Source organism: Hemitrygon akajei, chromosome 17, assembly GCF_048418815.1.
Source record: "Hemitrygon akajei chromosome 17, sHemAka1.3, whole genome shotgun sequence".
Classification (NCBI taxonomy): Eukaryota; Metazoa; Chordata; class Chondrichthyes; order Myliobatiformes; family Dasyatidae; genus Hemitrygon; species Hemitrygon akajei.
Window position 1 is genome coordinate 41275048 of NC_133140.1, and position 72089 is coordinate 41347136.

Consider the following 72089-nt stretch of genomic DNA (forward strand, 5'->3'; position numbering starts at 1 on the left):
GTCTTTTTATGTTGATCAGTGTCAAAATAAAGCCAAATTATATCCACTGTGATTCAATGTTGTAAAACAATAAAACATGAAAACTTCCAGGGAGTGAATACTTTTTATAGCCACTGTATATGATGTAAACAGTTCTTAAATGTAAAATATGCTACCTCTCCTTTAAAGGAGGAATAAATTCATGCTATAAAATAAATTATTTACTGAAGTAACATTATAGTTAGTTATTCACATTTAACTATTTAACTATTTATCGCTACAAATTCAATCAATTATGAATTCACTTGGTACCTTTGTTCAAAGAGCACATTACTGCATTGACATCTCAAAGACATCCACTTCATATTCCCTTGTTTTGTTTCTCCAATGATCCTCATACGCACCTGGTCACACATCCTGTTCTGGAATAGTTGGTTCAACATAATTGACTTCATAACTGTGAATAGACAATTTGCATTCTTGTGACATCAGTTTAGTATCACTAAAGTACCTAGAACTAATCAGCAATAACTATTGTAGTTACAGATGTACATGTTATTTGATACAATAGTTGATACCTTGACCTCAGCTGAAACAATCAATACTTTATTTGCTTCTTAATGCTTTCTGTCCTCTATCTTGACACCCAAGCTTCCTTTCTGTAAACCAGGGACCCTTCCTCTTTTATGGTTAAAATGTCTTCTCCTTGGACCTTGTGAATTCTTTCCAAGTCTTTTACAGACAAGACTGTTCTCAGTCCCTCTTGTTGTATTCTTATTATGTTGGGCGGTCATTAGTAAGTCTGTTTATTGTGACATACGATATTCAGAACTTGATTCCACATTGCTGTCAGTCCTCCCTCAAAGCGTTCAAATAAATCTGCACTTGTTTAGCTCTTTCAGAAATTCACTTAAGAGTCTGAACTCTTCCCCAGAAGCTAGCATCTTCTCTACATTTATCTGATTGATACTACTGCACTACCAAGAGCTTTTGCTTCTCTGCTTGTTCATGAATTCTTGAAGTGCATTAAGTGTTAGGCCTTAACCACTTCTGATTTGATTGCCGTCAAAATTTTTTGGTCTTCCTACTGTTATGAGGTGGCCAAATCACTTCCATGAAAATATTCTCCCACAGTAATTTTCCATTAGGTCAGTGTCGTTCTCTAAAGCTAAATCCAGAATTACAAATCATAGTAACACCTCCCCCACCCACCCCTCTTACTGTACTTGCTTCATATACTTCATATATGCTGGCTAAAATGCATATCTTGGCAATTTTGCGTCTTCTATACTTTTTACATTGAATGTCTTCAAGTTAATATTTGTCATCATCATTATGTGCTGCGTCATATGACATGGGCAGTTATGGTTTCCATAACCATGATTGCTCTTGGCAAGTTTTTCTACAGAAGTAGTTTGCCATTGTCTTCTTCTGTGCAATGGTTTACAAGATAGATGACCTCAGCCATTATCAATACTCTTCAGAGATTGTCTGCCTGGTGTCAGTGCTCACATAACCAGGGCTTGTGTTTTAAACCATCTGCTCATATGACCATCCACTACCTGTTCCCATGGCTTCACATGATCCTGATTGGGGTGGGGGGGGGGGGGGGGGCTAAGCAGGTACTACACCTTGCCCAATGGTGATTTGCAGGCTAGCAGAAGGAAGGAACGACTTACACCTCCTTTGGTAGCGATGTATCTCCACCCCACCACTCCAAAGTTAATATTGGGGTAATTGAAATCCTCCATTAAGCTAATGTTGTCATGAACTAAAACACAACACACATTTCAGATTCAGATTCAGTTTATTGTCATTTAGAAACTACAAATGCAATGCAGTTAAAAAATGAGACAACGTTCCCCCAGAATGATATCACAAAAGCATATGACAAAACAGACTACACCAGAAAATCCACGTAACGTTTGGCAATCCCCAATCCAGAGTCCGGAGAGGCTGCTGCATATTAATATCGCGCTACCGTCTAGCGCGTTCCGCGGAAAGGAGTTCCAAATCCACCAGACAAAAACAAGACCAAAAACTAAAGCTACAAGACCTGCACAAAACCACATAATTACAACATATAGTTACAACAGTGCAAACAATAGCATAATTGATTAAAAAAAACAGACTATGGGCACAGTAAAAATAGTCCAATATGTTAAAGGACTGTAAGTTCAAAAGAAATCACCACAGTTTCCACAAGTTCCAGGGTCCCAACAGACTCGCCATCCCACGCCGGCGGCAGAAGGGAGTACCCCCGCTATGGACATCCAAGGCACCGCCCGACTCAGCCTCGCAGACGCAGCACACGATGGAAGCTCCGTCAAAACCAGCTTCGCAGATGCAGCACACACCGAAAGCGACCTGAATCTGTTGAACCTCCAAGCCAACGACCATCCCCTCCGGCACAACTTCTCTGAGCACCATCCTCTGCTGAGCATATTAAGACGGCCCCGCCAACGGCCATCGGCAACGCGACCCCGAGGACTGGGGGCTTGTTCTTCCCAGCAGAGTCCCGGACCTCACAGCAGCAGCAGCAACGAAGAAGATCTTCCTGGAATTTCCCGATGTTTCTCCGTGCTTCCACGTCCGTTTTCAATCGATTATGATTGCACACAGCACCCCACTTCACAAATAACAGATAATCAGTTCTGGAGTGGCCGCTGCAAGCTGCGTCGCGCCGCCATCTTGGATCTCTGATTGGGGATTGCCAAACGTTACGTGGATTTTCTGGTGTAGTCTGTTTTGTCATATGCTTTTGTGATATCATTCTGGGGGAACGTTGTCTCACTTTTTAACTGTATTGCATTTGTAGTTTCTTGGATCTCTGACCACATTTATGCTACCAATACATGGTGAAAGCCACATAAAGGAAATTGGCAGATAAAAATCTTGCACTTCAAGATTCAAGATTGTTTAATGTAATTTCCATTGCACAAGGAGAACAAAATAATTGTTACTCTTGATCCGAAGCAACGCACTGAGATAAAGAACACAATAAATATAAGTACATAAGATAGCTTATATTCCTAGATTGATTCTATGTACATAAAGTGACATTAGACACAAAAGTGTCTGTACATGAGGTGATTGTCAGGAAAGATATATTGTAATGGTGGGGTTGTTAGTGAGTGGAGGTATTGAAGTGTCTTTCACTATTTACAGAATCCCTTCATATGTATGTACTTCTCAGAAATTTGCCTGTAAATTTATTACTCCCATCTTCCTCAGACTGATTGTGGGGAATTGGAAAGAATGTAGAAACAAGTAAGAATTTTTAAATCTTTTACTATTTCTTGCTTTATAATTATAGTATCTTACTCAGGAGAATAGATTTTCAGGGTGCTGAGGGATTGTTTACAACTGACAGTGGAGACTGATGCCCTACCTACTCACAGTCCATCTGTAAGTGCTATCAGAAGCTAAGTAGCAATCAGCAGAATGTATACCAGGATTATGTTGCTTTCCCAAAACAGAGACTATTCTAGCCTGTTGTAGAGATCAGCCACTGCACTGAATGGACTGGATACATTCTGCATTCTTTTATTCTCAGAAAGCTTAATTAGATGGTCTCAAAATGCACATTAGTCAATATATTGTACAAAGTACTTTTCTACTTTTGTTGGTATTTGATGTAAATTACTTTAGAATTTCATTATTGCTTGACTGGTGTTTTAACATTGATTATTGCTATTCTAGCTTTAAATTCAGAAAAAGGATTATATGATAGCTAATTTTTCCACTAACCAGTCTGCATGTTTGACTAATTGTGTTTGAAATTTTAAAGGTAGTTTCCCTCAGTCTTTTAGTAATGTGTTAATGATTCCTGCATGGTCATATGCAATCTTTATTAGACTATGAGACATAGAAGCAGAATTCAACCATTCACCCCATTGAATCTGCATTCTATCATGGCTGATTTATTATCCCTCTCAACCTTCTTCTCCTGCCGTCTCCCCATAACATTTGATGACCTGACTAATCAAGAACCTATCGATCTGTGCTTTAGATATGCACAATGACTTGGCCTCCACAACTGTCTGTGGCAATGAATTCCACAGATGCGACACCCTCTGGCTAAAGGAATTCCTCCTCATCTCTGTTCTAAAGGGACATCCTTCTATTCTGAGGTTGTGCCCTCTGGTTTTGCACTCACCAACTATAGGAAACATCCCCTCCATATCACTCTATCTCGACCTTTCAATATTCGATAGGTTTCAATGAGATTCCCCCCCCCCCCCCCACCCCGCCAATAAATCTTTTAAAATTGCATTCAGTACAGGCCCAGAGCCAGCAAGTGCTTTCATTTGCAGAATCATTCTCATGAAGTTGCTCTGCACACTCTCCAATGCCAGCACATCTTTTCTTCGATAAGGGGCCCAAACTGCTCACAATACTCCAAATGCAATACATTGCATTTGCCTTCCTTACCACTAACTCAACCTGCAAGTTAAACTTTAGAAAATCCTGCACAAGGACTCCCAAGTCCCTTTGCACTTCTGATTTTTGAATTTCCTCCTCATTCAGAAAATAGTCCACATCTTTATTTCTGCTACCAAATGTTATGTTTTGTAACTCCAGAAATGATCGAAAGAAAATCACAGGAGCCCAAGGTGATGTGTTTACTTTACTGAGGCATTCACATATGATGTGGTGGCATGACGAAGTACAGCATCCACGTACTTCATACCTATAATGAATTGTGTAAACAAAGAATGCTTAAACAATATATTTACAATATTACTGAAATTCTAAACATAGTACACCAAAATGCTTGACCACATGTTTCCCAACACTATATTCCATCTGCCTCTTCTTTACCCATTCTCCCAATCAGACAAAGTCCTCCTACAGACTCTCTGCTTTCTCAACACTTCCTGCCTCTCAACATCTTCGTATTGTCTGAAAACTTGGCCCCAGAGCCATCAATTGCACCATCCGAATCATTGACGTATTATGTGAAAAAAAAGCAGTCCCAACACCGACCCTTGTGGAACACCGTTAGTCACCAGCAGCCAACCCTTCATTCCCACTCTTTGCCTCTTGCCATCAGCCAATCTTCTATCCATGCTCGTATCTTTCCTGTAATACCATGGGCTCTTATCGTATGTGTGCACCTGTCAAAGGCCTTCTGAAAATTCAAGTAAACAACATCCGCTGACTCTCCTTTGTCTATCCTGCCTGTTATTTCCTCAAAGAATTCCAACAGATTTGTCAGGCAAGATTTTTTCCTTAATGAAACTGTTGTGTATTCAATATTTCAATAAGATTTGAGTGATGTTGTAAATATATTGTTTGATTAAGCATTCTTGTTTATTTAAATAATTCATTACATGTTATAAGTATAAATACATGAATTGCATGTCATGATGCTACCACATGATAGGTGCGTGCCTCATTTAAATTAAAGAATTAAGTTCGATTTGCATTCCTGACTCTCTTGTGTTTCCTTTGAATTAGTTTTATGTTTTGAAGCAATGAGGTATTTTTTAAATGAACCTGAGCCAGCTACTGACATGTTGATGTTCAAGCTGAAAAAAAGCACAGCGAGAAATTATTGAGTAAAAAAAATGCAGCACATGAGAGGCATCAAGTTTATAAAAAGGTAGAAAACAGAAAAATTCATGGGTTCATAAACAGTGAGTATTGGGTGATAATAATCATATATAGAAGTAAAAATGGCTTGTGTTCAATTCTGCAATGGGTAAATAGCTTATGTATACCCATCCACCATTTGCATGTCACATCCCCTGCAATGAAGCCAACTGAAAGCAGATTAAGAAAGGTACTGGATGATGCTATAAGGATGATTCTTTATAGCACATGTGATAAAGTAGCCAGTGAACTAGTTCCCATGGAGGCTGAAGGAATTCTTTTCAAGATTGAGTTGAGCCTATGGGCAACACCAGTGGTCCCAGCAGCCAAGAAGAATAGGCCTATCAGGACCTGTGGTGATTTTAAGGGTACTATCAACCTAGTACTGATAGTGGATCAATGCCCTCTGCTCAGGATAGAGGATATCTTTGCAACTGTTTCTGGAGGGAAACACTTCAGTCGCATGGACTTAGCTGAGGGCTATCCGCAGATGGAGATGGGGAGGAGTCCAAAGTATTTCTCAACACAAACACTGACAAAGGGCTTTATCACTATAACAAGCTTTGGAGTAGCATCGGTACCTGCACTCTAGCACAAAGCTACGGACCAGGCGCTGCAAGGCTGCCCAAGCATTCAGTGTTATGTGGATGAGATTATTGTAATGGGTAAAGATGACAAGGAGCATCTAAAAAACCTCAAGACAGTGTTAAAAAGATTAGAAGATTATGGGCTCAGAGCACGAAGCAACAAGTCTAAATTCTTTAAAACAAGCTTCACTTACTGTGGTCACACTATTGAAGGATTATGCAGTGTACTGAGAAAATTCAAGCCAAGGTCAAAAGACATGTCACAGTTGCATTCCTTTTTAGGATTTGTCAACTATTCTAGGTTCCTGCCAAACCTGGCTACTGTGCTCCACCTCTTGAAGATCAGGGAGAAATGGCAATTGACAAAGCAGTGTGAGGTGGCTTTCAGAAAGGTAAAGGAAATGGTGATGTCAGACACTGTTCTCACATATTTTGATCCACATAGTCCAGGGAAGCTTTCCCATGATGTCTCGCTTCATGGTATAGTCATGTTACATATTATGATTGATGGAAGTGAAAGTCCCACAGCCTTTACTGCTGCGGAGAAAAATTACACATAGATTGACGGAGAGGCTTTGAATCTGGTTTGGGGTGTAAAACATTTCAACCAGTACTCATATGGGAGAGAGTTTACCCTCATTACTGATCATCAGCCAGTAGTTGATGAAATAATAGAAGGATGTTCAAGCAGCAGCACAAAAGCAGAGATGGGTTCTGTTTCTTGAAGGACACAATTATGAGATTAAATTCAAGAGAATGACTAATCATGGAAATGTTGGTGGATTGTCCTGTTATCCTTGAAAAAGGAAATCCCAGAAAAATTTACAAAAAAAGGACACTCCTCCTTGACATTTTCTCCCTAACTCAAATCAAAAGTTGGCCTATTTCAGCAGAGATGATCCAAAGGAAAATGAGAAAAGACCCCACACTGTCTCAGGTCTATGTGGCCACCTATAATGGCTGGAATATGCAGTAGAAGCTTCAGTTTCCCCATTTTTACCGGTGTACTTACCCTTGCTGGGTGTTGCCTTATGTAGGGATTGAGAGTTATTGTATCATCCAAGCTGAGAGCTGAAATTTGGAGGAGCTACATTCAAGTCATTGCGGCATGGTTAAAATACAAATGGTTGCTCGAAGCTTTGTCTGGTGGCTGGGATAGATCAGCAGATCGAGCAGCTTACCATACACTGTGCCAAATGCCAAAACATCCAGAAAATGCCAAGGGCGGCACCTCTCCATCCCTGGGAATGGTCTACATTGCTCTGGCAGTGGATTCATGTAGATTTTGCCAAGCACAAATTTCTTGGTAGTAGTGGATGCAGCTACAAAGTGGCCAGAAGTGTTCCCAATGGCCTCCACGACAGCCTCGCACACTGTTGATGTGTTGAGAATCCTCTTCTCAAGGACTGGTTTCCAGTCAGTGACAATTGACCACAGTTTGTGGTGGAATAGTTTCAGTCATTCCTAAAAATGAATGGAATAAGGCATATCACATCTCACTGTGAAACCCCCTGGTTTCCTTGGCTGTGTAAGTCTAGGGTCTAGACTCTGGTCTCGCCAAACCTATGAGATTGAGACAGCTCTCCCACCCCAAACTTCGGTTTGTGTGGATGCTGTGTAATTTGCTACCCTGTTTCGAATTTGTGTCACAAAATAACAGACTGTACACTGCATACGATTATAACCGTATAACAATTACAGCACAGAAACAGGCCATCTCGGCCCTTCTAGTCCGTGCTGAACGCTTACTCTAACCTAGTCCCACTGACCTGCACACAGCCCATAACCCTCCATTCCTTTCCTGTCCATATACCTATCTAATTTTTTTTTTTTTATGACAATATCGAACGTGCTTCTACCACCTCTGCTGGAAGCTCGTTCCACACAGCTGCCACTCTCTGAGTAAAGAAGTTCCCCCTCGTGTTACCCCTAAACTTTTGCCCCTAACTCTCTACTCATGTCCTCTTGTTTGAATCTCCCCTACTCTCAATGGAAAAAGCCTATCCACGTCAACTCTGTCTATCCCCCTCATAATTTTAAATACCTCTATCAAGTCCCCTCTTAACCTATGCTCCAAAGAATAAAGACCTAACTTGTTCAACCTTTCTCTGTAACTTAGGTGCTGAAACTCAGGTAACATTCTAGTAAATCTCCTCTGTACTCTCTATTTTGTTGACATCTTTTCTATAATTCTGTGACTAGAACTGTACACAACACTCCAAATTTGGCCTTACCAATGCCTTGTACAATTTTAACATTACATACCAACTCGTATACTCAATTAAAGGAATTATATTTATGAACTTTAACTTAAGAGTTAGTAAAGAAAAAGAAAATCAAAAGGGCCCATTTAAAATAAACCATCAAATATGCACAAATTGGAGCTCAATACTTCACTAATATTCACCGATCCTCAGTTGATCTTGGCACCTGGCTCCATCGAATCATGGTCCCGCACCGGGTCAAATCCTAGGACCAGTTCTCTCCAGCATTTTCTCGCTTCCACTCCCACCGAACAAAAGCCCCAAGACCAGCCTCAGTGTCCCTCACCAAAAGCCTCCCACCAGTTCCACCATTCTAATTGGATGGCACACATTCCTCATCATCCCTTATCTTCAACAATAGCTCAAACAGGCTGAAAGTAGAACAGACTGCTCTTACAGAACTACTACATGAAATGCCTATGGCATAACAGTAAAAATGTGAACCAGGGTGTTACAATTGTATCACACAGCTGTAAATGGTTGGAAGGTCTGTCCAGACAGAGGCGTCGAACTCAATTGCACATAGGGCCAAAACTCAAAGCACACTTTAGGTCGCGGGCCGAACAGGATAAACATTTATTGAACACACTAAAACTAAGCATTTTTTGAACATAAATATGAATAAAAACAGACAGGAATATTATTCCAGAAAAAATAAACTAAAACTTTAAATAACTTAAATATTTTGCTCTCCATAAAAATATCTCCTGTCAGTATTATACAAGTTAGAAATATGAGCATGCTGCAAAAAAACCCTGAAAATATAAATAAAATTTGTGCTTTTCAGCAAAAGTTAAAACAACAACAAATCAAAACACTCAGTTTTCTTTGCTCTTATACCGTTTTGTCAGAGCTGGATGCTTGGCATCTTTTTTTGGCAATAAGTTCGTTTAGGTTTGGTGTAAGGTTCTGTGTTGTGGAGATTCTCAGGATGGACTGCAGGTGTTCATCAGTGAGACGACTCCTGTGTGATGTTTTGTTAATCTTCATCACTGAGAAAAGCTTCTCACACAGATATGTGCTACCAAACATGCACAAGGTTCGAGCCGCATGTAGAAGGAGCTGAGGCATTGCTTCAGGAATGGAGCGAATAAACTGTACGGGCCCTGCAGTGTCGTACTTTGCCTTTAGTGTCCCATTACACTGCAGCTTTGACTTCAGAATAGCGTTGTATACAGCAACAGACGCTTGACGCGGGGATGTTCCCGGGTAGCCTATCGGCAGCTGTTGCATTGCATTATGGGATCTGTAGTTTGTGTGTTATCAGCGCTTCATATCACCGGGCCATTAATAATTAAAATAATAGATCTATCTAAAATGATCTCGCGGGCCGGATATAATTGTACGCCGGGCCGGATATGGCCTGTAGGCCTTGTGTTTGACACCTATGGTCTAAAGAATGCACTGCAAACAGTGTTAGTGGAAGACACTGCACTGACACTAAATCGGAAGCTCACAGATTTCCTGCTTGCATATTACCATGAAGCACACTCCACAACCAACAACTCTCCAGCTATACCGTTCCTTGCTTGTCCTTTGCATTCACACTTGCATTTTCTCAAATGTAATCTCAGGTGCAGGACAAACAGCTGAGACAAACTGAAGGCTCCTCAAACCAGGAGGTTCAATGTTTCATTCCTGGACAAACAGTCCTGCCAAGGGACAGCAGAGGTGATCATAAGTGAGTACTTAGAAATATTAAGTACAGAACTGAATCAGTCTCCTACACAGTGGAGATTGCGTCTGATAATCATCTAAAGGCAACACATTGATCACAGCACAGTCAATTGCAGAGAAGAAAGGTGGCTACCACTGTTAGAACCACTTCCGGCAGTCCCAGAGTCAACTGCTACAGTCACCATTGAGAAGGCCCTAGGTCCTGAGATTGTTTCACAGCAACAAATCTCACCTGCCAAGCAGAGTGATTCCCCCTTGTCAGGAAAGATATTATCTCACAAGAGTAAAAGATCTTCCACAGTGACTAAATCTTTAGGCCTGAATGGGACATTTTAAAAACTTACTATGCTGTGGATGTCCATAGTATTTTATGCTATTCTGTGTATATAGTTGGGACATGCTCTTTAATAAATATGGGTTGATACTGAGGCAGGGAGGAGTGTTGTGTATTTAATGTCTCAGTAATAGTTGAGTAATATTATAGGTATATTGATTAATTAAACATTCTTGTTTGTTTAAATAATTAATTACAGGTTATATGTAACAATACGTGAACTGCATACATCATAAAACTACCATGTGATAAGATCATTACTAAGGCCTCCACAATCTCTTCAGCTACCTCTTTCTGAATCCTGGGGTGTAGTCCATCTGATAGGTGACTTACCTGTCTAAAGACCTATCAGCTTTCCAAGCATCCTCTTGTTAGTAATAGTAACTGCACTTACTTCTGCACCCTGACACCCTCAAATTTCTGGCACACTGCTAGTATCTTCCACTGTGAACTCTGACGCAAAATGTCTATCAAGTTTGTCCACTATTTCTTTGTCCCTCATTAATATCTCTCCAGCATCATTTTCCTCATCCAATATCCAGCCTCGCCTCTCTTTTACTCTTTATGTATCTGAAAAATCTTTTGGTATTTTTTAAATTATTGGCTGGCTTACCTTCATATTTCATCTTTTCTCTTTTGTGGTTTTATATTTGTCTTCTGTTGGTTTTTAAAAGCTTCCCAGTCCACTAACTTCCCTCTAATTTTTGCTACATTATGTACACTCTTGGTTTTATGCTGTATTTGACTTCCCTGGTCAGCTACGGTTGCCTCGTACTCCCTTTAGAATACTTTCACATCTTTGGGATGTATCTATCCTGTACATTCTGATTTTCCCCTTGCAATTGACTGTCACTATGCTTGATTTGAGGCCCTCCGTTGGTCTGGGTTGAGCGTGGATGTTGTGTCCTAATTGTCTACATGATATGCAAGCCTGGGCAGTAAGATATGGAAAGCAAGCTGTTGCCTATTTAGCAGGCTCACCCTTTCCATCTAGTTGATGAATCCAAAGGAATTGCAGAGACCAATACAGTTCGGCACCAGCAGCATCAAAGGAGTTGCCAGTCAGTGTAGAACTCAATATTGGACCACCTTAGACATTCCAGCTCCGGATTTTTCCTCTGGTTTTACCCCAAAGCATTTCCTATGAGTGGGTACAGTTCCAAGGCAGCAGAGGTTTGAGATCAGAGTTGTTTGTCAGCTGCCATTTGAGATGCATGCATTAGAAGCATTTAATAGATAGAGGGAGTTTAACCCCACTGCCACCTCCAGTTATAACAACCTCAAAGAACCTATGCTTGGTTAATGTTTCTTAAATTGCTGAGGTGCTTGCAAGTAGGTCATCTAATAATATAATCAGCAATTAATTATCGCTCCACAAGCACAACAAAAAACAACTCAGATGCTAATTCCATTTACTGGTACATTGGAAGTGTTATCATCTTATCTAGAGAAAAGCATGAAAACAATAATTAAAGTGATGTTTTAAAAGCTGATTTCACATTCAGATCATGTTGGCTCCAATCTTTAAGTTGCATATCAAAAGCTGATGTTATTCTTTGTTAAGTTAGTAACTTGGGTGGTAATTGACTTGTAAACTGACTGCTGTTTTAAGGTGGGTTCATGTAAATCAGGAGGGGACAGAAGCTGGAAAGATATTTGGCCAGCACCATATCAAAGAGGAACAGTTATCCCTGCTATTCAGAAATGGGCTGGCCCTTCACTGGGCCACTTTCTAATCTGAGAGTTGAAATTTACCCCATGCCTAGTAGTCTGGTTGTGTGCTGCGTAAACTAATTTTTCATTTTATTTGAAATGTTGCATCATACCTCTGAAGTGAACTGTTTCTATAACAAAATGAAGCTGGTAAAACCTTAATGTATATTGTAAGTACCAAATGAAAGCTAATCTTTCACCAAAAATATAATATGGCAATACAGCCGTTATTGAAGGTTATTTAATCTAAAACAATTCCTTTATTTTTGTTTATACTTTATTTAAGAGACAAGCTATTTGATGGAAATAATCTGAAAATTGAAATAGTTATAGTAAATGACTGGATTCCTGAAGTCATGTCATTCTATGATTTGGACTAAATTTCTGCATCCATTGTTTATAAAAGTGTATTTGCATTTGAAATATTGAATTATTGCTGCTAAGAGTGTAATGTGCTTGTGCTTGTTGCAAAAAATCCAAAAAGGGAAAAATATTGTTAATATTTCAGTAACGTAGTCAGCAGCATTTTTAGTTGTACGACAATGAGGCAATTTACTGTTCATCTCACAGGAGAGGCATTATGCTATCCATTAAGTTAAATAAATGCATAATTTAATGAAGTGATGCACAGATTATAATCAGAGTCTTAAAGTGGAAGAAGTATTTTGTCGTATTTTAAAACTGAATAATTTATTTTAAAATAGTCATGCAGAAGATAAATGCCTTTCTTTCACTACAATCCCCAGAAAGTTTTTAACAGTCTATTGCTGATAATCCAGCTGCATAGATCAAGAGATGCGTCAATCTCTTCTATTATATGTGTCAAATAAGGGTGGATGAAATGTCTCTCAGGTGACCTGCCGAGAGGAAGGGGTGTAGTATTTGTCAGGCAAATATGTCCAGCTATTTATATCTGTAAGCAATCCTCATCATTTCCCTGACATGACAACCTTTATATATTCAGCAGGGGGCAATGCTTGAAGCATAAGGACAAGGTGTGGTTGATGTGGCCCAGATAAATATACAAAAAGACTAGTGTTTTGCTGAGTGGGTTCTTGGTGTCCTTTTTTAATTTCACTTGGTGAAAATGTTTCGCCTCTTTTCATTCTGCTGCTTTATCTCAACTTCTGATCTAAGTGAAGCAGCAACCTTTCAAATTGAACAAACCTTGTTTCAAAAAGCTCTTCAGCTTCTGACAAGATGTACCTCATTTTCACTTGAAGCCTTCAGCAAGGTCACACCTTTTTAATTTATTTTCTGTAAGGAAATCTACCAGGTTGATAAAACAAGTGCCAAAGCTCGCTGGAGGTCAGTCCTGTGGTTACTCTTGCATTGAAAGGATGAAAAGCAGTTAACTACAATGGATCATGAAATGGAATGTTACTAACCATAGCCACTTTCATTTATTAAGGACATTGTTTTTATAATAGTTGTATTAAAATGTTTTAGTAGGTTGATTTTGGTTGTTTCTATCTTGTAAGTAAAATTGTCAGATTTGATTCAAATTTGAACCTACAGTAGATAGAAAACTAAAACACATCATAATTAAATTATTGCAGCAGATTAAGTTATTTGCCAACTATTGGATAATTGGATAACTTTTCAATAAGGAAAAAGCAGCTGATGAATTCAAACAATTTTTCATCCTTTTATAGTTTTGTGACTCAGTGAGCTATGATTAAACAGGATAATTAACTTTCAAAAAAAACAATCTTGCAAAAGGGGTGGTGTCAATGTTTGTTTGCTGTGTTATTATAATATAACAGTATAACAAACAGTTTCACTGGCAGAGCTCACAACACATTTCAAAAAGTGGGTGTTTTGTGGTGATGAATATAACTTTCCATCAAATGCATAAGACTCAAAATAGGCTGAACAAGCAATTTGCATTAACCAATCAACCAAAAAGCTAAATTGAAAAGACCTTTTTTAAACTTTTTGTAAGCATGGTTGGATGTAAAGAATTCTGTGGCACAATAAAGGAATTTTCCATGGCCAACAGTAGCAAAATAGATTAATCAGTCAGTTGTCTCATGAGCTATTTGTGGTATATTACTGTGTTCAAATTTATTGTTGGATTTGTCTATGAAACAACAGTGATTACATTTCAAAGACAATTTGTTGGTTGTTAGATGTATAATAAACATCTTAAGGGTGTAAAAGTGAAAGTAAGTACAAGCTCTTTCACCTAATCCTAGGCAGAAATAATCTGCTAAATAAAACGCTTGAAACTTGACATTCCTGCCCTGTCCAATTCACTGGCACAGGTGTTTCAAGTTGGAGATTCTATGCCAGTCCAAGAAATGGCCATTGGCCGGGGAGGCATTTTGTTTGTGTTGGGCATGAACAGTGATTCCAGCCGCATTGTCAGCTGATCATCAGATTTATACCATGTCACTCTAGCCAATCTGGAAGAATGCACCAAAAGAAATTTTGTTTTTTATTTAGCTTTTTTCATTCTCAATTGATGGAGCAGGAAGGAGGTGGATCCCCTCTGTGCTGATTGTTTTTGTTCCTATTTAAAACAAATTAGGAATTTAAAAGGCTTTTGAGTAAGTTTCAAATCATGTCTCAACTGATGTGAACCACTGGACTTTGAAAGTCAAAAAATACATAATTTCCCAAAGTTGATATATCTTTAATGTTCCTTTTTATCTCTTATGTTCTGTTATTGTTGCAGAAAGAAAAAACCGTGCAACAGCAGACAATTCACTGGAAGAACTCAGAAGGATTGTGTATTTTTATTTCAATGCAACAGAAGAACCTTGGTAATCCAAGATCGTAGAAAATGAGAAGACGGCTTTCATGGAAAGAACTTGAAAGAAAAGAGTAAGTAGGAAGTCTGAATGACCTATTTTTGTTTTTGTATTACCTTGGAGTAGCAGATGAACGGTTTCATCTCCATTCTAGTTCAACTGATCCTCAGATAATCTGATCATAAAGTGCTAGGTTTTATAATCTGTTATCAGATGTAAAAGCTGACTGTTTTAAAATCTTACTTCCTGAGGAGATTGGGGTGAGTGAAGCACTCCTCCCCCATTCTAACCAATTTTTAGAGAAGCACCATCAAGAGCGTCCTGACCAGCTGCATCACAATTTGGAATTACAAGGCATTTAACCGCAAGTCCCTACAAAGGATTGCAAGGACTGCTGGGAGGATCATCGGTGTCTCTCTTCCACCCTTCAGAGTTATTTATCAGAAGCGCTATGTACGCAGGGCCCTTAGCATTGTCAATGATCCCTCCCATTCACACAACAATCTCTTTGACTCCCTCTTATCAAGCAGAAGGTGCTGTAGCATTAGGACAAGAACTGTTAGGATGGGAAAACAGCTTCTTCCCCCTGGCCTTAGGACTACTGGATTTCCTGCCACCACCCCAGGCCTCATCACTCATGAAGTGCCTTTAGTAAACTGTTATACTGTTTACTCTTTAACTTGTGTCGTAAGTGTACCATATTATTTGTTAGTTTACTTGTGTTGATATTACTTTGTGTTTGGTGTATGAGTTATATGTACTGTGTTATGTGCCTTGGTCCAAAGGAGCGTTGGTGCATTTGATGGTATACATGTGTACAGTTGAATGACAATAAATACTGTTGAAGTTGAAGTCTTACTGTTTTCAATTCCATACCAAAGCAATAAAATGAAAATCTTTGGAAAGAAATTTCAACATTAGTGGATCCCATCCGTGTGCCTGCATGGGTATCCTTTTATAAGAACATTGTTTTAATTATGTTACAAATTTGAAATGTTTTCCCTTATAGAAGGTATGATAAAAATGAAAGATAGCAAAACAGCATATGAGAGCCAAAGGGCACATGAAAGGTATGGTGAATTTATCTGTCCCTTCTTGCCACCTAGAAATTATTGTGTGTTCCTTTTAGAGCATGAATCTTGTTACAAGCTCAAGAAATCATACCAGAACTGATAAATCAGAGGACCCAAAGAAGCAGCATGCCTGTCATGAAGAAGAAGAACAATTTTGGAGTGATGATAACTGCATCACTCCTTCAAGGTGAGTGTGGGGACAAGAAGTCAGGGAAAGTTTATGATGGCCAGCATTTATGATGGCTCTCGGCCTGGAAAGTCTACTGTTTATTCCTTTCCATCAATGTAGCCTGACCTACTGAGTTCCTCCAGGTTTTGTGTGTGTTACTCTGGAGTTCTAACATCTCCAGAATTTCTTATGTTTGAGTATTTTTGTACCCTCTAGCTCCATGTTTAGGCTCGTGAGACATTTTTCACTTTTTGATGGCATACTTTAACAAAGCAATTTAACCAGATGTTATTAAGTTACACTTATGTGGAAATATTGAGTGTATCATATTGCATGTAGAGATAAAATTACTATCCCTTGGAAAGTGTCAAGGCTAATATTAGTCACTACATATTGGAAAAAATACACTGTGAAACATGCAGAAAATATAGTTTACTTACTGACAGGGCTTGAGTGGCTGAAAACGTCTGCCTTGAAGCCTGAGTCGCTGGCAGAATTGGGTGAGGTTGATATAGTTAAGGCCCAGGATCTTACCAATATTCGTACTGTGAATATCTGGAAATCCCCATATTTAACTTGATCCCAAAGGAGTAAGGAACCATTGATACAAGTGATAACCCTCCCTGTAAGGGCCATCTATGTGTCCTGTCTAGTTGTTGAGATATGTTGTATACAGTACATTACCTCAGAATAAAAGAAACAATTCTGGGCTGCACAATTAATAATGGATTTTGTAAAGTTGCCATCCTAGCCAGAAAGTTAGTCTGAAGTTCCCCATATGTGATAGGAAGAAGACAGGCAAGGCCAGCACAGAATCTTTGTATGACTTGTCAGCAACCACATTGTTTACTACAGATTTTCAATTTAGAGATGGTTTAATGTTATAGAGTTGGTGTAAAGCTCTACCTTAAGCATACCTTAGTTTCTGGGAATTCATTTGTGTTGAATAACTCCCTCCCCTTTCCTACTTGTTCATTTGAGCTACATCAATTGCTGATCACCTTTTAATTTTGTCATCTTTACTGAATTTTAACCCTACATCACAATATCCACTTTACTACAAAGCATTGCCAATCTCTACGTTTATCTTATCCTTAATTTCACTTCGATCTTTGTGTTACAAATTACTCCTTGTCATTTCTTTAGAATTTAAACAATATTGTGGATCATCTTGATACACTTCGTGAAAGTCATATGAAGAGTCGGAACTTCAGTTATGAAGTTTTGAGAGCAACGTTGTTCAGTTTCATTGTCAGTTTCAGCATGCTGCTTCCAACGGATGTGTCATTAGTGGGTGCGCGGCCATCAAATAACTGAAATGCTCCCGCGCACATAGTCTTTTGTTGCCGCCAAGCAAGTATTTATAGTATGCATATTACAAAAAACAACATTTAAATTGATACACAGTTTTCAGAACATGTGAAAAATTTCCTCATCAGCGCCATGGTTGGTCCATGCAGCTGTAAAACAAATTAGCGGAAATGTTGGTCACAAGTTCCACAGTGGTCAGCATGTAGCAGAGCAGGTACAATCATTGTAGCTTGCTGTAATGGGACATCACATAACACAAATAGCATATTTCCAGCTATAGGAGTGTTTTGATCCTGAATTAACAGATAAGACCATATGATATAGAAGCAGAAGTAGGCCATTCAGCCCATTGAGTCTACTCCGCCATTCAATCATAGGCTGGTCCAATTCTTCCAGTCATCCCCACTCCCCTGCCTTCTCCCCATACCCTTTGATGCCCCACTAATCAAGAACCTATCTATCTCTGCACCCAATGACTTGGCCTCCACAACGCCTCGTGGCAACAAGTTCCTCAGATTTACCACCCTCTTTCTAAAATAATTGCCCGCATCTCTGTTCTAAATGGACATCCTTCAATCATGAAGTCATGCCCTCTTGTCCAAGGCTCCCCTACCATGGGAAATAACTTTGCCATATCTAATCTATTCAGGCCTTTTAACACTCGGAATGTTTCTCTGAGATAGTCCCTTATTCTCCTGAACTCCAGGGAATAAAGCTCAAGAGCTGCCAAACATTCCTCATACAGTAACCCTTCCATTCCTGGAATCATTCTCGTGAATCCTCTCTGAACCCTCTCCAACGTCAGTATATCGTTTCTAAACTAAGGAGCCCAAAACTGCACACAATAGTCCAAGTGTGATCTCACGAGTGCCCTATAGAGCCTCAGCATCACATCCCTGCTCTTATATTCTATACCTCTAGAAACAAATGCCAACGTTGCATTCACCTCTGCACCACAGACTCAACCTGGAGGATAACCTTTAGGGTATCCTGCACAAGAACTCCCAAGTCCCTTTGCATCTCTGCATTTTGAATTCTCTCCCCATCTAAATAATAGTCTGCCCATTTATTTCTTCCACCAAAGTGCATGACCATACACTTTCCAACATTGTATTTCATTTGCCATTTCTTTGCCCATTCCCCTAAACTATCTATGTCTCTCTGCAGGCTCTGTGTTTCCTCAACACTACCTGCTCCTCCACTATCTTTGTATCATTGGCAAATTTAGCCACAATTCCATTAATCCCAAAGTCCAAATCATTGACATATATCGTAAAAAGCAATGGTTCCAACACCGGCCCCTGTGGAACTCCACTGGTAACCGGCAGCCAGCCGGTATAGGATCCTTTATTCCCACTCTCTGTTTTCTGCCGATCAACCAATGCTCCACCCATACTAGTAACTTCCCTATAATTCCATGGTCTCTTATCTTGCTAAGCAGCCTCATGTGCAACACCTTGTCAAAGGCCTTCTGAAGAACTAAATACACTAAATAAATCTCCTTTGTCTACCCTGCTTGTAATTTCCTCAAAAAATTGCAGTAGGATTTTCCTTTCAGGAAACCATGCTGACTTTGGCCTATCTTGCTGTGTGCCTCCAGGTTATTCTGTAATCTCATCCCTAACAATCGATTCCAACAACTTCCCAACCACTGATGTCAGGCTAACAGGTCTATAGTTTCCTTTCTGCTGCCTCCCACCCTTCTTTAGTACCGAAGTAACATTCACAATTTTCCAGTTGTCCGGTACAATGCCAGAATCTATCGATTCTTGAAAGATCATTATTAACGCCTCTGCAATCTCTCCAGCTAATTCCTTCAAAACTCAAGGGTGCATTCCATCAGGTCCAGGAGATTTACCCACCCTCAGACCATTAAGCTTCCTGAGCATCTTCTCAGTCGTAATTTTCACCGCATATACTTCACTTCCCTGACACTCTTGAATGTCCGGTATAATGCAGATGTCTTCTATTGTGAAGACTGATGCAAAATAGGCATTCATTTCCTCTGCCAGCTCTATGTCTTCATTACAATATTTCCAGCATCATTTTCTACTGGTCCTATATCTACCCTCAACTCTCATTTACCTTTTATATACATAAAAAAGCTTTTAGTATCTTCTTTGATATTAGTCGCCGGCTTCCTTTCATAATTCATCTTTTCCTTCCACTCCAGATATTGCAATGGTGGGTAGATTGAGGATGGAAACATGTTCTTGGGCGGTGACGGAGAGGGGTCAAAGCAACTTGAACCGAATAACAGATAATAATGTAGGAGACATGTTTTATGTGCAAGAACACAGCCTTTGAAGATATCATTGTACAGTTTCTGAATACCTGCAAACTAGAAAACTTCAATGCAGAAAAATCCTTGTCCGCATTCTTCCTGCTCCCATAGGCTGAAGTGAATTTTAGTCTTCTCTCCTTCAGTATAGAGCTCACACAATTTTCTTAACACAGTGATGAACAGCTAACCTTTGAATATGGAATAGTTCAGCATTGGCTGGCCAGAAAGAACGAGCTGAAAATCAAGGTGATAATCAAGGTCTCCTGGAGCTCCATGACAAAACAGTTAAGAAACATCTGAGGTCGTAATCAGAAATGTAGGATTTCAAAGATTGCAATCCGGGCAAAAAGTGCAGTGTGATTGTTAACATAGCATCATTTCTGAGGAAATGGGATTAGTAAAACTTGTATAAGTGGGAATTTTTCTTCAGAACTGAGAGGTGGAACATCCAACCGCTGATTAATTTTGTGTTCTGCACAGTTGTTGATGTCAATTGAGGGAGACCATGAGGAATACTAGAAAAGATTTTTTTTTCATTCTATAAAAGGAGGAGATAAATTTACTGATAAAATATTTCTGAACTAACCTTTTTTTAGTTTTTGTCCATTTTCAGCAAAACAATATCACTCTTTTTGGAATTATGTGAATGAATTTCTAGTGCAATTTTATACATATTTGGTTTCAGTAATTAAATCTGTCAAACTAATTTAAAATTCCCACCAAATATAATAACATTTATCCTAAATTTTGTTTCTTGGTGGTAAACTCACTTGTCTTCAATCTTCAGTTTTTTTATTGAATATCTAAAGCAGAGTGAAATGTCTCAGGGCATTTCAAAAGAGCATTATCAAAACAAACTTTGATGTCAAATTAAGTAGAGATAACAGAATAGATGGTCAAAGAGATTTTAAGGAGCACCTTAACAGAAGGGAGAGAAGTGTAAAAGCAGCCTAGTCTATGGAGGGAATTCAAAACCTTAGAGCCTAGGTAGTTCTCAGTAATGAGTTATTGCATTGACAGATATTCAAGAAGGTGGAAATGGTGAACTGTAATCTTGAAAGAAAGTAAAGCTAAAGGAGGTCGAAGAGATAGAGAGCAGTGAGATTGCAGTGAAATTTGAAAATAAGCATGAACATTTTAAGATTGAGCACAGGTAGGTTGGAAGCCCATGCAGGCCAGCCAGCAGAGGTTGCAAAGTTATGGAGGAGCTCCAGTTTATGTAGGATAGGAGTTAGGAGGCTGGTGAGGAGAGGACTGGAATAGTCAAAGTTAGCAGTACTAAATTGTTTAAATTTCAAAAGCAAATGATCTAAGGCTGGGTTGAAATTGAGCAAAATCATCAAGGCTAAAGAAGTTCATCTGGGTAATAAAACAGGTATATAATCAAATGCTCATCTCAGTTTTACATGCAACACCAGTGTTAGAAGTAGACTAATGTAACTTAGTGGTTAGGGAGTAAATTGGAGTCACTTGTTAGATTACACATTTTATGGTAGGGTGGAAAACAAGGAATTTGATCTTCATGGTGTTGGATGAAACTTCTGTTCATCTGGTACTGAATGATAGACATGCATTGATACCTTTCTGCCAAAATAATACGTTGAAAGTTTGCACCTACTCTTAAATATTGCATTATCCTGTGTATGCAAACTGTCCCAACACTTTCTCTTGGCCTTTGCTGTTCAGTCTTCCATTGACAAAGCTTTCATCAGTCTTAACCCTCCTTTTTGAAATTCCCACTCTAAGCCTGCCCATTTTACAATTTATTGCACTGCATTTAAAATGCTGCTCAAAACATGGCTTTGCAGCCTTGAGCTTGGCTGTCATTCTGAAGTCTTTTGCTCCTATTGAGCATCTGCTTCTGCTCTGTAAAGTGCTTTGTTGTACTTTGTACTTTGAAGGCAATCTATACATGCATCCTTATGTTGCTGACAGTATCTTTCAATACCATATATCTTTGATGAATATTTGTTATTTAAAAGAGATAGAATAACATTTACATTTTCTGTGCAGGGTTTGTGGAATTTTACCCTTTTTAGTTTACTTGGAAGTAGTCTTGTGTCAGTGTCAAATAATTGTGCATTCAAATCTCACAGCCGAGATTTGAACACAAAATCTAGGTTACTACAATGTTGAGAGACAGCTGAAGCGTTGGTAGTGCTATGTTTCAGTTGAGATATTAAGCCAAGGTTCACATGCCCTCAGAGGTAGACAGTTCTTATGATAAGCAGGTATCTTTAGAACAAATATCATTAAAACAGAATATCTAGTCATTTGCACATTGCTGCTTTTGATGTTGACTGTGCTAACAATGGCTTTTTAGTTTCTAAATGACAACAGTAGCTACAATTTAAAGTATTTGATTGGCTGTAAAATGTTTTGATGTGTTCTAAGATCATAAAAGGTGTTTTCTTTCTTTTCATTTCATACTCATTCTGAATTCTGTGTGAAATTTTTCTACTAGGCACTGTCAAATCATATTTCTAAGATAATCAAGCTGATAAGTATGAAGTTTTGCACTTGTATTTTTGTTTCCTAAACTAATTGTTAATTGCATTCCAGGTTCTAATTTTGCACCTAATCCTCTGGGTTTTTTTTTGCTTTCTTTCCTAATACATTTGATCCAAAGAAATCACTTACCTCTTATTTCATAAAGTCATGGTTATTCAGCATGAATATAGGCCCTATGGTCCAACATGTCTATGCTGGCCAAGATTTCTTTCTGAGCTAGTTCCATTTGACACATTGACACATTTAACTCTTAATCTTCCCTAATCATGAATCTGTCAAATTGTTTTTTTTAAATGTTGCAATTATATTGAGCTCTGCGTGTCTTCTGGCTCCTCATTCCATATACTCACCGCCCTCTGTCTGGAAAAGATACTCCTCCCAGATCCCTTTTTCCCTTTCACTTTAAATCTATGCCTTTTGATTTTAGATTCTCTGACCCTAGGAAGAAGATTGTGTCTATTCACCTAATTTATGCTCCTCATGAGGTTAGAACGCTCCATGAGGCCAATCCTCAGCCTTCTTTGTTCCAGGGCAAACAGCCCCAGCCAGGCTAGTCTCTCCTCAAAACTGAAGCTCTCCAGTCCAAACATCTTTGTGAAAAGTCAATCAAAAAAGTGATTAGGAAATCAATTATATCAATTTTATTTGCTAATATTCCCACAGAAACTGGGAAGAAGTTATTTGCAATTGTTAACACACACAAAATGCTGAAGGAACTCATCAGGTCAGGCAGCATCTAAGGAAATGAATAAACAGTCGACGTTTTGGGCCAAGACCCTTCTTCAGGACTGAGAAGGAAGAGGCAAGATGCCAGGAGGGGAAGGAGTCTAGCTGGAAGGTGATAAGTGAAACCAGGTGTATAGGAAGGATCAAAAGCTAGAGAAGAAGGACTCTAATAAAAGAGGAGGGTGGTCCATTGGAGAAAAGGAAAGAGGAGGGGACCCAGGGAGAAGCAATAGACAGGTGAGAAGAGGTAGAAAGTCAGAATGGGGAATAGATGAAGGGGTGTGGATTTATAATGTTGGAGGAATGGAGAACATTCATTTCCTGGGTTAAGCTTGTACACGATTAAATGAAGAATCCATAAGGTACTGTGAATGATACCTGGTTCTTCATGATGCTTACAAAGTCAGAGCATTTTGAGCTTTTTACTTCATGATTTGCTGTCAGTAAGAATTCTGAAGATCATTTTGACTTCTGGTTACAACTGACATTGAGGGAAATGTAATCTACACTACTGAGATGGCTAAATCTTCAAGGTAGCTTTCTTAGGCAATGAATGCTTAAATATTTAAAGTTTGGTTCCCAGTGACATAACTTTAATTTCTGTTATCAAATAATTTTGTCTAAATCTAGTATCATGTTGCAGTCTTGTTTGCATGTGGCTGTTCTCTGGAAGCAGTTATCTACTCTGGTAAATAGTTTTTGTAAAGATCATTTTTGAAAGGACAGTAGATATAATTTAAGCACCTCGGCTCTATCTGCCAAAAGCAGAATTTCCTGGTGGCCAAACATTTTAATTCCAAACATTTGCATTCCGACATGTTGGTCCATGGTCGCCTCTTTTGCCACGATGAGGCCACCCTTAGGGTGGAGTAGCAACACCTCACCTGATGGCATGAACATCGATTTCTCCTGGTAATTTTAATGCCCTCCTCATTGCCTCTTCTCTTTTACTCCACTCTGGCCTCTGGTCTCTTCTCACCTGCCTATTAACTTCTCATGGTGCCCCTTCTTCTTCCCTTTCTCTCATGATCCACTCTCCTCTCCTATCAGATTTCTTATTCTCCAGCCCTTCACCTTTCCCAACCACCTGGCTTTACCTATCACCTTCTAGCTTGTCCTCTTTCCTTTCCCCCACCTTTTTATTTTGGTCTCTTCCCCCTTCCTTTCCAGTCCTGATGAAAGGTCTCTGTCCGAAATGTCAACTGTTTATTCATTTCCATGGATGCTGCCTTACCTGCTGAATTCCTCCTGCATTTTCTGTGTGTTGCGCTGGAAATTTTCCAGTACCTGCAGAATCTCTGGTGCTTCTAATTTAAGATACTGTAATCTGATGTGGCTGTTGAATTCTTTACATTGCTTTTCACAGTTAGACAGATGTTTTGTAATGAAACATGCTTTCTGTAAAAATGGGAGATTCTTTCAGGTGAAATATGTGAAATTCTCTCAGGTAAATATATTGACAAATGAACACAATTTGTGTTAAACCAGTTATTGTCGCAATTGAATTGACTTGAAAATGAAGGCAGCAGTGCTTAGAGATAATGATTACAAAAATATTTTTCATGAAAGTTTTAAGAAAACAAGGAAACTGAAACAACTGCCTTACTGTCTACTGAGTCCTTTGATCTGTAAAAAAGCTTTTTACTAATAATAAATTTGAGCTAGTCAATTAATGCAATCTTGTTAAAGGCTGTTTTCTCATTGCTTCAAAAGAATTTGAATGTTAATTTATTTAAAAATTTAAAAATAAAATTAAAGCACTTTTGCAGTTCAGTATAAACAGCTATCTATCCTGAATCTTAAATTTTCAAAATAACTCGTATTTCATTTTATTATCGGTTAAAACATTTTAATATTAATTTGCAAACACGAGGAAATCTGCAGATGCTGGAAATTCAAACAACAACACACACAAAATGCTGGTAGAACACAGCAGGCTAGGCAGCATCTATAGGGAGAAGCGATGTCGACGTTTCGGGCCGAGACTCTTCGTCAGGACTAACCGAAAGGAAAGATAGTAAGAGATTTGAAAGTAGTGGGGGGAGGGGGAAATACGAAATGATAGGAGAAGACCAGAGGGAGTGGGATGAAGCTAAGAGCTGGAAAGGTGATTGGCAAAAATGATACAGAGCTGGAGAAGGGAAAGGATATTAATTTATTGTATTGCATCTTGCCTGGAGTTACTAAACTGATTATGGAATTAAATTAAAAAGTGTATTTGGTGCAACAAATTACATTCATAATGTATATCTTTACAATGAAGAAAAGAATTACTTACATCTTTAAGGTAGCTTTCATGAGCTTGGGATCCCAAAGTGCTTTACAGCTAATTAAATAACTCTGAAGTGGGATCACTATATTGCACTGTTGGAAAATTGAATGACAATTTAATGTCGAGAAGTTGCAACATGATACTGGTCAGATAAGCTTTCTTGGTTAAGAGTTTAATATTGTTCACTATATGAGTTAAAGCTCTCCTGCTCTTCTTTGGTCTAATATTAAATATATTTATGGTTCACCTGAGGAACTCTAGTTGGGCCACAGTTCCTCTTCAACATATCTCCCAAAGTCATGGATCTTCCTACTGGCAGGTATAATGATATTATCTTTCTTGTACATGGCAATGGAGGGATTAACTATCAGAAAGTCTGCTGGTGTTATGACTCCTACACTTCATTTGTAGTCTCAATCTCTTAAGTGAAAGGCATCACCAGCGGCAAGGAAATGGCAGAATATAGAGTGTATTTTGGTAATTTTCTGAAGCATTATACGATGTATAGCAAAATAAAGAATGGATAGTCAAAATACTAAGTGTTGGTTGTTCCACTGATTTTTATATTTGCTGTAATATTACATTTTAGTTTAGTCTTAGAGCTAAGGCTAAAATATCTTAGACAAAAATATAGTCTTAGAACAAATATAAAAATAAATAGCACAACGCAACAAATACCGAATATCTTGATTGTACTCTATTTATTATTATGCACATCATATTACAATAGGATTCAGTAAGCTATCAAGTTAGACTGTACTTATGTTGGACATAATGTAAATACAACAAGAAACAGGAAATGTCATGCACTTTACATTAGGAAAAACATGCAAATTTTTATCATTAACTATAAATTTAAGTTATAACTTAGGAAAATAGAAGTCTCAGATCATTTATTTTTTGTCCTGCGTTGATAAAAGGTTAAGAAGGTCATTGACCTGAAAAGTAGGCTTTGTGTCTTACTCTACAACTGCTGGCTGGCCTATCATATGCTTTTATTTTCCACATCCTCTAGAATGGGATGAGTAGCATGCTTACAGGCTGCAAATTCACAGGCAGGAAATTATTGCATTGTTGTATACTGACGTACAGACCATTTGTATCCATGAGAGTGCATTACCAACATCTATATCAATAAATTGTTGCTTCAGTTCTCAAATTTACTTATTACAAAATGTTCACATAATTTGTACTAACCATGTTCATCACTCAAGTTCAAAATTGTATCATTAAACCTATGTAAGTGCCTGTTTACATTGAAATTACTAGCTGTTATTTATGCAGATTTTATTCAATATCCATACTTTAATCTCTAACTTTATATAATTCTTTATTCTTTATAATTGTTTAATGTTGTTATTTTTTGTTGCATGTCATATCAACAGTAAATTCCTAATATGTGTATTGTAATAAATGTATTAGGAATCTGAAGTTAAATAAAGTTAATAAAGTTGATTCTTGAAAAGTGATTAATATATTTCACTTTTTAAAGATGATTCCTAACATTGCAGAACCTCTTGTATGCATAAATGAATATGTTTAATATAGGTAAGAATAAGTGTATGATGAATAGTGTTTTTTTACATCATTAAACAGTCGCCAATATGTGATATGATCAGGTAAATTTGAAGCAGCACAGGTTGACAACTGATTGCACCAAAGATGCCAAATAAAAATAATAAAAACTTTCAGTAAAGTATCCCAGTGTTCATTGAATAAATACAAGACTGATTCAAACAGTCCTTCCAGGTGAGGCAAAGCTTCACCTGTGAGTCTGTTGGGGTGATCTACTGTATCCGATGCTCCCGGTGTGGCCTCCTGTATATCGATGAGACCCGATATAGATTGGAAGACCACTTTGCCGAGCACCTATGCTCCATCCACCAGAACTCCCAGTGCCCATCCATTTTAATTCCACTTCCAATTCCTATTCAGATACATCAGACAATGGCCTCCTCTACTATTGTGATGAGGCTACACTCAGATTGGAGGAGCAGCACCTTATATTCTGTCTGGGTAGCTCCAACCTGATGGCATGAACATCAATTTCTTGATTTTCTGGTTATGCATCTGCCCCCCCCCCCCCCCACCGCTTCTTCATTCCCCATCCCCATTTCCCTCTCACACCTTGTCTCCTTACCTGCCCATCACCCCCCTCTGGTGCTCCACCTTCTTTTCTTTCTTCCATGGCCTACTGCCCACTCCTATCAGACTCCCCCTTCTCCAGCCCTGTATCTCTTCACCCCACCCTCACCCCCGATTTCACTTATCACCTTGTGTTTCTTCCTCCCCTTCCCGCTCCTTCTAACCCTGACTCCTCATCTTTTTTCCCCAGTCCTGGTGAAGGATCTCAGCCCGAAACATTGACTGTACTCATTTCCATAAATACTGCCTGGCCTGCTGAGCTCTTCCAAGAGTGAGTGAGTGAGTGAGTGAGTGAGTGAGAGTGAGTGAAGCTGGACTTCCATCCAAATGCACAGGTCTTGGTCTTTTGGATTGCCACTAAATCTGTCACTCTGCTCCAATGCTGTTAAGACCATAAGACATAAGGGCAGAAGTACAGTAAGTACCACGAGTAAGCCAGTGGGTGTAGACCCAGAGCCAGTAAATGCTCCTAATTTGTTAACTCCTTCAGCCCCAGGATCTTTCTTGTAAACCTCTTCTGGACCCTCTCTGCCCTTAGGTGTGAGATCTGCTACTCACAATACTCCAAATGTGGTATGAATCATGCCTTATAAAGCCTCAGGATTACATCCATTTATATTTTAGTCTTCTCAGAATGAATGCTGACATTGTATTTTCCTTCTTTACTATTGAATCAACCTGAAAGTTCACTTACAGGGTATTAAGACTTCCAATTCCCTTATGTCTTTGATTTCTGAATTCTCCTTCCATTTAAAAAAATAGGCTATGCCTTTATTCCTTCAACTAAAGTGCATGACCATAAACTTCCCTACTCTGTATTCCATCTTCCATTTCATTGCCCATTTCTCAACCTGTGCAAGCCTCTCTGCTGACTGCCTGCTTTCACAACACTTCCTGCCCCGTGATCTATCTTTGTATTGTATGCAAACTTGCCACAAAGCCATCAGGTCTATCATCCAGATCATGAGTGTATAATGTCAATTGTTGCAAACCCAACACCAACCTCTGGGAAACTCAGCTTCAATCACCTTTGCTGCACTCTCCCTCCATTTTACTTGAAACAATTTTTTCTAGTCTGTTATGCGATTCACCAGGCATCAGGAGGAACCCATTCCATTGGAATAGCCCCCTGCTTTCCACTACTGGTGTACTGTCAGTACTGTTGTATTATATCACTACTGTTAAAGATATCTTAATATGTTAAAACCCCTCACAGTGTTTATAGTTGACGGGGTTTGCATGGTTGTTAAGCTCTTCAGGGTTGCTTTGGGGTGGGTTGAGTCATTATTACCAATGGTTCTGCCCCCAAAACCGATCATACCTCTTGAAACTGTCATGCTACAGTCCAGCCAGACAGGCCCCGTGCATTCAGAGCAACTATGTACAGGTGTGGAGGGACTGCAGATGGCGATGCTTGGCAGGGGAATTTTCATCTACAGGATCAAGTTCACTAGCTTAGGTCAAAACCCAGAACAAATGCTTAAATAACGTCTTGTGAAGTATGTTGGATCTTTGCAGACTAAGTGTTGTTAAACATGTCTCTGTTTCATTTTCTCCTGCACAGGTGTCACTTGTAATTCTGTCATTAGTGTACAGTTGATAAGCATTTATTCTTGTGGGATGTGTCATATAATAATTGACTTAGTTTTATGGTATAGTTGACATAAAAAGAATCACCCAGCAAGATAATGTAAGCCTATATCCATGTCTCTTCCTGCATTCCCTACACACATTCAAAAGGATTATTAAGCATTTATCCTAGAAAAGAGAGCTATGGTGGTTGTATCAACTAAAGTCTTCATTTAAAGTGCAGCAAAAGGCAAACTATACTGTGTTCAGTATAGTATGTGGAGGCAAAGGGATCGTCAGCATTTTGGGTTGAAACCCTACGTCAGGACTGAGGGCACAAAAGGAAGATAGTCAGTACAAAGAGGTGAGGGGGGAAGGTTGAGACAGGAGCTGGTAGAAATAGATGGAACCATGTGAAGTAAAGAAAAATTGGCAGAAAGAGCCAAAGTGGGGAAGGGTGTTTATAGACTGGATAGAAATAAGTTGAACCATATAGGTGAAGGTTAATAGACAGGTAGAAACAGATGGGAGAGGGGATATGGAAAGCAGATCTGGGGAGAAGAGACCTACATGGATTGATGTATGGGTGATGGCAGACGGAGAGTGGAAATATGAGCAAAGGGAAAGAAAACCCTTAAGGCCATAAGACATAGGAGCAGAATTAGGCCATCTGGCCCATTGAGTCTGCTCCACCATTTAATCATGGCTAATTCTTTTTTCTATCTCCTCCTCAACCCCAGTTCCCAGCCTTCTCCCCATAACCTTTCATTACCCCGTAGTGTCTAATCAAGAACCTATCAACCTCTGCCTTAAATACACCCAACAACCTGGCCTCCACAGCTGCATGCGGCAACAAATTCCACAATTTCACCACCCTTTGGCTAAAGAAATTTCTCTGCATCTCTGTTTTGAAAGTGCACCCCTCTATCCTGAGGCTGTACCCTCTGTCCTAGACTCTCCCACCATAGGAAACATCCTTTCTGCATCTACTCTGTCTAGGCCTTTCAACATTCAAAAGGTTTCAATGAGATCCCTCCTCATCCTTCTGAATTCCAGCGAGCACAGACCCAGAGCCATCAAACGTGCCTTGTACGATAACCCTTTCATTCCTGGAATGATCCTTGTAAACCTCCTCGGGACCCTCTCCAATGCCAACCCATCTTTTCTAAGATGAGGGGCCCAAAACTGTTCACAATACTCAACGTGAGGCCTCACCAGTGCCTTATAAAGCCTCAGCATCACATCCCTGCTCTTGTATTTTAGACCTCTTGAAATGAATGCTAACATGGCATTTGCCTTCCTCACCACTGACTCAATCTGCAAGTTAACATTCAGGGTGTTCTACACAAGGACTCCCAAGTCCCTCTGCATCTCAGATTCCTGGATTTTCTCCCCGTTTAGAAAATAGTTCGCACATTTATTTCTACTACCAAAGTGCATGACTATGTATTTTTCAACATTGTATTTCATTTGCCATTTTCTTGCCCATTCTCCAAATCCAAGTCCTTTTGCATCCAACTTGTTTCCTTAACACTACCTGCCCCTCCACCAGTCTTCATCTCATCTGCAAACTTGACAACAAAGCCATCCATTCCATCATCTAAATCATTGATATACAGCATAAAAAGAAGTGGTCCCAACACCGACCCCTGTGGAACACCACTGGTCACTGGCAGCCAACCAGAAATGGATCCTTTTATTCCCACTTGCTGCCTCCTACCCAATCAGCCAATGTTCTAAATGCACCAGTAACTTTCCTGTAATACCATGGGTTCTTAACTTGGTAAGCAGCCTCATGTGTGACACCTTGTCAAAGACTAAATATACAACATCCACTACATCCTCTTTATCTATCCTACTTGTTAGATGCTCAAAGAATTCCAACAGGTTCGTCAGGCAGGATTTTCCCTGAAGGAAACCATGCTGACTTTGTACTATCTAGTCCTGTGTCACCAAGTACTCCATCACCTCATCCTTAACAATTGACTCTAACATCTTCCCAATCACTGAGGTCAGGTTAACTGGTCTATAATTTCCTTTCTGCTGCCTTCCTCCTTTCTTAAACGGTGGAGTAACGTTTGCAATTTTCCAGTCCTCTGGCACCATGCCAGAGTCAAATGATTTTTGGAAGAGCATTTTTAATGTCGCCATAATCTCTAATGCTACCTCTTTCAGAACTCTAGGGTGCAGTTTATCTGTTCCGGTGACTTATGCATCTTTAGGTCTTCCAGCTTTTTGAGCACCTTCTCTCTTGTAACAGTAACTGCACCTACTTCTCTTCCTTCACACACTACAACATCAGGCATACTGCTAGTGTCTTTCACAGTGAAGACTAATTGCAAAATACTCATTTAGTTCAGCAGCCATCTCCTTGTCCCCCGTTATTAGTTCTCCTCTCTCATTTTCTAGCGGTCCTATATCCACTCTCATTTCTCTGTTATTTTTAATGTACTTGAAAAAACTTTTACTATCCACTTTGATATTATTTTCTAGCTTACTTTCATTATTTCATCTTTTCCCTTATTATGATTTTTTTAGTTGCTCTCTGTAGATTTTTAAAAACTTCCCAATCCTCTATTTTCCCACTAATTTTTGCTTTTTGTATGCCCCTCTCTTTTGCTTTAACAATAGCTTTGACTTCCCTTGTCAGCCACGGTTGTAGTGTTTTACCATTTGAGTATTTCTTCATTTTTGGAATACACGTGTCCTGCACCTTCCTCATTTTTCCCAGAAACACATGTCATTGCTGCTCTGCCGCTCTGCCAGCAGCTCCTTCCAATTTACTTTGGCCAATTCCTCTCTCATAACACTGTAATTTCCCTTACTCCGCTGCTTTGTCAGACTTTACTTTCTCCCTATCAAATTTCAAGTTGAGCACGATCATATTGTGATCACTGGTTCCTAAGGAGCAAACATGAGGAAATCTGCAGATGCTGGAAATTCAAACAACAACGCACACAAAATGCTGGTAGAGCACAGCATTTTGTGTGTGTTACTGGTTCCTAAGGGTTATTTTACCTTAAGCTCCCTAATCACCTCCGGTTCATTACATAACACCCAATCCAGCTGATCCCTAGTAGGCTCAATGACAAACTGCTCTGAAAAGCTATCTCTTAGCCAGTCAACAAACTCACTCTGTTGAGAGGCATTACCAGCCTGATTTTCCCTGCATGTTAAAATCTTCCATGGCTACCACAACATTGACCTTTTGACTCACCTGTTTTATTTCCTCTTGTAACCTGTGGTCCACCTCCCAGCCACTGTTGGAAGGCCTGTGTATAACTGCCATCAACATCCTTTTACCCTTGCAGTTTCTTAACTCAATCCACAAGGATTCAACATCTTTTGATCCTATGTCACATCTTTCTACTGATTTGATGCCATTCTTTACCAGTAGAGCCACACCTCCCCCTCAGCCTACCTTCCTATCCCTCTGATATAACATGTAACCTTGGGCATTCAGCTCCCAACTACAACCATCCTTCAGCCACGATTAAGTGATGGCCACAAGATCATCCACCTTATTTCTTATACTACATACATTTAGATACAGCATTTGTGAATACTGTATTTGCTGTCCTTTCTGACTCTGCATCCCTAATGATATGAGACTCAACCTGTTGGCTGCAACTAAGTCCCATCACCTGCCTGCCCTTCCTGACAATCTGACAGCATGCTATCTTCACTTTTTTACCATCCGTTCTTTCCTGAGTCCTTTCACTCCCACCCCCTTGCCAAATTAGTTTAAACCCTCCCAAACAGCTCTAACAAACCTGCCCGTGAGAATATTGGTCCCCCTCGGGTTCAGGTGCAACCCGTCACTTTTGAACAGGTCATACCTCCCCCAGAAGAGATCCGTAGTTACCCAAGAACCTGAAGCCTTGCCCCCTGCGCCAGTTTGTCAGCCATGCATTTACCTGCCAAATTATCCTGTTTCTACCCTCACTGGCACGTGGCACAGGCAGCAATCCAGAAATTGCTATCCGGGAGGTCCTGCTTCTCAGCTTTCTAGCTAGCTCTCTAAGTTCTCTTTTCAGGATCTCTTTGCTTTTCCTTCCTGTGTCTTTGGTACCAATATGTACCAAGACATCTGGCTGCTCCCCCTCTCTCTCCAAAATGTTGTGGACACAGTCTGAGACATCCCTGACCCTGGCACCTGGGACACAACATATATCTGGGTGTCCCGTTCACGTCCACAGAATTTCCTGACTGTTCCCCTCACTATCGAGATCCCTATCACAACCGCTCCCTTCTTCTCTCTCTTTTCCCTTCTGCACCACGGACCCATGCACCGTGCCTGTAACCCGGTCGTCGTGGCATTCTCCCGGGAGGTCACCCCCCCCCCCCCCCACACGAAAGTATCCAAAGCAGTATACTTATTTTTGAGGGGAATGGCCACAGGAGTGTTCTGTTCTAACTGCCAGTCTTCAAGGAGCTGCAGCCAGATATAGTTCCCCGGGAGACTCTGAGTCTCCCAGTTCTCCAACATCCGGCACGAAGAGCTCACCACAGCCATTTAAATGGTACAGTAAGAGAGGGGGAGAAAAAAGGAAACCTTAACAGATGCTTTACACAGCTGACGTTTCCTCTGAGCCAAAGCCTGTCGCTTCTACTCCTGACAATGGCTGCTTTACTTATCCCTTCTGTACTTCTTTTAAATTCGTAGAGCTCTGTTGATGCTGCTGATAGATCACACACAATGGACGAATACTCTCGAAGCTCCCTTTTTAAATAACTGCCTCTGGCCTGCGAGAAATGCCTCTTGGTAGAGCTCTGTTGATGCTGCTGATAGACCAAGTACAATCCAAATAGAACTCAGGTGGACTCATAGGTGTTGGAAAGGGACACGGGGACTGCGTTACCTAAAATTGCTCCAAATTCCAACATCTGCAGTCTCTTGTAAAATGGTAGCTTTCCCTGTAAAAGTTTAAAAGTTGAACTAGGAATGCACTATAATGCCAGTTCCTGCCTCCCCTGCCTCATTGAGACCCCAGATGAATTGAGTGATTAGCATAGACATTGAAAATCATACCACCTTCTTTTGGGGGGTTCAAGTAGCTCCACCAGAGACTGAGGTCACCAGAAAATTGTTTATTGGAGAATGATAAATATTTTAATTCACATTTAGAAGAAGAGCACATCCCAGCATTTTAAGCAAACATAGATTTTTGGCTTGTGTAAATGCCAAAGCCTGGCCTGCACAAATCCAACAGTCAGCAATCATATTGAGGTTAAGTAGGATTGTATTACGAGTCTGCTGGGCTGCAGATGGCACTGAGAAATATGCTTAACTTCTTAATTTTTTTCCTGATTTCACACCTCTTCTGATTGAATAGCATAGTTGTATAGTAATATCTACTAAAAAACATTTTATTTGCCCTTTTCTTTGTAACTAAAGGAAATTTCAATCAAGGCAAACAGCAACATGTCTAGCCATTCAATAATACTTTCACCACATTGGCACATTGTGGTATTGAGATGAGGTTTTGTCCTTAAATTACCTCTGGGGAGCAGGAGCTCTCAGACTCACTGTCAATACATTTGTTATTGTCTTGTGGCAATATGTAAACCTCAGAAGTTTGCAATAACAGGGAAGAAAGAACACAGGGAGCATTTGGTATCTGATTTCCAAGAAGGCGAATGTAAAGAGATATAAGATTACAAGACACTGGTCCATTTATGTCAATAACAAACTTAAAACACTTTTCTTTCCTGGAATAAGGTCATGCTAAGGTAGTGACAGCATGTCAATATCATTTGTAGCTTTGAACAACTGAAAACTATCTTATTTCCCTTAAAACAACTAAAGGTGTTGTCTTAAAGTATAACCTCAAGACATGTCCTTCCAGAGTATGTAAGTTAAGTTTATAGAGTATGTAGCTAAGTTTATAGTTCCAACAAAACAGTGCTACAGCTTTTCCTTGCATTGTACATCCTGGAAACCTGTTGTGTGAATGAATAACATTGGGCCCAGTATCTCATAAATAGTAGATTTAAAATAATTTGTATTGAGTAACCTGTTTCAGTTACTCAAATCATATTATAAGAAACTGTGATCTGGATTTGTTGTGTATTAATTTGGAATTTTTGAGTAGCATTGCTAATTGTAGAAATCTTGCTGTAGGGAATATATTTAATTTACAAACAGTAATTAAAAAGAGTTCAAAGAGTTGGTTGCTGGCAGAGTTTTCAGACTGTTGCTACCTTTTCTTGAGGATACATAGTGATATTAAATGATTTATTGCTGAAGGGAATCTGCATGTAAATTGCATATTTGTTGGTGATTGATCAATCCTTTTGTGGAAACGATGCAGAATATGAAATTTTTAGGTATCAAATGGATAAAATTGAATATTCATGTAGTGAAACTACAAAGCTGTTTGATTAACATCCTTCTGTTTACTATAATTCTTTATATCTGGTTTATAGGCATGTATAAGTGGTGATTCTTTCTTGAATTAGGTAGATACAGCAGCTCTTATATTCTTGGGGAGAAGTTGCCTATAACATACAAATTCAATTAGTACATTCTATGCTACAAATGGTGTCTATTTATGGTAAGGGGACAATGCAGAAAAGAAAGTAAATGTTTTGTTTGAGAGCACACACATTGTTGTCCACTACAGATTAGGCTTTCCATTCTCAAAGATATTTCCTTTGCCCTTAGACTTCGAGAAGCACAGGATAAAAATTATGCTAGTCCATATCCAAAGTGAGTGAGGAGTTGGTGGCAATAGGAAAAAAAAATTATGAAGAGAAGAGTAGGGGACTGGGGTGGTAATTGCAGAGAAGAGCATTACCTATCAATTCAGGCCGTCAGAATCTAGAGATTTAGTTAGATTTCTTGGCAGAGAGTTGGGTTTCAAGATGACTTGGTAAGGATTAATGGAAGGGGCAGGCAAATATCAGCTGTTGGAGTTATGTAGAAGCTACATGGTGAGAAGAAGTTGCAGAGAATCAGATAAAATATCCAGTTAAGAGGTCAGTCAAGTGGAATGAAATTCAGGTTGGGAACCCCTGTACCCTATAATATAAGGGCTCACCTGAAAGATTGTAGGGGAGGGTCTTGAAAGATGAGTGTAGTAATCAGGCAGATGGTATCAGTTATGACTAGGGTGAGGATCCCAAGGGAGGGAGGCCACATTGAACATTACTCAGAAGTCCAAGAAGGAAGCAGTGGCTGGAATATTTAATTCTGTACCTTCTGAGTTGCAATTAAATAATTTGAGATCAAGAAAGACTGGATGAAAAGAAACAAACTTTTTTAAAAATCTTTGATAATAATAATCTAATAAATCTGAAGAAATATGTACCTGTACGCATATCCACCAGTGGATAAGCACTCACTTTCTGAATTATTGAGCTGAGGCTTCGAGTCCCACTTGGCCCATATGATACTTTAATGCTGTGTGAAAGAACTTGTTGCAATGTTAGAGTTTTTCCCAACTGGAATGTATAACTGCACTTCATTCACCACAACTCTGGACTGTTTCAGCCAAACTATAAGCTCACTTCCAAGGACTTTTAAGTATTATTTTTCTCAGTATTCAATTGTTGTTCTCAGTTTTTTTTTACTTAGCACAGTGTATCTTCTTTTTCACGGTGGTGGTTTGTTGATCTTTGCTTGTATATAGTTTTTTGTAAAATAAATTCTATTGTATTTCTTTATTTTCTTGTGAATGCCTGTAAGGACATGAATGTCAAGGTATTATATGTAACATATATGTGCTTTGATAAATTTGACTTTGATAACTGGCCTGAGACCCTTCCTTGCTCTCACTATAACTGATGTGTAATGCTTCAACAGTAAAGATAAAAAGCGGCTCAGCCTTCTCTAGTGGAACATAATAGAGCACATATATTTTATTTCTAAAATACTATTTATTTGTTGTACCAGCATTTTTTGATTTATATGTGTAACAACATACAGGAAGATAAATGTTTCTCAGAATATCACCTTTGATTAATGCTCATCACTGGTCACCCAGCCTGCATTTTGTAGTGACTCATGACCTCTATTTCAACTCAACCTATTTCAGAGTTGTTCTGAGGTAAAATGTTACTAATCACCACTTTTTTTCAAGGCTGTCTATAATACTGTCAATGTTGTAAAGGAACCAAGGTATAATAAGCCAAAACAGCAATGAGTTATAGTCGAGTACCCAGTGAGGGGGACTAATATCCTAGCGGGAAGGTTTGTTAATGCTGTATAGTGGAGTTTAAACTAGAGTTGCAGGGGGATGGGAACCAGAGTGCCAGAGTGAAAAGGTTGTGGAGGCAGATATCGGTAAGACCTCAGACAAAGTTAGGAATCGAAAGGTTGAGCATGATGTGACTCGTGTCCTAACTTACCTAAATTTCAATGCAAGAAGTATCGTAGGAAAGACAGATAATAGTGCTGAAGATGAGGTAACACACACAAAATACTGGAGGAACTCAACAGGCCAGCCAGCATCTATGGAAAAGAGTACAGTCGACTTTTTGGCCCAGGACCCATCAGTAGGACTGGAGAAAAAGATGAAAAGTAGAGTTAATAGTGGGGTCAGGAGAGGGAGAAACACAAGGTGATAGGTGAAACCAGGAGGGATGAAGAAAAGAGCTGGGAAGTTGATTGGTGAAAGAGATACAGGGCTGGAGAAGGGAGAGTCTGATAGGAGAGGACAGAAGGAAAAGCTGGCTGTGAGGACGCATTCCCAGGAAGGATGCATGGCTGTGGTAGGGGGTCTGGGTAAGGTGAGGTAACTGGTTTACAAACAGAGGCAATGTGTAGTGAGGAGAGGCTGTAGATGGGACAAAATTGCAGTCAACAGGATGAGTTGCAATGTAAAAGCAGACAAAATCAAAAGGGGTGAATACAGGATTGAAGGTGTTGTATCTGAATGCACACAGTATATGGAATAAGGTAGATGAACTTGCAGCACAGTTGCAGATTGGCAGGTATGATGTTGTAGGCATCACTGAATCATGGCTGAAAGATTACAGCTGGGAGCTGAATGTCCAAGGATACACATTGTATCGAAAGGATAAGCAGGAAGGCAGAAGGGGCGGTGTTGCTCTGTTGGTAAGAAAAAATGAAATCAAATCATTAGAAAGTGGTGACATGGGGTTGGAAGGTGTTGAATCATTGTGGATAGAGCTAAGAAGCTGCAAGGGGAGAAAGACCCTGATGAGAGTTGAAACCAGCCCCCAAACATTATTAAGGATGTGGCCTACAAATTACGATGGGAGATAGAAAATGCATGCCAAAAGGGCAATGTTACAGTAGTCATCGGGGCCTTCATTATGCAGGTAGATTGGTAAAATCAGGTTGGTGCTGGATTACAGGAGAGGGAAATTTCTAGAATGCCTATGAGATGGCTTTTTAGAGCAGCTCGTGGTTGAGCCCACTAGAGGATCAGCTATGCTGGATTATGTGTTGTGCAATGAAACAGAATTGACTAGGGACCTTAAGATAAAAGAACCTTTAGGGGAAAGTGATCATAATGGGATCAAATTCATCCTGAAATTTGAGAAGGAGAAGCTAAAGTCAGGTATATCAGTATTATAGTGGAGCAAAGGGAATTACAGAGGCAAGAGAGAGGAGTTAGCCAGAATAGATTGGAAAAGAACTCTGAAAGGAATGATGGCAGACCAGCAATGGCTGAAATTCAGAAGGCATAGGATATATACATCCCAAAGTGGAAGAAGTATTCTAAAGGAAAGATGACACAATCATGGCTAACAAGAGAAGTCAAAGCCAACATAAAAGCCAAAGAGAGGGCATATAAATAGAGAAAAAAAAATAGTGGGAAGTTAGAGGATTGGGAAGCTTTCAAATACCAACACAAGGCAACTAAAGAGTCATTAGAAAGTAAAGATGGAATATGAAAGTAAGCTAGCCAATAATATTAGAGGATACCCAAAGTTTTTTGTCAGATACATAAAGTAAAAGAGGTGAGAGTGGATATTGGACTGCTGGAAAACACTGCTGGAGAGATGGTGATGGAGGACAACAAAATGATGAACAAACTGAAAAGTATTTTGCATCAGTCTTCACTGTGCAATTCCATTGTCCAAAACATTGACAAATAACATAAAAAGAATCAGTCCCAACATAGACCCCTGTGGAACACTACTAGTCACCGTCAGCCAGCCAGAAAAGGCTTCCTTTAGTCCCACTCTTTGCTTCTTGCCAACCAGCCACTGCTTTATCCATGCTAGAATCTTTCCTGTAATACCATGGACTTGTAATTTGTTACGCAGCCTCGTGTGGCACCTTACTTCATACTTCACTAGCAATATGGTGGAAGCTCCAGGTGTCAGGGGTCATGAAACGTGTGAAGTTACCATAACCAGAGAGAAGCTTCTTGGGAAACTGTAAGTTTTGAAGGTAGATAAGTTACCTGGACCAGATGGTGAACACACCAGAGTTCTGAAAGAGGCGGCTGAAGAGATCATGGAGGCTTTAGTAAAGATCTTTCAAGAATCATGATATTCTGGAATGATTCTGGAAGAGTAGAAAATTGCAATGTCACTCCAAGAAGGGAGAGAGGCTGAGGAAAGTAAACTATAGGCAAGTTAGTCTGACCTCAGTGGTTGGAAAGATGTTGAAGTCGATTATCAGGATGAGGTCTCAGTGTACTTGGAGGCTCATGATAAAATAGGCCATAGTCAGCATAGTTTCCTCAAGAGAAAGTCTTGCCTGACTAATCTGTTGGAATCTTTTGAAGAAATAACAAGCAGGATGGACAAAGGAGAATCAGTTGATGTTGTATATTTGGACTTTCAGAAGGCTTTTGACAAGGTACCACACATGAGGCTGCTTGACAGGCTACGAGCCTACAGTATTACAGGAAAGATTCTAGCATGGATAAAGCAATGGCTGATTGGCAAGAAGCAAAGAGTGGGAATAAAGGGAGCCTTTTCTGGCTGGCTGCTGGTGACTAGTGGTGTTGTACAGGGATCTGTGTTGGGACCGATTCTTTTTAGGTCATTTGTCAGTGAATTGGATGATGGAATTGATGGCTTTGTTCAAAGGTTTGCAGGTGATATGAAGATAGCTGGAGGGGCAGGTAATTTTGAGGAAGTAGAGAGGCTACAGAAACACTAGACAGATTAGGAGAATGGACAAAGAAATAACAGATGGAATACAGTGCTGGGAAGTGTATAGTCACACACTTTGGTAGAAGAAATAAAAGGGATGACTATTTTCTAAGTGGAGAGAAAATACAAAATCTGAGGTGCAAAGGGTCTTGGGAGTCCTTGTGCAGGATTTCCTAAAGGTTATTTTGCAAGTCGGGTCTGTAGTGAGGAATCAAATGCAATATTAGCATTCATTTCAGGAAGACTAGACCATATAACCAAGGATGCATTGGTAAGGCTTAAAGTACTAGTGAGGCCTTACTTGGAGTATTGTGAGCAGGTCTGGGCCTCTTAGAAAGGATGCTGAAACTGGAGAGGGTTCAAAGGAGGTTCACAAAAATGATTCCAGGATTGAATGGCTTGTCATATGAAGAGCATTTAAAGGCTCTGGACCTGTATTCACTGGAATTCAGAAGAATGAGTGGTGACCTCATTGAAGCCTATTGAGTGGTGAAAGGCCTTCATAGAGTGGAGTGGAGAAGTTGTTTCCTATGGTGGGACAGTCTAAGAACAGAGGACACAACCTCAGACTGGAAGGCCATCCTTTTAGAAGGGAGATGAGGAGTAATTTCTTTAGCTAGAGAGTGGGGAATCTGTGGAATTCTTTGCCACAGGCAGCTATGAAAGCCAAGTCTTTTTATATATTTAAGGCAGAGCTTGATAGATTCTTGATTGGCCAGAGCATGAAGGGATATGGGGAGAAGACAGGAGATTGCGGCTGAGAGGTAAATTGGATCAGCCATGATGAAATAGCAGAACAGACTCGATGGGGTAAAAGGCCTAATTCTGCTCCTATATCTTATGGTCTTACAGACATAATCTTACACCATTCTCTGTCATTGACCAATTTGATAGTGTTCTTTCCATATTAATTGAGTGTTAACTAATAATTCCTCAGACTCTAATCCCTTGTCAGGGGAGTGTGTACATTAGTCAAATCAAGTACAGGAAAAAATATCATCTGGTAAAAATATAGATAGAAGCAGAGAAGTAAAAGAAATGCTTGAAAAATATCACTGGTGATTAGGAATAGAATGAAGTAAACTAATTTAAATTATTTCTTTCTGGACCAGGCCAATACGTCGGATACATTAATATTGTATACCTGACTTAACTATTCTGCATTTCTTTTCTTTTCAATTCTGAAATCTCAAGGTTGATTGCACCATTCCCTGAGATCCTAAATGTACCAATGCTTTTGTATTTCATTTCTGAACTTGAACTACTAACAAGTCATAACAAAGAAACATATGAGTGAAAGATTTAGGGGAATGAACAAGTCTGTGACATTTTTTTAATCTTTACATTTCTAACCGTCCTTTGGAATGCAGCATGACTAGATTCCACTCTGGTATTATGGGTTCTGTGATGGTTAATGAAGCCAGTGTGGGAGTTGCAGATAGATAAGGCAGTTGATAGCTGATGGGTAGGGTATGGGTAACTTGTGAGATGCTAACATATGCAAGGCTTCTTTCTGCATGCTCCTGATATATGACATCGAGTGGTCATTGGTTCCCAGGAGTCAAATCAGATGTTGTATTTCTTCAAGAAAACTTTGAGGGCATTCTATAATCTTCCTCTCTGTCCATATAGTAATCTCTTCTGGCCATATTATCTTTATTAGTTGTCAGATCTTGCCAGACGTGGATTGCCACCCATGTTTTCTGACTAAAGCACCAAAGTCTAATATTGATTGAGGTGCTCCCACAGTAATTCCAGTTGTTCAGATGGCAAAATTTGCACTTGATCCACCTGTGACTGGATAGTAAAGATGAAGGTGCTGAGATGAGGGTAGCCAGTGAATGGGACAGGGAGCTAAAAGTGTGGTTAGTTGATGGAAGAGTTTTAAAGGGAGACAGTTAGGGCAGGTTTGAACTGCTCAATAATGCAAGTATCTAATCAGCTAATCTTGTGGCATAAGCGCATGTAGTGATCAAGATGTTGAGTTGCGGTTCAGACTGAATGAAGAAGAACTGTGACCTAAGTGACTTTGTCCGTGGAATGATTGTTGGTGCCAGATGAGTGGTTTGAGTGTCTCAGAAACTGCTGATCTCTTGCGATTTTGACACGGTACAATCCCTAGAGTTACAGAGAATGGTGCCAAAAGCAAAAAAAACATTGAATGAGTGGTAGTTCTTCTGGCAAAAACACCTAATTAACGAGAGAGTTCAGAGGAGAATGGCCTGACTGCTTTAAGATCATGAGAAGGTGACAGTAACTCAAATAACCACATGTTACAATAGTGGTGTGAAGAAGAGCATCTCTGAATGCACAATACTTCAAACTTTGCAGTAGATGGGCTACAGCAGCAGTAGACAACAACCACACTCAGTGACCATGTTATTTGGTACAGGACATACCTAATAAAGTGGCCACAGAGTGAATATCACTGAGACTACTATTGTCTTTAATCTGTATGCCATAAGACCAAGATCTTACTTTGGCAAGACTGCATGTGGCATGTGCTGTACGGTAGTCATCCACTCTTTATAGAGCTCACACATAGGCATCTTCCCTTCTTCACAACTGAAATGGAAGCAAGCCTTCCTCATGTCTGAGGGAATGTTTATGAAATAGGTTTATTCTGAAGCATAAAGCAGAACAGTTTGGATGAAGCACAGCAGCCCAGTGGCTCAGCTTCATAAATGTCATTCGTGTTCATTGGAGGGAAAGGCAATTGGTCAATATTTAATTCTGACTGATCCCTTCAGGTGAAACATTTGTGTAGATACAGTAGTCATCCTATCTTTCAAATTAAGTCAAATTCAAATACTGGCAGTCCCCGGGTTATGTACGAGTTCCGTTCCTGAGTCTGTCTTTAAGTCGGATTTGTACGTAATTTGGAACAAGTACATCTGGTATTATTTAGCGTCAGTTAGTTAAACGTTTGTCTTAGTATATAGTATATATTTTACCTTTCTGTGCATATAAAACACTTAAGAAACATATGTATTCCAATAATTAAACCTCTGCGCTGCTTAGTAATAATTGTAGCTTTCATCAGGGCAGGGCGTTTCACATGCTCCATTATTCTCACTTTATCCATTATCCTTTAAAATTGATCCGATCGTTGACCGACTGTAGCCTAACGGTTTTCCAATGACCGATGGCGTTTCACCTTTTTCCATACACTTTATTATTTCCACTTTATTTTCAACCGTGACCGCTTCCCGTCAATGGAACAGAAACACTGCGGGTGGCAGGTCCCGACCTGCGCCAGCTCCCGAGGTCCGTTGGGTCCTAAGGACCACAGCACTGAATTCCCCCGGTGCTAAACTGCACCGCACTGAGACAGGTTAAATGGGACAAGTGGGGGCTGTGCTGGGTTTGGGTATTTGATCCTCCACAATATTCCGCGTGGGAATTTAAACTGGAGGTGGCAGTGTTTTTTTTTACGAGGTCGAGTTGCGAGCTCGACATCAACCCGGCACGGATGGTACGGGAGTCACTGGATTGACATCAACCCGGCACAGGAGCGGTCTGTCACTAAATCGAACTCGGGAACCTCTGTTCTCTAGCCCGGTGCTGATCTCACTGCGCCACCAGCCGACCGGAACAGGGGAGGGGGGGCGGGGTCAGGGTGAATCTTACTAAGAAAAATTTAAGCCAAATACAAAGTTAAACACACAACACAGTGTCAACGGCAATGACTTAAAATGGCGGACGGTGTCATGATCGACTTAAAATGGCGGACAGCGATCTTCTTCCTTGGTTCGTAAGTACGAGTTGTCCGTAAATCGGACGCTTGTAACTTGGGGACTACCTGTACTGTTACTTTGTTTACTCCATCAATTCTCCATTGTTCTGATGCTTTTCAGCTTGCTCTGTCTTATGTGTCTTTGACAAACTGGAGTTTTTTGTAGCTATCTGACAAAAGAAATGACATGCAAAATGTATAATGTCTCGGATAGTACACCATGCTATACAATCTCATTTAGTGTTTTCTTTTATGAGGGAGAGCTAGTGTAATGATCTGTAATTATTAAAGAAACTCATATTTCTTAATAGCTGCATCTTTCTAATGTCCTTGTCGAGCACAACAATTTAGGAACAACTCATGCAGCTAAAGACGTACATAACTGTCCACTTATTCCACGTATATCCACAGCTTTTAAACATGCTGATCTTTTGTAGCTGATGTTCTGTTTCATCTTCACAATTCCATTAACTGTTGATAAAATTCTGCAAATATATGCGATGTTTTTTAATGTTTCCACCCAAGGCTGTTTAACCACAGCAACTATCCACATTCATGACAGATTAATTTGTCACAACTACAATATTTAATGGAACACTTCTGATCAAAATGTTACCATCAATTCTATATACAATCAGGTAGTGTTTATTTCTACTATGTATCTTAAACTAAAGCAACACACACAAAATGCTGGTGGAACGCAGCAGGCCAGGCAGCATCTATAGGAAGAAGTACAGTCGACATTTCGGGCCGAGACCCTTTGTCAGGACTATCTGAAAGAAAAGATAGTAAGAGATTTGAAAGTAGGAGGGGGAGGGGGAAATCTGAAATGATAGGAGAAGACAGGAGGGGGAGGGGTGAAGCTTACCACATTCCTTATTTATTTGTTTATTCCCCCCCTTTTATTTCTCTCTCCCTTTTTTTTCTCTCTCTGCCCCTCTCACAATCTCTCCTTGTCTGTTCTCCATCTCCCTCTGGTGCTCCCCTCCCCCTTTCTTTCTCCCTAGGCCTCCCATCCCATGATCCTTTCCCTTCTCCAGCGCTGTATCCCTTTTGCCAATCACATTTCCAGCTCTTAGCTTCACCCCATTCCCTCCTGTCCTCTCCTATCATTTTGGATTTCCCCCTCCCCCTCCTACTTTCAAATCTCTTACTGTCGTTTCTTTCAGTTAGTCCTGACGAAGGGTCTCGACCCAAAACATCGACTGTACTTCTTCCTATAGATGCTGCCTGGCCTGCTGTGTTCCACCAGCAGTTTGTGTGTGTTGCTTGAATTTCTAGCATCTGCAGATTTCCTTGTGTTTGCGTTTTTAACTTAAACTAATGTGCTAGAAGCACTATTTATCTAACTATTATAGAACTATTGACCACAGCTTTTTTTTCATTTACTTTACCTTCTAGTTATTTGCATTTTTCTAAGAAAGTTCTCATGATTTTGGATTCCCAGAATAGCATTAGGTCATTCACTTTGCTTACTTATGATAATTGGTATTTTGATATATTTTAACATATTATTGGGGATGAAAATGAAAAACAGCAAATAATATATCTTCAGACTGTTTCACACCCTGGCTGATTTGGTTTTCTAGTGTAATTTACTGAATTCAGTTACTCCCTTATATATTTTATATCCAGCTGTTTATGTGAGGATGTCAGGTGGCAATTTGCAGTATTTTTAAATTGATACTGTATTTATACTCTACTGAAATACAGTATCTTTTTCTTATGAAGTTAGTAAAGACATTCACTGTATTTGTGTGATACTTTTTAAATGTAGTGAAAGCAGACAGAAAAAAATCAAAGAACTCCAAAGTAAATGGTGCCAAAACAGTAAATAAGCATCTATTATGGTCTTGCAGAGAACACTTGCTTTCATCTGTCTGTCTTTGTGCCCAAATAAACATTAACTTTGCTGCCAATTCTTTAAGTTGTGTGATTCTATTATTTTAACTCCAATTCAAGAAGTCAGCAGGTTATCTGGCATTGTGGTTTCATTGGTAGAATGTATTTAATTGTTCCTTGCCCATCTTTGAAAGGGGGATTGGAATTGTATAAATACAGGTATCCCCTGCTTTACGAATGTTTGTTTTACGCCACTTCGCTTTTACAAAAGACCTACATTAGTAACCTGTTTTCACATTACAAAGAGGATTTTCGCTTTTACAAAAATTTTTCCCATATAAATTAGTGGTTCTTTGCTTCACGCCATTTCAGCTTAAGAAAGGTTTCTTAGGAACGCTCTACCTTTATAAAGGGGGGGACACCTGGTATTCAGCGTTCGAGGACACATCATCAGTTCTTCCCGCCCAAATGATCCTCATAACAAACAATTTTCAGGCTGGTAAATATGGTTTCAGCGTGTGCGTCAACTACCAACTCTCTGTCCAGTATATCACAATCTGGAAACATGAACTTCATGGAACATGGAGCTCCTAAGTCTGTTCCAAAGATTAAATGCCAGTATAAGTGCACAGTTCAATATAATACTGTCGATGTTCAGATAAATGTAAGTCTGTAAAAACAAATTAGCACATTTCTAGAGGGAGAAAACTTCAAGAACTTTATGTCACCTCTTGAATGTATAGCACTATTTGTCTTGGTTTTCCCTCCTTCATTAGAATACTCTGCATTTATACTTTTGATTGCCTTTTCCACCCAACCGCTCTTCAATGAAACTGCTGGTTGATCTTACTTACGATTCCTCAGCGGCAGGTAGATCCACGGTTTCTTTCCTCGCTCGTCAGTTTTTATTTGCGACTCTTTACAGTATATGGTGACAGAATTATGGTGGAAGCCCAGTCATATTCTCAGCTGATATTGATAGGAGTTAATGGATTATAACCAAGAGTGGTAACACTAGTTAAGTATCCTCTTTCTGGAGCTATAAGCATCATGCTTTGATACTCCAGCTAAAGTTAGCTAACAGCCTAGACCAGTACAGTAGGTGCCATTGTTACCCACTGAGTTATTCTGAGGGTCTCCAAAAGTAGATTATTGCTGATGCTGAAAATTAAAGTAAAAACAGGAAATATTGGAAATATAGAGGGGGAGAGAAAAAGAGAGAAAGAAAAAAACACGGTTAACATTTCAAGACAAACCATTCTTTGCTTTTTTTAACATTTCTTTAATGATTTTTATCCTTTTTCATAAAGTAGTGAGAAGATAATGCCCAAGACATCAGCTATAAAGAAAGCTATGCATAGAACTTCAATCCATTTAAATATTTTCAATTCCAATGCTTAAAAAAAAACATTAAAAGCAGTAACACTTAATAAAGCAAAGCATATGCTCAAAAGTATGCTCAGTTGATATTGCTGAAATCCCAAAGAGCTAGAAATTTCATGTAAGAAAAATGTTTATTTTTATATATAATGTGATTAAAGGTAATGCTTTTGCTTAAGGTATTAAAATTTACCATTAAAGTTAATTTCTCCACATTTATAAATCGTGAATATTTCCACAATGCTTGAAGCTATTTTTCCCTCATAAAGAAGCCTAATAATAGTTGGTAGAAAATTATGAATTCTTAAAACAAAAATCTGTTTGTTCCTTGTGCTTCCTTGCTCAAAACATGTAACTGCATTAGAAAATGAATGCATGCCAGATATTTACTAATAAGCTCTTTGTTAGGTTAACATTTGTTTATAAGGTTTAAAGATTGACCGATTCAGCTAATATTGACCATCAAATGCAACGATTATCGTCAACACCCTTGTGTTTCCACTGTTCCTGCAAAGGTCAGAGGACAAGGTTAGTTTATGAGCTTATTCTGCCATGTATCACTGCAGGCAGAACCACTGAACAGCAGGATGGATAAACGCCACTCACCTCTCCATTTATTATCCCTGTCAACTGGTAAGGGATTTCTTATGTTGTGAAAAGCCCATCAACAATGAATCAGTGGAGTGAATACGACAGTTGATTTGTGAATTCAGATTATATGAAGTGACTAGATTTCAGTGGACTATGTAGATAAAGAAACTGTCATAATAAAATAGGATCTGCAGTTCAGCAAACAAAATTCATCAAATATTGGAAAATGCTATTTCAATGTCATTAAATAATTTGAGAATGGAAGCATTTTGGCAGTTCATGTTTTTATCCTATTTGGTGCACAAAGGCATTAAAATATGTATATTAGCACTAATTATATTGTACATTAACATTTAATATCTTGCATAATCTACGTACGAATCATCATTTGTTTCTTATTTTCTTCACACAGAACAGTAATCATCTGAGAATGTAATGTAGGGAGTTAATTCAAAGAAAACCTCCAAAATCTTTTAGGTGCCAGCATTATAATTTAAAGATTAGTGGTGTTTACTAGAAGATTATTTCAAGTGAATGCACTGTCTAGCAATTTTAATGAAAACTACCTTTCTGCCACATATTTAAAGTATCTACGATTGGACTAAAAACATTTTGACATTTTTGCTACAATCTGTGTAAACTGTGTATGAAAGAGGGTCAGAATATGTGTTAGATACAGTAAATAGCCTACAAGTTGCATCTAATCTTCTGTAATAGGAATTTAAGTTTGAATCTTTATTTTTTGATGGATTTTAGAAGCACTTAATTTTTTTTATTCACCTCATTGAACTTTAATTTCTTTGATTCTACAGGTACTCAACATTTGCTTATTTATTGTTATGTAATCATATTTTCTTTTTCTCTAATATTAACTGAGAATTCTCTTTCTATAAACTGACAGCTTTGAAAAGTGGCTTTAATGTGAATATCAGCTACTTTATTGCCTTGACTTGTGTGACCTCATCTACTCGAATGAAGTCATTCACTGAGCTAAGGAAGACAAACCTTCGTTGCAGGGAATTAATCAAGTCCATCAAGTGCCCTGCTTTACAGCCTTATCTTTAGCTAGTGAGAGAGTGAGCAGTTAGAAACTTGACAGCCACCAGATAGCCTCCTGTCCTTCACGTTATGCCAACATCAAAGGGGAACAAAGAGGTTTCTAGAAGCTGAAACTATCTCTGGATAAATGCAGCTGACATAATTTCTAGCTTGGGGATTACATTGTTTTAGAACAAGGTATTTTAGGGAGAATGACTACAATACATTGCACTGAACTTTTAACTTTTTGACGATTAACTCCACCGATAGGAATGCTCAGCACATAATCGCTTGGCCTGCCTTTTCATCCTAGCTATCACAGAAGCCATAAACATTCCAATTAGGGAGCCAATTAAAATGAGAAAGAACCTCCTGAATTATACAGCAGTTGGAAGCTGTTCTGCCTTTTAGTTGTCAGACCTTGAAAGGTTTTTATTGCATCTGAACTGAAGGAGGTAAAAGAATTAAGTGAAATAGTTCTGTTTGAAAGGATTGTATGAAAGGGCTGAGCAATAATAATAGTTCTCAGCATTAGTGTTAGAGAACCATTAGTCGGGTATAAAAAATGGGCATTGTTATGCTAAGAGTGACATTATAGAAGTTAGACAGATCCATTGACAAAATGAAACTAAAATCAAATTTTATTTTATCGTTATCTTTCTGCTAAGGGACAAGGCATGGTAGCCATTTGCAAATTTCTGATAATAGTAACAATGCACTTCAATAACATATTCTGTTCTTGGAATTCTTCTCTGAAGGAAAAATAATCTAACTTTGGTATTTTTGTTTATATAATGGGTTTAAAATCAAAATATAATGAGGCCTTATCAAAAAGTGACATTTTCTTCTTCTTTGCACTGATATCTTATTGTCATTCATTTAGCCATGTGGTATATTGGAAAGTTTAAACTAATGATACTATGAATGAAGCTGCCTTTGAAGTGCTGAAGTAACCACTTACAGTAATTAGGATATCCTTGAACAAGTGTTTCTGAAGTATCGGCTGGTTCCTTGGCATTTGCCTTCTTTCCTGCGTGCTAACTAGGAAGCTTGATCTTAGATAATTATCCACCCACTGAGCCTCCAACCATGACAGTCAGTTCTCAGGGGATTCTGGGATGCCTGTACTGTTGACTGATGACTTCAAAATGTCAGAAGCATTAGGTCTGAATGTTAAGCAACAAAATTTTCTGTTTTCACTGCCTTCAATCAAAGTTATTATGGATTTTATAATTACTTACTGTGGGAACAATTTCTCCTCTATGAACATGTGAAGAACAAATAACACAAATGAAAGGCTTCCTGTACAAAAGGTTTCATTATCTTATACATTTAAATCAACTCTAAAAATAAGTGCCTTTGCCACAGATGTACAGCATCACTGATATATGATGTACATTTCTTTCCTCATTTATATTAAGCCTCTGATCAATCATTGCTGACAGTGCAGTGTCTTTGTGTGAAGGGCTGTAGGACAAATGTTTTAGCTTGTGAGAAGAAATTGTTTGCATTTGAAAAGAGAACAGTGCAGAGAGGATTAATGGCCCACTTTGATGGATTATAATGTAGGGAAATTGCTCAATATTGATATGAAAATGTTTGTGAATTGGCTGCATGGAATTGCCAATGGAAAATGAAGGCTGTTAATTTCACCTTGTCATTGTTATCAGCCCAGCTCAGCTCATGCCAAAGGCTGGTCAACAAAGACCGATGAGTGTGCTTGAAAAACAGATGAATAGGGCTGCACTGAAAATCGATGTAATCAAAATACTGAACTGCCCAGTGTTACAATGTCAATTATTTTGTGCTTTATGATAATATGGCTCATTATTATATGAAAGAACAGTTTTCTACTAAATACCAATTATGGAATGCTATTTCAGGCTGCAGTATTTGCTTCCCTACAATATAATTGTAAATTCTGTATGCATTATTTATAAAGCACAGTCATTATAAAACTATATCCTAGTGATATGTACATATACTTACATTATTTGGATGTGAAACTGCCAATAATTGAACTATAGTAATAAAGCAGTATAGTCTAAGTATATTCCGATATCACATTTGGGGCAATTTATTTTTGTCACTTCAGATCTTTGTGACATAGAAAGGAGATTTTTATTGTAAATCTGCCCCATCAATTTAAATATCTCAGACAAAGCAAGTTTAATGAAAAGTAGTGCTTCATACTTGATATTTATCCTTTAGTGCGTGACATATATGCATGTATTTTATTCAAACATTTGTTTCCTATTTTAACGTTTACATAGCAAGCAAATTATCTGATAAATTTAAATGTGGTCATTGTCAAACGGTGTTTCTTAATCTCCTTATTAACAGCATTCCAAAATTGTTTGGCTGTTGTAGAAAATACCATCTTTTTAATATATATTGCACAGCTAAATGAATTTAGAGAAAACGCTTTCATACTGGGCTTCAGAATGAATGGCACAATCATTAATCCTATGAAAAAGATTTGAAAACCCAAGTGCCTGAATACCTTTATCTATTCACTTTCATCTATATTGTGACATTACTTACATTATTATTTGACCTATGTGCACCACTTGTCTATTTGCTTCTTACTTATTTCTTGGAGATTTTTTTTCTTTTTATTTTTACTCTTATATTACTTCTCATTTTTTATTCTAAAGATTTCTAGTCAGTTATAATCTGCTATTTTTCATTTTTGTCGAGTGATGTATGCATGATAATATGCAATTCTATGAATAGCAGCATCAATACACACTTAAATTAAAGAACTATATTTTACATTTCAAATAATCACATTGTTTTATCAATGCTCTCTATTTTACACAACCCCACTGCTCTACTCTCTCTACAACCATGACTCTGCGGCTAGGCACAGCTCAAACGCTATTATTTTGCCAATGACCCAACTATTGTTGGCAGAATTTCACAAGGTGACACAAGAAGGTGTACAGGAGTGAGATAGACCACCTGGTTGAGTGGTGCCACAACAAATACCTTGCACTCAACCGCAGTAAAACCAAGGAATTGGTTGTAGACTTCAGGAAGGGGAATTCGAGAGAAAACACACCAGCCCTTATCGAGGCATCAGCAGTAAAAAGGATGAGCAGTTTCAAGTTCCTGGATGTCAGGTCTATCCTGGGCCCAACGAATTGATGCAGTTACAAAGAAGGCACAGCAGAGGCTATATTTTTTCAGGAGTTTGAGGAGACTTGGTATGTCTGCAAAGACTCTAGCAAGTTTCTCCAGGTGTACCATAAAGAGCATTCTATCTGGTTGCATCACCATCTGATATGGAGGGGTGACTGCACAGGATCGGAAAAAGATGCAGAAAGTTGCAACCTCTGCCAATTCCATCTTGAGCCCTAGCCTCTCAAGCATCGAGGACATCTTCAAATGGCAAAGCCTCAAACGGGCTGCATGCATCATTAAGGACCCCAATCACCCAGGACAATACCCTCATCAAGGAGGAGGAGGTAAAGGAGCCGGAAGTCACACACTCAATGTTTCAGGAGCAGCTTCTTTCCCTCCACCACCATTAAATTTCCCGAATGGACCATGAATCCACGTACACAGCCTCACTACGTTTTTCTTTTTTGCTTTATTTTTGCACTACTTATTTAATTAATTTACATATAAATATATGTTTTTGTAATTTGTAGTTTTTTATTATGGATTGCACTCCACTGCTGCTGCAAAACAATGAATTTCACAGCATATGCCAGTGATTTTAAGCTTTTTGATACAGCAGCCTAATTGATTTCACTAGCTGTCCCATTGTTTTAAGAAGTCTCCGAGTTATTCATCCAATTCACTTTTGACTGCTGCTATTGATGCACTTCCACCACCACCTCAGTTTGTGCATTCCATCACAATAGTTTTTTTTTGTAGAAGAAAACATATCCTCATTTCTCCTCTAGGTCTTTTGCCAATGATCTTGAATCTGTTTTCTTCAGTCACTGACAACATTCTGCTCATTTACAATGTCATACTGCATGAAAATGGACCTTTGGTTCACTGTGTCTACATTGAACATCAGGCACCTATCTAAACTAATCCTGCTTTTCTTCTTGCATCCACATTTCTCCTACCGCTACCTAAATGAGGAGCAAGTTACTGAAATCAATTAACTTACAAACCAGCACATCTTTGGCATGTAGGAAGAAACAGGATCATTTGAAGAAACCCATGTGAGAACATGCAAATTTCCTGTAGACAGCTTTGACATCAGGATTAAACTTAAGTCTCTGGATTTATGAAAGAGAATGTTAACTGCTGCACCATTGTGCTTCCCATAGTACATATCAACAAGTTGAAGGGTCATCATACCATCCTCCAGTAGACACCATAGAATACCATCTTCAGATTGGAAGTGCATCCATCCATCACTATTGTCCATTAGCTGCTTATGTAATCTTGTGTACTTCACTTTTGCTGCTGTTAGTTCTACGATACTTCAGAAGTTGCCTTTTCACTATCCATATACCAATAACACAATCAGCATCAACACTATTTACTTTTTCAAAGAAGTACTATTACATTTGTTAAATATAATTTGTCTTCAATAAAACTGGGTTAACTTTTGCTTAAAAGCCCATACTTTAATAAGTGCCAAAGATTAACCTGTATTTTTCTCCTCATCACAAAAATAAGGATTTAACATTTACAACTTTTCAGTCTTTATGCACTTCTCACATTTTCAATGATAATTGGATGCATTCTATATTGATTGGGTGACATGTTTACACTGAGGACAACCAGTGTTTTAAGGACTCGTTACATTTGTCCTATTTGAATCTGTATCTTCCTTTACTACCATGTTGTCCATTTCTTTAGTAAAAGCATTTTCAAAGTCTTGATTTAACACTTCATCTGTACCATCTTCCTCCAAAGCATATTCTCTAATTTGCTTCTTTTTCAACTTAATACTATTAATCTTTAATGCCATTTTACCTGTTTTATACAAAAAAGAGATATTTGATTCCTTTTTATGTTAGCTTCTAATTCATTCTAAAGCTCTTTGCTTCTCTTGATCATGTGTTTTAGATTTTCTCTGCATTTTCTATATTAGTTTTCTTTAGGACTGTTATTATTAATTTGTCACAAGACCTTGTCTAGTCCCATTTTAGCCAGAAAACTCTTTGACTTTGGAATGTATCTACTCTGAACCGTGTCATCCTTAAGTCGTTCCCATTGTTCAAATACTGTATTGCCACCAATTTTTCATTTCAATCCACTTGAGTCAGATCCTATTTCAACACACTGAAGTTAATCCTCTTTTAGTTAAGTATTTTCACTCACATATTGCCCTTTGTACCTTGCCTATTTCCATGGAGATTCTAAATCTGAAGTTACTGTAATCACTGTTCTGGAGATTAACTCCACTCCCTCGGGAAGTTTATTGGAGGTAAGAGACAACAATGTGACATAAAAGAAAGTGAAAAGTGTTGGAACAACTTCGCAGTTTTGACCAATTCCTAACTTCACTATTGTAGACTCCTTGGTTAGTATCATATGTACACAAAATGCTGGAGGAACTCAGCAGATCAGGCAACATCTATGGAGACAGGAATAAACAGCTAATATTTTGGGCTGAGACCCTTCTTCGGGACTTGTGTGTGTTGCTTTTGTGTTTGTGAATATCATATACTATCATGGCGCAAGTATAAGGAGGCAAGTACCTGTAGACAGCCATTTTAAGGAAGTTGTACCCTCTCTTTCTCTACTCAAAGGTTTTGATGATGTCAAAAGGATGTTGGTGATGCTCCTTGCATTTTTCTTACAGTGGTTCCACAGTGAAGATCATGTCAACTGTGCCTCTGCATGAACAGAATCCGCTCTGGGATTCAAGGAGCAGCTTGTCGGTATTCACCACCTCAATGTCATCGAGTGTCAAGAATGTCATATCTGAATTATATGAAACAAATAAGCCTCAGGATCGGATAGTATCCCCACTGAAATCCTAACCTTAGTGGTGAAAAACCTCAGTCACAAATCTGCACCCTTGTGCACATATGGGAGAATGAAGATATTCCAAGGAATTGCAAAAATTATGTATTCATGACCATCTTCAGGAACGGAGACAAGTCTCTCTGTGGTAACTAAAGAGTGATCTCCCTGGTGTGTTTGCCACAAGGAAAGTCAAGGCTTTTCGTTACAAACAAGAGAGAATCTGCAGATGCTGGAAATGCAAGCAACACACACAAAATGCTGGAGGAACTAAGCATGCCAAGCAGCATCTATGGAAACAATACAGTTGACATTTCGGGCCAAGACCTCTGTCGACTGTACTCTTTTCCACAGATGCTAACTGGCCTGCTGAATTCCTCCAGCATTTTGTGTGTGTTGCCAGGCTTTTCTTCATCTGCTTATTTGCAATGGCTGAAAAGTTGTACAGTCATGTGCCTATCTGGAGTACAGCATCCAATCCTGTTCACAACCGTAGGAAGGACATGAAGTCCTGAAATAAGCTGCAGGAAAGATTCAACAGACTAAGTGCAAGAATGGGAGATTCTACCTATAAGGTTACAGTGGTGAAAATGGAGGTTTTCTCTGCAGAGTGATGTAGGTTGATGGGATATTTGGTAGAGACGTGTAAGGTAATAATGGTCCTAGATTGCATAAACCTGTTCCTATTAGTGAATGTTTTACAGGCAAGAGGTCATAGATTTTTATTTTGCCACAGGACTTTCAGATGCATCAGGAAACCTGTCACTTATTAACAGAAGAATTTAAGAAAGAGAAACATGAGTGGGTCATCCTGCTCCTTATGCCTACACTGCCATCCAATATAATTACGGTTAATACTAGAATCATTGAGAGTTACAGCATGGAAACAGTTCTTTGGCCCATCAAGCATGTACTGAACATCATGCTCCCTTTCTACGCCAATGCTGCGTTAGTCCTGTTTTTTTAATTCTCTTGTGGCGACCCACTTTCTGCGCAGGCGAACCGGCTCACAAATAGCCAGCGCGCGGGGGGAGACTTTGGTAATGCACCTCTGACGTCATTTCCACCCGGAGAGGGCAGGCGCTAGGGATTAAATGCCAGCGCCGTGAAGTTTGAATAAACTAGTCTCGAAACGACTTACCGACTGCATGTCGTCTCTAGCTCTGTATGTAGTACATCGCTACATTGGTGACCTCGACGGTCCAAACAGGATTTGGACCAAAGATGACCAACTCTTCATCTGTTCACGCAGTTTCGCTAAAACTGCCGACTTTCTGGATGTTGCGACCACGCGTGTGGTTTATCCAAGCAGAAGCCCAGTTCCAGATTCGGCAGATATCCTCTGATTCCACGCGTTACTACCACTTGGTGAGCGCCCTTGACCAGGAGACGGCCACCCAGGTAGCGGATTTCATACAGTCGCCCCCAGAAGAAGGCAAATATGAAGCATTCAAAGCGCTGCTCATTGGGACCTTTGGCCTCTCACGGCATGAGCAGGGTGCCCGCCTGCTTCACCTGGACGGTTTGGGAGACAGGCTGCCGTCAGCATTGATGAACGAGATGCTGTCCCTGGCTGACGGACACAAGCCCTGCCTCATGTTCGAGCAAGCGTTCCTAGAGCAACTGCCTGAGGACATACATCTGCTGCTGGCCAACGCAGATTTCAGCGACCCCCGGAAGGTGGCAGCCCGGGCAGACGTGCTGTGGAAAGCCAAGAGGGAGAGCGTGGCGTCCGTCGGTCAGATTACCAGGCCACGTGCCCAACAGCAGACCAGACCAGACCAGGCCCGGCAGGGGTTGCACACAACACAGAGGCAGGAGTGAGGAGGACAGTGAACAGTGGTGTTTCTACCACCAGCGGTGGGGCATAGAAGCCCGCCGTTGTCGCCCGCCCTGCAAGGGCCAGGGCCCGGGCCAGCTGCCGCTAATGACTAGGGCAGCTGGCCACCAGGACAGCCTCTTGTACGTCTGGGACAAACAGTCGGGACGCCGCTTCTTGGTCGACACTGGAGCGGAAATTAGCGTCTTGCCCCCGATGGGGTACGACACCCACAACAGGAAGTCAGGACCCACCCTGAGGGCTGCAAACGGCAGCACGATACAGACCTACGGCACCCGCACAGTGCAGCTGCAGTTCGGCGCCAGCTGGTTCACGTGGGACTTCACACTGGCCGTGGTGGCCCAACCACTCCTGGGGGCGGACTTATTGCGAGCTCACAGCCTGCTGGTCGACTTGCAAGGGAAAAGACTGGTACATGCCGAGACTTTCCAGACGTTCTCCCTGAGTGAAGCCAAGTTGCCGGCCCCACACCTGGACTCCATCACGCTGTCGGACAACGAATTCACCAGAATCCTGGTGGACTTTCCATCGATTCTGGCACCGCAGTTCACGGCAGCCATGCCCAGACACGGGGTTCAGCACCACATCCCGACCAAGGGACCACCCCTCCACGCCCGCGCACGAAGGCTCCCCCCGGAAAAGCTCCGCCTGGCGAAGGAGGAGTTCAAGAGGATGGAGGAATTGGGGATCGTACGGAGGTCCAACAGCCCATGGGCCTCCCCCCTGCACATGGTACCCAAAGCAGTTGGTGGTTGGAGATCACGCGGTGACTACCACAGACTGAACGAGGCTACCACTCCAGACCGCTACCCCGTGCCGCACATACAGGACTTTGCAGCAAACCTGCACGGGGCAAGTTGGCACTGTATCTAGCAATCCGACATTTCAGGTACTTCTTAGAAGGCAGGCTGTTCACCACGTTCACGGACCACAAACCGTTGACCTTCGCGTTCACGAAGGTGTCCGATCCCTGGTCGACTCGCCAGCTGCAACGTCTGTCCTACATATCCGAGTACACAATGGACATCCAGCATGTCTCAGGAAAGGACAACGTCATGGCGGACGCACCCTCCAGACCAGCTGTCCAGGCCCTGTCCCTGAGGGTGGACTATGCAGCACTGGCGGAGGCGCAGCAGGCAGACGACGAGATGCCCAGCTACAGGACCGCAGTCTCGGGTTTGCAGCTGCAGGACTTTCTCGTAGGCCCAGGTGAGAGGACCCTCCTGTGCGACGTGGCTACTGGCCAACCTCGCCCCATCGTCCTGGCAGCCTGGAGGCGGCGAGTTTTCGACTCCATACACGGTTTGGCGTACCCATCTATCAGGACAACCGTCCGGATGGTCTCCAGCAAGTTTGCATGGCACGGACTTCGCAAGCAGGTCAGTGAATGGGCCAGAACGTACGCGCAGTGCCAAACAGCCAAGGTGCAGTGGCACACTAAAGCCCCACCGCAGCAGTTCAAACCCACCCACCGGAGGTTCGACCACATTCATGTGGATATCGTGGGCCCCCTACCAGTGTCTCAAGGAGCACAGTACCTCCTAACTATGGTAGACCGGTTCACAAGGTGGCCAGAGGCGGTCCCGCTCACCGACACATCTGCCGATTTCTGCGCCCGATCACTGATTGCAACCTGGGTAGCACATTTCGGGGTACTGGCCCACATTACTTCCGACAGAGGCGCCCAGTTCACCTCCAGCCTGTGGTCGGCTGTGGCCAGCCTGTTGGGAACGCAGCTACACCACACTACTGCCTACCACCCACAGTCGAACGGACTAGTGGAACGCTTCCACCGTCACTTGAAGTTGGCTCTCATGGCCCGCCTGAGAGGACCTAATTGGGTGGACGAGCTTCCCTGGGTCCTGCTTGGAATTCGCACAGCACCCAAAGAGGATTTGCATGCCTCGTTGGCCAAGTTGGTGTACAGCGCACCCCTGGCCATCCCGGGAGAGTTCATACCAGCCCCAAGGGGGCAAGAGGAAGAACCCGCCCCAGTCCTGGACAGACTACGCGAAAGGCTCGGCAACCTGGCCCCCGTACCAACTTCACAGCACGGATGGACCCCGACCCATGTACCCAAAGACCTGCAGAACTGTTAAGTTTGTGTTTGTACGAAGGGGTGGACACTGGGCACCGCTACAGCGGCCGTATGAGGGGCCGTTCAAGGTGATCAACAACAACGGGTCCACGTACGTTCTGGACATTGGGGGGAAAGAGGAGGTTTTCACGGTGGACTGACTCAAACCAGCCCATGTGGACTTGGCGCAGCCGGTCGAGGTTCAGGCACTGCGGTGCAGAGGCAGACCTCCCAAACAGAGGCTGATCCAGACTGTGGACATTGGGGGGTGTATCACCGGTTCTGGGGCGGGGTTATGTGGCGACCCACTTTCTGCGCAGGCGAACCGGCTCACAAATAGCCAGCGCGCGGGGAGAGACTTTGGTAATGCACCTCTGATGTCATTTCTGCCCGGAGAGGGCGGGCGCTAGGGATTAAATGCCAGTGCCGCGAAGTTTGAATAAACTAGTCTCGAAACGACTTACCGACTGCGTGTCGTCTCTAGCTCTGTATGTAGTACATCGCTACACTCTCCAGATTTTCTTTAACTTCCTTCCTCCCCCAACTCCCCTTCTGCCTCCCCCACCCCACCCCCCGCATCCAGATCCTACCTCTTGCCCACACTGTCCTGGGAGAAATACCATACATTTGCTGAGAGAACTCCATATACACATGACCTGAGGCAGTGGCTCTACCAGCTGTACCACTCTGTACTTTGCCATCTTGAGCAAACTCTATTTCTGCTGATACCCTTAATATGAAAAATATTAATGGTATTATAATTATTATTTGAATTATATATTATAATATTATGGATATCAGTCTTGTTTTTTCTGTTTATTGTTTCAGGACTATTGGTGGGGTGCTAGTAAAGCAGGCTACTTTGTTCAGGCAACACACGCAAAATGCTGGAGGAACTCAGCACACCTGCCCTGCTGAGTTCCTCCAGCATTTTGTGTGTGTTGCTTGGATTTCCAGCATCTGCACATTTTATCTTCTTTGTGATTGGACTACTTTGTCCTAGATGGTGTTGAGCTGCTTGAGAGATATTGAAGCCACGCTCATTCAGACAAGCGGAGTATATTCCATCACAATCATAATTTATACTTGTGGATGCTGGAAAGGGTTCAAGGTGTCAGAAATGAATTTCTTGTCACAGCCTCTGAAATGCTCTTGTAGTCCTGGTACTTACTTGGATGATCCCATTAAGTATCAGGTCAAAGGAGACCCTAAGAGATATTAACAGTGGTGGATTCAGCAAGGATAATGCTATTGAATGACAAGAGTAGGTCGTTAGCTCTTCTCTTTTTGGAAATAATCATTGCCTGGCACTTGGTTCCTGGTGCTTACATGTCATTTATCAGCTCATACTAGAATGTTGTCTAGGTCTTTCTGCATGAGGTGCTTCATTTCCTAAGAAGCAGTGAATGGGGTCAAATATTTTGCAATCATCAACACACATCTTTACTTCTAACTATCAATAAAGTATTTATTATAATAATTATTATTATTAATGGTGAATTAGCTAAAGGTGTTGTGGGTCTCTGATGATAGACCTGTGACAATCACAACCATCTTTCTTAGTGCAGAATTTGATTTCATTCACTGCAGCGTATTCCTCTTGACACTTATTCACTTCAGTTTTGCAGGAGATTCTAATGCTGCTTTGACATTGGGGGGAACCACCTCACTTCCTTTCAAATTCATCTGTTTGCATTGAGTGTGAACTGAGGCTGTGATGAGTCTGATAAAGTGGTCTTGACGAATTCTAAATTGTAGATCAGTAAGTAGGTTATTGGAGTGTAAGTGCTGCTTGATAGCACTGTCAAAGATGCCTTCCGTCAGTTTGCTAATTGATTTGGCAGGTGATTAGCTGGATTGGCTTGCTCTGCATTTTGTGAACAGGGCATACCTGGATGTTCATCATATCCTTCTTCTGTCTCTTGCCAAAAACCTATGATCTTTGGGTGTTGACCACAAAGTAAGAGTAACAGCTTCCTTACAATCAACTGATCTAAACCTGCTGTGGTACTGTATACTCCATCAAATCTCTGCTTAACTTTCTTTGCTTTATGGAAACCACTCTCGACTTCTCCCGTCTCACCTTACAACTGAGGGACATCTTGCACTCATTCACCCTGCCACGAGGCCAACATGCCATTCAACTTTCTAAATATTTTTAATAATAACAGCTTGATTTGGTATCAAGATCAGTGCAACATAATGAGGTGAATGGCTTGTCCACTGCTGTACTTCTCTGTGTTCTGTGTTCTAACACAGCAGGATGTCAACTTCCGCTGATTTATGTACAAGAACACCTCGGCGGTCCCTATGAATAACTTTCAAACTCTCACCTTAAATAACATACACAAATGCTGGCGGAACTCAGTGGGTCAGGCAGTGTCTATGAAGAGGAATAAACAACTGTTTTGAGTGTGTTGCTCAAGATTTTCAGGATCTGCAGAATCTCTTGTGCTTAAAAGTTTCACCCTAATGGGTTTACTATAATTTGTTGTGCTCTAGTTTAAAAATAGTTTTCACAGTGTGTTCCATGCTTTCCTTGGCTTAAGTTGTTTCCAGTAATTTATATTGATTTAGGCATAGTGCAATGGTATTTGCAAAAAGATTGTATGCAACCAGATGGTTGCATTTTCTTGGTTACTCGAAAAGAAAACACTAGGCCATTTTGATTAACTTCTGTCAGAATAGGTCAGTTACACTGAGGAACTTGTACTTTTTTGAGGCAGAACCTTGAGGCTTTCTGTTTTTTCCCTCTCCTACCTCCCACTCCAACCTAAACCAAGCACTTCCACTTTGGATTTTTTGTTCCTTAAGGATTCAGATGCCAGACACTCTTAATAGTATGAATGTTGGCTTAGAATCTTTAAATAAAGCATATAGCCATCACTTCCAAACATTCTGTCAGATGACTACTGAAATCAAAGACCTGGAGGACTTTGGTGCATCAAGAGTTCTCTTTTGCAAAAGGAGATAGAATAGGCTTCAAAATGATTATGCATCTAATGGGATTGGTGGTCAGATTGTAAACTGCATAGTGAATAGCTTGCTTTCAGGTAGGCCAGGATAGTTATTATAATAATAGTTTGAATAGATCTATGCTACTCAGGGAGTCCTGAGAGCAGAATTAATAGGGTAGCCTAGAAAATTAATTGCATAAAGCTGTTTTTATTCTTCATACATATTATTCAATTGAAAACTCATTTTGTTTTTGGAGTGAAACGAGACAGGAATTCTTTCTGGATCATTTTGTAACACCTGGAAAATTTAACGAGGCCCTTCTATTGTCAAGCATCCTTGAAAACTGAACCCTTTTCCAACCATTTCCACAGGATGCCATCATTTGCTGTGAGGTATTCCTTTTGGAGCATTGCACGGTTTGGATTTCCACATCTTGGTAGAGCACATCATTGACCACTCCCGGGATTACATGATCTTCAACACGCAGAGCTGGGCTGCAAGGGAAACAATCATCTTTATTCATTCATCTCCCCACCCTGTTCTGATTAAAATGACAACCTTAATTCCTCGACCTCCAGTCTAACCCCTCAACCTGCTGCAACCTATGCCTGACATTACTGTCCCCACAATTGTTATCACTCTTGATCCTCTGATTTCATCTAACATTCTATTGGCTTCCTGCTCCCATAAATCCTCCGAACTCCCTTACCTTGAACTACAAGGCTCTAAAGCCCCTGGGTCTATAGCTGAAAAGCTTCCAAGTCTCACCTGTGAAAAGGAGGAGTGTGCACACATTGTTTTGGCTACGAGAAAATGCGATGACCATTCCTCAGGCATAGCACAAATTTATTGCAGTGGACTAACATCCAAAACCATCATTGCTGCCCAGCTTCACCACTAGTTTAATGATGTTTGCAATTTGTAAGAAAGGAGCACTTTATCATCTTTATGATTGACTTGAATGAAAGCATTAAGTTGAAATTTCTTGTCAAGTTAATGGCACTAAATGTATGTGGGAATAAGCACATGATATCACCCATGTGCATTGTTGGTAGCTCTGAAGGAAATGATAAAACAGATCAGAGTGTGGCATATGTACCTCAATGACATAAATTATCCTTGCACTTTCTAGATTTCTACAAGTGTTTCTAGCAATTTATGGCAAATGTATAGGAAAATTGCATGTTGAATGCATTGAAGGGATAAATGTTTAAACTGAAAACTCATATCATTGTTCATTCTGCTTCATACTAACTTAGACAGAGAGTATATAATTACTTAAATTGGGTGTTTTCCAAAGAAAAACAGAATGTAGTTTTAAGTTTTCCTTAATGTCCATTCTTTTCATTAGTAACAAGATAATAAATTCTAGGCTGGATGTTTATTTAGTTGCCTTTTTATGAACACAACCAAGAAAATGCCAAGTCATCTGAAGATCTTTGAACAGGTAAGTAGAGCAAAGCAGAAATTTATTTAGATAATTATTTGATTGTGTTTTGTGACATCCATGGAAAGTGTTCCATTACAAATTTTCTTTACAAATTATGCACATATCTTGATAATTCATTTGAAGTCATTAATTTGGAATTTCATAGAAACTAAAGAGGGAGTTAATTTTGATTTTAATCTTTTGTGTAAATAGCAAATATCTTGAATTAACTTTATTTAAAAAAATAAGTTCTCAAATATAATTGTAAGTATTTTTCTCAGCCATTCCAGAACTATATATCTTGTAGTAAAAACAACATTACATCCACAATAGCCATGTAAAATAGATCCTCCTTTAACCTAAGACAGTTTAGCATCCAGATTATCTAAGTAGAGCAGATGCTGGTACAGTGAAAGGTCAGTTTGACATTGTTCTTATATCTCTAACTAAAGCAATACAATAACATGGTTTTGTTACAATTACTTCTACCATTTCCTCCTGCACAACTGTCAGCAACCAAATTTTAGATCATAAACATGCTAAAATTCCTTTTATAATTCCTTGATCATGCAGTGACTCAATACTTCCATTTGTTTTTAGCACTGGATATCGTGGGTACATGAGTAAAGTAGCTTCTTCAAATTAGCCCTGATGGGGTTTGGAAAACCTTATTAAGGTAAACATGAACGTGGAAGCATTTTGAATAGAGCCCTATGTGGCTGTGGCTTTAAAGGGGTCTGTTGCTGTTTAATTGTTGAATGGAAGCAAGTCCCAGACTAGTACACAGGTGCTGAGAACACACACACACACACACACACACCACCCCCCCCCCCCATCTATGGGACAGATGGCAGAAAAGGAGTGCCAGGGCAGGGGGTGGTGTGGATGCAGACACATCCATCCCTGAGACATCAGGCAAGGTCTTTTGCTTCCTGCTTCCATCCCTCTGATTCCCACTCCCTAACCCCTTCCCACTTTCAGTTCACAGTAGAAACCCATATCAGAATCAGGTTTGTCATCACTCACATATGTCATGAAATTTGTTTTTTTTTTGCAGTAGTACAGTGCAGTACATAAAATTACTACAGTATTGTGCAAACGTCTTAGACATGCTAGCTATATATATATATATATATATATATATATGCACCTAGGACTTTTGCACAGTACTGTATTTCTACTTAAAATTTTATTGAAAGTTTTCAGAAGCCTTCTCTTGCGCTACTCAGCTTCCAAATGCAGTCCAATGAAATGCAGTGGGCTTGGCACCATCTGTGTCCCAATGAATTGTTGATCCACCAAAATGATTAAGTGGTCCTGGGTATGAATCCATCCAGTTCCTTGCACACTTTCCATCTGTGCTGGGATGAGAATCAAGCTAGCAACTTGGCCTCATAAAAAACAGACAAAATGCTAAAGAAACGGCAAGGTTGCCGCCCAATATGCCACAAGGCGCGGAGAGGAATAACATACAAAATGATGAAAGTGCACAAAGTACCCCTGGGATTGGACCTGCTTTCCTGGACTGTTAACTACATTTCCTGCTTCTGGTTTACAGCGGGACACAGAGGTAGAAGGCATTCCATATGTAGCCTTTGAATGCTGCATTACAAGTTATGTGCAGTAAGTATGGAATTGTGTTCTGTGATTGGATTGTAGTTTAGAAATCAATACCATGTTAATATAGAGACACACAATACTGCAAATGTTGGAATCTGGAGCAATGCACAAAGCACTGGAGAGACTCAGCTTTAAACCGATTTGTCTGAGTCCAGATGAAGGGGCTCGAATGGAAACACGAGTGTCCATTTCCCTCCATGGATGCTGCCCGACCTGCTGAATTTCCTCCAGCACTTTATACAAATATGTCCTTGTATTTGAGTGTCTTAGTCTCTGAGTTTGGCTTTACTCAAGGCACTGAGGAAGATCTCCATGGTGTCTTGTGATTGGGGCAAAGTGATGGTGGTGTATGACTTGGAGGGGAGCCAGCAGGACAGTTTGGGTGAGAGGGAGGAGGCAGGGTGGTGGTTTATGAAAAACTGGCATGAAAAGAGAAGAGATCCTGAAGAAAGAATATAGGTTGCTAGGTAGACCTCAAAGGTAGTTACCTGTGCCATGTGCCAGTAAGGGTAAAAATAGAATGAAATGGCAGATGAGTGTGTGGCTAAATAATTGGTGCAAGGAATAGGATTTCAGATCTGTGGATCATTGGGATTTCTCTGGGGAGTGTATGAACAGTACAAAAGGAACAGGCTACACCTGAACTCGAGGGTAAACGATATACTTCTGGGCAGGTTTTCAAGAGGGTTTAAACTGGGTGGCAGGGGATGGGAACCAGAGTCATAAGTCAGAGAATGGAACAGTTGGTGTAAAGGTAGAGAGGCTATGAGGAAGGATAGGCAGTGGATGAAGTATAAGTGCAGCTGTTTGGATGGGTTAAAATATGCCGCCTTTAATGCAAGGCAAATGAGGAACAAGAGCAATGAATTTAGTGCATGATCAGTACATGGAACTATGATATTGTGGCCATCACAGAGACTTGGTTGTCGCAAGAGTAGGAGTGGCTGCTGGATGCTCCAGGGTTTAGATGTTTCAAAAAGGATCAGGGAGATAAGTAAAAGAGGTGGGGTTATGGCATTGTTAATCAGGGATGGTATAGCGGCATTAAGGGCATCTTAGAAAGATTGTCTGCTGAGTCTTAGTAAGTGGAAGTCAGGAGCAGGAAAGGAGCAATCACTCTATTTGGAGTATTCAATAGACCCCCCCCACCCCACCCAACCACCCCCAATAGTCAATGTGATACTGAGGAGCAGATCGGTAGGCAGATTTTGAAAAGGTGCACAAATAACAGGATTGTTGTAATGGGTGACTTCAACTTGATTGGCACCTCTTTAGTGCAAAAGATTTAAATGGGGCAGAATTTATTAGGAGTGTTAGAAAGGTTCCTGACACAATATATGGACAGGTGGATCAGAGGAGAGGCTATACTAGATCTAGTACTAGGCAATGAACCTGGTCTGGTGGCAGATCTCTCAGTAGGTGAGCATTTTGGAGACAGTGACCTCAAGTCCCTGACATTTAGTATAGCCATGGGCGAGGATAGGCACATATGGTATAGGAAAATATATACTTGGGGGAGAGAGAATTATGATGCTAGAAACATGGGAGCGTAAAGTCAGAAATATATACAATGGTAATGTGGGAACACTTGATTAGGGTTCTGGATAGGTTTATCTCATTAAGACTGGGAAAGGATGGTAGGATGAAGAGAGGTGCAACATCTAATTGAGAAAAAGAAGAAAGGACATTTAATGTTTCAGAAGCAAGGATCAAACAGGGCTCTTGAGAGCTATAACATACCCAGGGTCTTAGAAGAGCTAGAAGGAGACATGAGAAGGTGTTGGTGAGTAGGATTAAGGAAAACCTCAAGGCATTCTACATTGTGTGAAGAATAGGAGGATGACTATAGTGATGGTAGGATCAATCAAGACTAGAAGAGGAAACATGCCTGGAGTCGGACAGGTTAGGGGAGTCCCTTCAGTATTCACTAGTGAGAAGGACCTTGACAAATGTGAGGCCAGTGTAGAACAAACTAATGTATTTGAACATGTCAACATTAAAAAAGAGGATGTACTGGAACTTTTAAAAACATTAGGATAGATATGTCATTGAGGATGGACGGGATATACCCCAAGTTATTATGGGAAGTGAGAGAAGAAATTGCTGTGCCTTTTATGGTGATCATTATATCCTTACTGACCACAGGAGTAGTACCAGAAGATCAGAGGGTGGCAAATATTATTCCTTTGTTCCAGAACGGTAATAGGGATAATCATAGGAATTTTAGACCAGTGAATCTTACATCAGTAGTGGGTAAACTATTGTAGAGGATTCTTAGCAATAGGATTTACAAGCATTTGGAAAAGCATAGTCTGATTAACGATAGTTGGCATGGCTTTGTGAGGGGCAGGTTGTGCTTCATGAGTCTGATTGACTTATTTGAGGAAGTGACAAAACAAATTGAAGGTAAAGTGGTGCATGTGATTTATATGGAGTCTAGTAAGGTGTTCAGCAAGGTTTCCCATGGTGGGCTCATTCAGAAAGTCAGGAGGCATGGGATCCAGAGAAACCTAGTTGCATAGATTTAGAATTGGTTTGCCCACAGAAGTAGCAGTGAATGAAGTGTACTCTGCTGAGAGGTTGGTAACTACTGGTGTTCCACAGGAGTCTGTTCTGAGATCTATGCTCTTTGTGGTTTTTATAAAGACTAGATAAGGAAGTGGAAGGTTGCAAAGCAAGTTTGCAGATGACACAAAGGTTATGGTGTTGTGGATAGTGCTGGAGATTGTCTTACATTAGTGTAGGCCATTGATGGGATGTAGAGCTGGGCTGAGAAATGGCAGATGGAGTTCAATCCAGAAAGGTGTGAAGTAATTCACGTTGGCAAGTGAAACACTGAAGGCACAGTACAGGGTTAATGGCAGGATTCTTAGCAGTGTGGAGGAACAGAAGAATCTTGGGGTGCATGTCCATAAATCCCTCAAGTTGCCATGCAAGTTGATAGGGTGGTTAAGAAGGAGTATGGTGTGTAAACCTTCATTAGTCAAGAGATTGATTTCAATAGCTGTGAAGTAATGTTGCAGCTCTATAAAATTCTGGTTAGACCACAGTTGGAATCTAGTGTTCAGTTCTAGTCGCCTTATTGTAAGAAAAATGTAGAAGCTTTAGAGAGGGTGCAGATATTTACCAGGATGCTGGCTGGAGTAGAGAGCATGTCTCATGAGGAAAGGTTGCATGAGTTCGGGCTTTTCTCCTTGGGGCAAAGGAGGATGGGAGGTGAGTTGACAGTGGTATATAAGATAGCATAGATCAAGTGGACAGTCAGTGTGGGTGGCAATGACTAATATGAGAGGGTATAATTTTAAGGTGATTAAAGGAAAGTGTAGGGGGATGTCAGAGGTAGATTTTTTTTATAGAGTTACAGTGCATGAAATGTACTGCTGGGGTGGTGGTAGAGACAAATATATTAGGAACATTTAAGAGACTTGTAGATAGACAGTGAATGAAAGAAAAATGTTTGGTACAACATTGTAGGCCAAATGGCCTGTACTGTGCTGTACTGTTCTTTGTTTTATGACATAAGTAAAAATATTTCTATATTGGACAAATGATCTGGAAAGACAGGATAAAGAAAAATAAACTGAATGGGATTGGCTAGATCCACCATGTTAAATAAACAATTGTAGGCCTGATGACCCTATGGGAGATAAATTCCACAACAGAGGTCAAATGGCAAGTTTTAAAACAAGGCTATGTAAAATGTAAGGTTCAAAGTATCTTGAAATCTTTAGAGCTACTGACTTCCAACCAGCCTATTGGCCAAGTTGCAGATATGCTAAGTATTATGGAAGCTATAGGGGGTTTATTGCGGGGGGTATTGAGGTAGTAATATTTGCAATTGTGTCTGATCAGCATGCACTTCAGGCAGTTTCAGAACCTGCTTTGAAGAGCTCTAGTGAAGATAAAGGCCATGAAGTGGCAAAAAAATGCAGGAGGATTTGGTGAAAAGATTATAAGTGTAAGTGAATTCTACAACCCAGAAAGGGGCAAGGATTGCAGTGACTGTGCAGGTTTACCCATAAGAAACCAAAGGCATAAATGAGTCGGCCAGAGTTTAAGCGAAAATAAAACTGATGATGATCAGATATTTGATTTGCAGAAACATCCTGTTGAGCAAGTAGGAGGCAAGCCGGGGTGAAACTGAGATAGAATCAAAGAACTGCTACTGTAGTTCTGGGAAGATTACCCTTGAGCTGCCCTAATATGTGGAGCAGTTGTGTGGGAAGTGCCAAACACACCTGCACTATTTGCATTATCTCAGGGGATTACCGATCCATGCAACTAACCATTGTGCAGCTATTACTTTTAAATTGTTGGTGTTGCCATGACTCGGAAGAGAATGTGTCACGTGGATGCCTACCATATGTTCTATGTTTCGTGGTTCATTATTTGCAAGTTGACTGCCACAATAAATGGGCATTTTCTTGACTGTCCTATTCTAAATTATGTTCTACTATACAAGAATCCAATACTCTCCACACAAGGGTGGCACTGGATCTGAGCTGGGAGCATACACTTATCTTCACCATGTTTCTCTTCCTCTCCCCCCCACCCCCATGCTTCTCTTGTAATGATTTCTAAATTCTTCAAAGCATGCTAAAGATCTCCTCATTCCGGTTTTGATTTGTAAAGTCAATAAACAATAAAGATAGCATAAAAACATAGAAACGTTGAAAATAGGAGCAGGGGTGGTCATTTAGATGTTTAAGTCAGTTCTGCTATTCAGTGCAAACATGAATAATTATCTATACCAATATAATATTACTGTTTCCTCCCATACTCCTTGATGTATTTATCTCCTTCTTACAAATATTCAGTGACTACCTCTACAAGCTTCTGTGGTACTGAGTTCCACAGGTTCACCTTCCTCTGGGTGAAGAAATTCTCTTCATCTCAGTCCTAAATATCTTGTCCTGTAACCTGACACTCTGATCCTTTATTAGACAGCCCAGCCAGATGAGAAATAATGGTTCCTACAGACAAGTATAATGAATACATGTGTATGATGAATTTAATCCCACTGATGATATTGTTAAAGTTAATTTTGAGTGAAACCTTTTAAGGTTATTGAGTTTGCAAGTTATGTACAGTAAATGCAACACTGAGCTCTACTACAGAATCAGCATTTACTATGAACATTCCAAATACCGGATTTACAGAGTGGGGGGAAATCCTTTGTGGCATACATACTTTGCCATCCATGGGGCACAGGGGTTTCATGGGCAGTACTTATTTGGTTGATAGTGATAGCAATATTATAGACTGCTATCTTTTCATTCTGTTTATGAACTGGCAAAGGAGCACCATAGGCACTCTTTTCATACATTTCCTTGAGGGACATTTAAGCTGGAATATTGCATTTAAAGATATACTATGCATATTTAACCAGACTTGATCCTAGAGAATGCACTGATCTCAGGTATGGCTGGCTGGGCTGTTAAGGGTACAGTGAATAGCTCTCATTTGCACTAAATGAATGCATTAAATGATTTTTTTCAAATCAAGGAGTAGGTTGAAGAAACAGTTAAGGGAATGCAGTGAAACAAAGCAGGGATTCAACTTTCAGGACAATGAGTTTTCTATTTCTGCTGTTTCTGAAACATAGCCTAAGTAAACTGCCAGAAAGGGAATGAATCTCTAAACTGGATGGATACGTTTGCTGTCTTAACAGAGCCAGTTCTGCTTCACCAAGTGACCTCTTTTGTATTTTTAAAACCAAAGTTGTTTCCTTTGACCTTTGGACATTGCCTAAGACTAACTGTGGGAAAATGTGTAACAGTGCACCAAGTGTCATTTTCAGTGCCAGGAATAAGAAGAATTTTTGCATATTGACACTGAATTGTGAACCATGAAAAGTAATAGCTCTGCCAGATTCCAGTTTGCTCACAGTATTCCACTCCATTTCTGGTTAAAGAATCTTTTTAACAAAAACCAATCTGTTTAGCCTGGACAGAAAGCCTTAGCTGTCCTTCCTGTGCTACCACAGAGAGAATGAGAAATGAAGGCTGAAGGCCTAGACAGTTTGCAAGGGGAAATGCATACAAGGTCAGGATAAGAAATGAGAACTTGTTCGCTTTGTGCTCCCCAGGTGATATCCAATAACCCTTTCAGCTTTCAAACTGTAAAACACGGATTCATTTTCTCAATTCAGAAGCACAGGACAGATTTTGTCACAAATTTAGTTGGAGTTATATATGACAGAGCCTTACATAGCTGAAGAAACGTTTTCTTTATCTAAGCAACAGGGGGGAATGAAAATGTAAGCACTTGGAAGAAACGACATAAATTCAGTCTTTTGCTGATCTGACCCAGACCGGGTGGAAGGAATGCATCGTTTTCCTTTGACGGTCCGATTTCCTGACTGACATTTGAGAAGTTGTCTCGCCTGGCCACTAAAGAAAGTCTACATCAATTACTTAAAAGGAAACCAGCCTTGTCTCTGAAAGCTTGGCAGTAGAAGTGGTTATTGTTGAGCTAGAGTTAATGAACTAACTTTCTTTTTGTATTTTCAAAGCCTTAATTATTTGTCTTAAGGTCACAAGACCCTTAAGAACTTGAAACACAGCCTGCTATGGAACTGGAATCTCATTAGATCAGATAAATCACAGCACGCTCCTCATGATGTACTATAAAGCTTTCTTTCCTCCAGTTTTACCACTTTTCTTTATAATTTTCCTTTACTTGCAGTTAGCTATTCATATTTCTATGTGGTTCGCACACAAATAGGCATACAATTCCCCAAAGAGCTCAACACTCTTAACTTAAATACTGCTCCATAATTGAAAACAAAATCTACTTTATTTTAAGTAAAGAAAATTGTTTGAATTGGTGGGAAGATCCATAAATACAGTTTCAAAAGACAACTTGTATTTTTAAAGCACCTTTAATGTGGGAAAATGTTTTAGAGACGAGGTATCAGAGAAAAATGAGTATGGGGATATGAAGCTTTATATGCATGTAACTGAAAATTCAGTCGAGATGGTGGGTTTTAATGAAAGGGAGAGACTGAGATTGAGAATTTTTGGGGGGAAACTGCATGTCTTGTGTCCTGATTGCTGAAGGAACAGTTGTCAATAGTCAACAAGAGATTGGAGATTGTTGACACAAGTGTGTGGTTATGGCCCAAGTGCAGCGGGAGAGACACTGAAGCGGATGAACAGTTCACTGACTTTTAATCATAACTGTGCAGGAAAAAGGGGAAAAAAACAATAAACACTAGGCCAACAGGACCATTAACTAAAACTCCCATACTGAAAGTTAATGCCAACTCTATGGCTCCGAAGCAGTAACTGATTACTAAATGAATATCACTCCTTTACAGTGTCAATTGAAACGGTAGTCTTCTTTTCCAGAACAAGGATGAAGGTAAGCAGGGAGCATAGACGTTGCTGTGCTTTTTGTCAAGTCTTCACACGACTAGAACGAGAGGAAGGGAGTTAAATACCAGCACAATAGAACACTGATTGGCTGCAATGTGCATATACTTGTGAGCCTGATTGCCGAACCCGTTCTGCAACCCGGCTGCAAGGGCGCGCTGACCCCATGGCTCTCCCTCGTTGTGACAGGGCCCCCCCTTCCTAGGCGC